The sequence below is a fragment of the Ctenocephalides felis genome, unplaced genomic scaffold (assembly GCF_003426905.1).
Source record: "Ctenocephalides felis isolate EL2017-DRISC unplaced genomic scaffold, ASM342690v1 CF-g0.4_SCAFFOLD_01170, whole genome shotgun sequence".
In the NCBI taxonomy this organism is placed as follows: Eukaryota; Metazoa; Arthropoda; class Insecta; order Siphonaptera; family Pulicidae; genus Ctenocephalides; species Ctenocephalides felis.
The window spans coordinates 21,256,206-21,318,140 of record NW_020537324.1 but is presented as its reverse complement, the minus strand read 5'-3'; the positions used below and the strand labels follow the sequence as shown (position 1 = coordinate 21,318,140).

The 61,935-nt window shown below is 29.7% G+C and overlaps 2 protein-coding genes and 1 long non-coding RNA gene across 5 annotated transcripts; all 3 read right to left on the bottom strand.

The window, feature by feature from the left end:
• Positions 1-3,019: 3,019 nt before the first annotated feature.
• On the bottom strand, positions 3,020-8,337 carry LOC113368142. Of its 2 annotated transcripts, none has more exons than XR_003366349.1 (5): positions 7,865-8,337; positions 6,404-6,606; positions 6,167-6,335; positions 4,540-4,629; positions 3,020-3,075 (listed from the first exon to the last, which is right to left on the bottom strand). It is a non-coding gene; the product is annotated as an uncharacterized LOC113368142 (long non-coding RNA). The 2 variants fall into 2 exon arrangements; XR_003366350.1 differs by having other exon boundaries at positions 6,167-6,294.
• A 1,512-nt stretch (positions 8,338-9,849) lies between these two features.
• On the bottom strand, positions 9,850-16,396 carry LOC113366533 (spermatogenesis-associated protein 5-like protein 1). 2 transcript variants are annotated; one of them, XM_026608156.1, is made up of 7 exons: positions 16,184-16,396; positions 15,908-16,108; positions 15,602-15,827; positions 10,764-10,964; positions 10,580-10,689; positions 10,248-10,508; positions 9,850-10,161 (listed from the first exon to the last, which is right to left on the bottom strand). In XM_026608156.1, the coding sequence occupies exons 1-7, from the start codon at positions 16,217-16,219 to the stop codon at positions 10,024-10,026; spliced, it is 1,173 nt and encodes a 390-aa protein (XP_026463941.1). In that variant the 5' UTR covers positions 16,220-16,396; the 3' UTR covers positions 9,850-10,023. The 2 variants fall into 2 exon arrangements, with proteins under 2 accessions (XP_026463941.1, XP_026463940.1); XM_026608155.1 differs by having other exon boundaries at positions 9,852-10,161; positions 16,167-16,396.
• Positions 16,397-21,780: 5,384 nt separating this feature from the next.
• Positions 21,781-31,918, bottom strand: LOC113366975 (rho guanine nucleotide exchange factor 10-like protein). Its single transcript, XM_026608614.1, has 13 exons — positions 31,888-31,918; positions 30,950-31,151; positions 29,980-30,316; positions 29,573-29,884; positions 29,097-29,486; positions 28,229-28,453; positions 27,913-28,123; positions 27,613-27,821; positions 27,149-27,482; positions 25,638-26,022; positions 24,248-24,374; positions 24,002-24,178; positions 21,781-23,047 (listed from the first exon to the last, which is right to left on the bottom strand). The coding sequence occupies exons 1-13, from the start codon at positions 31,916-31,918 to the stop codon at positions 21,902-21,904; spliced, it is 4,086 nt and encodes a 1,361-aa protein (XP_026464399.1). The 3' UTR covers positions 21,781-21,901.
• Between the last annotated feature and the right edge of the window lie 30,017 nt (positions 31,919-61,935).

Below are 61,935 nucleotides of genomic sequence, written 5' to 3'. Positions count from 1 at the left end.
CATGAACTCTGCTTTTTTTCGGCCTCATGACTTGTTAGTTTGTTATATCCAAGTTTTTCAACAATTTGGCTGGAGGTATGACAAAGTTAGTCGTACTGCTGAATCCCGTTTTTTGGCTGGAGCTATGATTCGAACTCGGTACCCTTTTGGTACGAAGCCATCACTCTACCAATTACGCCAGCACAGCCCACATGGATTTTTCTATTTTTCTGCCTCATGACTTGTTAGTTTGTTATACCTAAATATTAAATTCATTTGATCAACAATAACCAAACACAACGTTCGTCGTATTGCTGAATTACGTTTTTTTGCAGGAGATATGATTCGAACTCGGTACCCTTTTGGTACGAAGCCATCACTCTACCAATTACGCCAACACACACCACATGGATTCTACTTTTTTTCGGGCCCATGACTTGTTAGTTTGTTATATCTAAATATTAACTTTGTGTTATTCAACAATAAATAAATACCACAACGTTAGTCGTACTGCTCAATTCCATTTTTTGGCTGGAGGTATGATTCGAACTCGGTACCCTTTTAGTACGAAGCCATCACTCTACCAATTACGCCAACACACACCACATGGATTCTACTTTTTTTCGGGCCCATGACTAGTTAGTTTGTTATATCTAAATATTAACTTTGTGTTATTCAACAATAAATAAATACCACAACGTTAGTCGTACTGCTCAATTCCATTTTTGGCTGGAGGTATGATTCGAACTCGGTACCCTTTGGTACGAAGCCACCACTCTACCATATACGCCAACCCAGACCACATGGATTCTACTTTTTTTCGGCTCATGACTTGTTAGTTTGTTTATATCTAAATATTAACTTTGTGTTATTCAACAATAAATAAATACCATACAATATAGTCGTACTGCTCAACTCCATTTTTTGGCTGGAGGTATGATTCGAACTCGGTACCCTTTTGGTACGAAGCCATCACTCTACCAATTACTCCAACACATGCCGTACCAACCCAACTTTTTTTTGGCCATATGATCTGTTAGTTTATTTTCGTTTAAAATATACAATATCACCTACTTCGTAACGGTTTACTAATGTGTTCGTTGTGGCGGCGCGTTGGCAGGTGGGAGTCGGTGGGAGAGAACAGGGTAGCACGTTCGAGACGTGGTAAGGTAAGCAAGGTAAGAGTATCAGTTGTTAACGTAGATAAGTGTAAAGTAAGGAAAGAGATAGTAGCGTGAAGATGGTTGGAATATAAAATAGAATATTGTAATTGATTTAATAATTACGTTAATAAACATAAAGATATATCAATAATAATGAGGATGTCATTGTGCAAAAACAACATAGTTGGAAACTTCATTTTTATTGTACAAGTCCAAAGTTAAGAAAAAGAACATAGTTGAACATTTGATTTTTATTGTACAAGTCCAAAGTTAAGTAAAACTGACCAATATTTAAAGTATTTTAATTAAAATGAATTAATTAACACTTTGAATAATAGTATAGATTAAAGTGAGTGAACAATGTTAATATTTTTGACATGTTTGAAATGAATGAAAAACCATAGTCTATTTAAAATGGTCAAAGTCATAACTACATTAACCTCGTCGAAGAACGAATTAATGAGTATATTAATGTTTATATAAACATCAGCAAATATATTTATGTTTATAATACCTGTAAGGTGTGTCTCTAATATATACAACTAAAAATGGTGTGAAAATGGTGAATGAAACCCTCGAAATAAAGTTTAATTACTTTTATTCAAAGCTTCCAATCAATATATCACAGTACTTTAATAATACAATAATGAAAATGAAATTAAGTTATATTTACAGTTAAGAAAAGTGCATCATTCAAAGGATTAATAGAAAACGCAATATTTAATTCAGAGTATATTTAAGTCATCGGTCCGACACATATGTTTAAGGCACTTAAACAACACAAGGGATTGCAAAAATGCTTAGTGTATATAGTACACGCTTTACAGTCAATTTAAACATGTAAAAAAAGAAAACAAACTGTTTTACACAATTGTCTATACTAAAAAGTACACCCAATAAGTATCATTAATAACACGGGAAACCTCTAAAATTCGGATATGTTTAAATATCTTTGTAATTTACGTTACAAATTAAATTAAATACAATATATCCATTCATTATTTCATTAACATCTAAGCACTTAACTATTTATTACACAGTAGGCATCTTCTCTGGTGACAAGACGGACGGACAAACAGCATAATTAGTAGATCAAATGAATGTTTTCACTCATGAGGAACTTGAGAGTTGAAGAACACTTGGTTTAGCCTATAAACAAAAACAAAAACAATAAATTAGTAATAAGTCTCATAAAATATACTATAATAATAAATTATCTGATTAATCATTCAGTGATGACTTCCAAGCAACCTCAGTAAGACCTTCATAGTAAAACTCAACAAGTGGTTGTTAGTGAGGTTAGTCATGTTATTGAGTTAATAAGAGTTAAGTTAATAATGCATAATTATAGGCAGTTAAAAAAAAAAACACTTGCGAGTCATTCACATGAATGAGTATTTTGAACTCATTGATTTAGAGCTTCAGGGCGGTAATAGTTGAATTGAGAGGATCTGCAAAGAAGGAAGAAACATTTAAGGAATGTTTGCATTTATACTGGTATGAATAAACACATACCTGGTAAAATGTTTCTGGAAAGATTCCTGGTGAAGGAGTCAGTGTGCAGAGCATTGGTAGTTGATAGAACCCGGAAAAAATTAAACATGTTATTTATTGTTCACATTTATACTGATTATGGATAAAAGCATACTTCATATAATATTTTCAGAACGATTCCTGGTGAAGGAGTCAGTGTGCAAAGCAGCAGTAGTTGAAAGGACCTAAGAAAAGAAAAGAATTATTTTAGCAACGTTTGCATTTATACTGGTTATGGATAAATAATACCTGATAAAATGTAAACATTGATGTTGTATAAAGATTTCATAAAAGTGCTTATGCGTTACCAAAGAATCCCTCATGACGCTTTCCAAATATTTAATCGTTGTATCATTCTAGCTGATTGTGGTGTAATAATCACAGTGGCCGATAAATATGCCTAAAAAACAAATTTTGGTCCAAAAATTTTTTGGTCAAAAATATTTTGGTTAAAAAAATTTTAGGCCAAAAAAATTTTAGGCCAAAAAAATTTTGGTCCAAAAAATTTTAGTCAAAAAAATTTTTGTCAAAAAAATTTTTGGTCAAAAAGCTTTGGTCAAAAAAATTTTGGTCAAAAAATAATGGGAAAAAAAATTTGGTCTAAAAATTTTTTGATCAAAAAAATTTTTGGTTTCTAAAATATTTTCAAACTAAAGAAAACATTTGTTTCCAAAAGCTTTTTTCCAAAAAAGTAATTTTTTTATTTCTAAAATTTCTCAAAATTATAATTTTTTCAAAAATTTAATTTTTGGTACGGAAAGTTGCAGCAATTTGCCTTAAGGCAAGATGCCATACACCACTAGTTTATATTTAAAATACGCCTGATCACACAGTAAATTGATACATTTTCACAGTTTTCACTACCAATGAACAAGCATAAGATAGCATTGCCATGACAACGCTATGTTATGAGACAGAATTGCCCCAATAATGATTGAAAAGTAAGTTTTATAATATAAAAAAAACTAAAGGAATATATATAGTAGCTGGTCCGGCAAACGCTGTTTTGCCATAAGAAAACTTTTAGTATAAATCTAACTAATTAACTTGTAGAATGTAGAAAAATGTGTAGTGGTATATCAGTGAAATTTTATTAATTATTCAATTTTTCAAAAGTTAAATTTTCAAAGAGATAAATTAAAGAGATAAAGCTGGGCAACTCTTGATAAAAATTGAATATCCATATATATCCATGACTTTTTAACATAAAACATTGATAGGAAAAATGTGTATGTTTTTCACACGTTTGATTTAAGTGAAAAGGCATGGATCCATGATATACAAATTAAAGCATTTTCAAACAATTAACACTTTCAAGCCATATACCATACTTTCGACAATCTATACCATTTTTAGACATTTTTTTTTTCAAAAACTGTTCACAGATTTTAAAATTGATATTAAATTTTACAAATCAATAAACACTATGAAAAATCCATGGATAACTGTCCATGTAATATTGCAATATAAAAATTATGAAATTAATACAATTTAAAATATCTAATAATATCTAAATAATGATATATCTAAATTATAATTTCTAATTTGAAATTATAAAATTAGAAAATTATAATAAAATAAAATAATGTAAATATAAAATAAAAATATAATTTAAAATTATTAAAAATAAATATTTTTGAAGACACTAAGATGAAAACAAATTATAAAAATAAAATTAAAAAAAAAAATGAGAATAGTGATAATAACACTAAAACAAATAGAAAAAATATTTCAAATGACTTCAAATATGAAAACTAAATTTTTGAGCCTGTTATATTTAGATAGAGAATGTATATTTGTATTTATTTCTATTTGTATATATTTATTTTGATAAATAAATCAACTAAAGTATAACTTTGATTACCAGTTGGCTTGTGCTTGTACTTGTTCCAATCCAATCCAATCACCTTGCAATTTGATAATGCGCAATTTTTGTATTTCTGCAGGCGTATTTCTAAAAATAATAATAAAATTATATGAGTTATAAGCAGAATTGCACAATTGCAAATTGATGATAATAATTACTACTGTATAATTAAGACATTAACCAATTGACCAGTACCACAATTTATTGCAATATTGCATGGAATAAAACTGCAATATTTATTTTATTACAATAATGCAAAAAGTTATTTAAATTTATATTATTTTCGGTAATATAATATCTATATATATGTATACAAATTCACAAAAATCAAATTCTTTGGAATCTAAGTTGTTTTATTCAATTTTATTACTTTTTGCAAAAACTGATTAAAAAAAAAAACAAATTATATATTGTTATTTTTTAAATAATCACTCACTGAAAATTGAATTATTATTGGTAATAGTTTCAAGTCTTATACATGTATAGTTGAATGTATATTAAATTTCTAAAAAAGAATACATATGTTTTAGATTTGTTTTGTGAAATGAAATACTTTAAAACAACCATTTTAAAAAATAATACAAGTAAGAAAATTCATAAAATAAAAACATAATTGAATTTCAATTGATCGAAAAACAATTGAATAAAATACACACAGTAAAGGTAGCATTTTTCCTCAATGAATGTACATAAACTTTTGCACTTTGTACAAATATTACAAGCAAATTTGAGCTAAATCATTTCAAATAATGAAGAATTTTAAAAATATTTATCATAATCATAATCATAAAATATTAATTGTAAATTTATCAAATTGTAATGAAAAAAAAAACATCAACTGTTGTAAATAAATTCAGCATAATTGTATAAATTTTCAAATCCATCACAAAACAATTTTTCCGGATTGTTAACAAAAACTAGTAACGTACTATACAATTAACAGAGCCAATCAATTTTCGATGGTATTAAATGAATTATTTGTCATCAAACTCGAGCAAACACTTTTTTAATTTGGATAATCTTGCACATGAAAGAGCGAGTTGTACGTTGTACCTGGTTGTTCAATTCCCAGCTGTCAATAACCTACATGATAAATATATTAGGCTAGGCTAGGCACATGTACTACTATGCTATTTCTATTAGTAGGAAGAAAAGTTCAAAGTTTGTTTCCTGACCAAGTCCTACATTTTACTTCGTTACTTGCAATTAATAAATCAATACATTGTGTCTTTTGCAAAACAATTAAGGGTGCTTGAATTTAATTGTAAGTCCCGATGAATGGTTGCAATAAAAAAATTAAATTAGTTAATGCATAGCTATATAAAAACATTAGTCGAAACTGAACACGGCGTGAATGTGTTGAATATTTTAATGTGCTTTGCAGATGTCTTATAAATATGATGTGATGTAATTGTGTTTTCAAAATGATGTTCTGTTACAAATCAATATTGAAACTAAAAAATTTCAAATGATATATGTATCGGCTAAACTATGTGTATAAATATCTCAAACTGCGTATATAAACACTCTAAATATTATGTATATATTGTGAACTCTAAATCTGATAATACATGTTTTTGCACAATTGGCTTGTTCGATCGTCATGCAAAACTAATCAACATACCTTAAGTCAAATTGCCTGAACTGAATTAGACAACTACCGTTTGATGAATGCGATCACTAGGATCACTGACTCACAAACTTCATGCCATAAATAGTATATTTGTGAAAGGCTTCAACTGATTTCAATTGCTAAAATTCCAAGATGATTAAAGAAAAATTTAATTCTTAATCTGTAAAATACAGAGATTTGTATTGAATTAAGATTAACAAAATTGTAGATATATAATTATATACATACCTATACTCACTAAAGATTTCCTGCACTATTTGGAATCCATAAAAAATATGTCTTAATTGCTCCTTCATATTCATTTAAAATGAATAAGCTATTTAGTCTCCCCGCGAGTAAAAAAGAAGTAGTTCCATGATAAAATACATTTGCTTAAAAATTAAGATTGTGTGGTCAATGTACACTCCACCTCACTACAATGCAAGGTTCTCCTGATATATAAATCAAAGTGAATTAGCACTAGCATTAGAGTTAGTGTAATGACATTTATTAAGCAATATAGAACACTGATTTGTCAGTAAAAGATTAACAAAAATAGGCAAATAAATTCTCGGTGCAGGGTAAAGTTACTTAGGTCAACCCTCTTAACAAAATTATGCTACATTATTTTGTGCAATTTAATTTGAAAAAATTTTTAGCGGCCATTAAATTTATATTTCATGGGCTTTTGTTTATCACGGAAATATAAATTAATTTTCTTAATACTTTATGATACTTATAGAAATTGTGCTTTTCGTATGGTTAAGGCCACCTATAGCCTTAGACTTATTGCTAATACTACATAGAATTCAATCTAATTAAATTCTTTATTAATTACCAAGCCGAACATAATTTCTGAAATAAAACCCAAAATAAAAAAAATAAAAGAATGAATGTAATTCGCACAGAATGAAAAATGTTTATGCGATAACTGCAGTTATTAGCTTGTTGAAGCTTTGGAAAATTGTATCTCATTATTGCTTCGCATTTAACAAAAAAAAAAGCATGTAACACTCTGTATGATCCAGGTACGAGTATGTACAAAAAAATGTAATATATTATTCTAATTAAGTAAACTTTAATAAAAAAAATCTGAATCATGTAACTATCACGACTGGGTATAGTATCAGTGGAAACTATTCACAAAATGCTTACTTTTTAAATTATGTTTTACAAAGTCGTCCAGTTGTAAATGTATGCATAGTCGACTTAATAAGAGCTTGATATTCATCATTATTAAACAAAATACCTCCGGGCCACAAGTTAAGCAATGGAACAATTTGAGCAACCTTATCCAACATAAATCGAGCACACAGATAGTAAAACTATAAAAAGCAGCTTCATGACAATATTTCTTCGTGAAAATTCTTATTATTATTCATTAACTAAGTTAATGACATGACTAACTAATATTTCTTCGTGAAAATTCTTATTATTATTCATTAACTATTATTATTACTAAGTTAATGACATGACTATCTTAATGACATTTATAAAGCATTATGAACACCGTATTTGATACTGATACTCTGATAATGATTATATGGTGAATGATTTTGACAAAATTTAGGAAAGATTCTCACTCAATACATAATAATTCTCACTCAATACATAAATCGTACAAATTATATTTCACGTAGCACTGTTAAACACGAAATAAAGTCGTAGATAGTCCGAACGCGAAATATAATTTGCACAAGTACAACTTACCAAAATAATCATAGCTTCTTCTGGAAAAGGGTTTCCATTGTTATATGTGCCTCAAATGTTTGCTCCCAGCAAGTCCAAAAAGAAAGTGAAATATCTTTCTGGCAGCTCAGACGGATGTAACGGCATGTAACATAGATATATGTAATTGATTTTGATCCAATGTAGTCTCCACGGACTACCTTTATGTTTACTTATCTATGGACTACCTTGTCAATTCTTGTAGTCTCTAAACTGTTGTGAGTAAGCATTAAATAATTACATTTATGAAGCATTATGAACACTATATTTGACACTGATACTCTGAGCTAATGTAGTCTCCACTGACCGCCTTGTCAATTCTTGTAATCTATAAACATATATGAAAATAAGCAATGAAACGGCTGTTCGATCGTTATTTCGTAATCACCCTTGCAGTATTTCGAAGCGTGCCGTATGCATTTATGTTTGGCGCAATTTCGTTATGTTTAATAATAACTGGCAGAATGACTAATATTTGCTTATGCTTATTTATCTATGAGTATTTGACCGTGTATATTAAGGTTGTTTGTGACGATATCCTAATGGAAGTCGCCATGGACGAGCGGGTTGAAAAGATCAGGGTAACACGGTCGAGACATTAATAAAACTTAAAACAAAGGTATTTGTTCATAACTTCAGTAAAATTTACCTATACTTCTCTTTAATCAAAATGTAACAATTATATATCACTTAAATTTATTATTTGAACTATTTCAACTATTTGAAATACATAATTAGGTACTGTGCAATTAATTATTTATTGTTAGTAGCCATAAAGTGTAAATAAATATTAGTGTTATTGATATTGATTTAATTAAATATTATTAAAATAGCTTCGCAACTTGAAGTAGCATCACCTGACAGTGATCAATAAATGATATTAACGATAAAATCAGAAGTTTTGATAGAATCTTTATGAAGCAAGACTGACAAATTTTTTTTTAACCTCCCGTAGGGTAAGTTATTGTAATTGTCCAAAAATCGAAATTGAATTTTTTTTGCATTTCTCGACGTTTTGAAAGTTTCTGAACATTTTGGCATACCTCAGAAAAAATGGATGTGTGTGTGTGTATGTATGTATGTATGGATACAATTTTTCGGGCGCACGGATCAACCGATTTGAATGGTTCAACTAGTTGGTATTGGTATTTTGCCTTGAGGGAAGTTACATGAACTTCTCGATATGTGTAAAAATCGGCTTAATTAATAAAAAATAAATTAATTTATGAGTGATTAAAAGTATTCCGAGTGGATTAATTACACAAAATTGAAAACGAACAAACACGTTAACTCAGAGCATTTTCTAAAATCAAGTTTTCAAAAACCAACAATTTTTATATTTGAACCAATTTCCGTGCGATTTTAAATGGTTTAGTATGTTTATTAAGGCCAAGTACTTGTTATACCAAGTAAATCGTCTAATTTTAATTTTAGCTAACGTCAAAAAATCTACTCATTTTCTCAAACTTTGATGAATTTTTAAAATTAAACTACTTGTCGTAAAGCCGTAATATTGCAGTAAGTTGTATAAGACCATGATATATATCGCTTAAAAAAATTAATAAAAATTAGTTTTTTTTCAACAGTTAATTACAAGAAAACGACTCGGTAAATTTTCACCTAAAACTAATCAGTATCATTCCCAACTAATATCTTTTAAACCGTTTTTGATTTTTTAAAATCCATTCTTCGTTATAAAAATCGTTGACTTTTTTTTCAACAATTAATTATGAAGAAAAGTCCAACTAATCAGCACGATTGTCAGTCAATATCTATCAAACAGCCTTTAAATTTTTAAAATCAATTAAGAAATATGGTCTAAAATGTGGACGGAAAATTTTACACTGCTATTTATGAAGAAACGGCTCAGCCGATCGACGCGCAAAACTAATCGAGTTACATCTAATAGCATTTAAATTTTTGAAATCGGTTAAATTGCTTATTAGAAAACATCGATCAAATATCGAAAAATCGGCTCACATACGCACACACATACTTTTACCAAAGTTGGTCTCATTTGGTTAAAAATGACTTGAAATGTCTGGATAAATAATTTTTATTTGCTGTTTTTTATGTTAGTACAATTTTTTGACCGTTCGTTTAAATTTGAACAGTAAAAAATATTTAAAGGTAATACATTGTTAGACCCTGTTTTTTTTGTACCAAGATAATTGTTGTTTTGTCAACGAAGGTTTATTTTTATTAAGAGCCTTTTCAAAAAAATCTGATTTTATTTCATGAATATTGAGACCTTCAGTTGTCATGGCTTCCAGCACAGCCTGTAGAAGTAAAAGCAAAAATTAATCATAATAGTTGGTATCAGTATATATTAACACATAGATTGCATTGAACTGAAGAAAAATACCTCTTTGCACAATTTAACTAAATCTGCTCCTGAATATTGTGCTGTCATAAGAACCAGTTTATTTATATCCACATTTGGATGTAAAGGAATTTTCTGAGTGATTTTCTTCAAAATTTCCAACCTTGCTTTATCATCTGGCGGAGAAACATATAGGATTTGATCAAATCTACCAGGCCTCAACAGAGCTGAATCTAATGCTTCTGGCCTATTAGTAGCCGCAATTATGAAAATACCTGGACTTTGCACTACTTCACAACCTATCTAATATGTTTAAAACTTCATTATACAAAATATAAAATATCTAAACTAACAAAAGTTATAAACCTCAATACCATTGAATCTAATTTGTTGCTAATTCCATCCATCTCCATCAAAAGTCCTGACAACAATCTATTTTGAACCTCATTATGATTATCTGAACTACGATTACCAAAAATAGCATCTGAAAATTGAAAATTGTATAATTGTATTGTTGGATTTATTATTAAATAATTTATTAAACAACATTTTACTCACCAATTTCATCTATGAAAATTATGCTTGGAGCATTTTGTCGAGCTTGTTGAAAAAGTGATGTTAAAGTGACTTCAGCAACCCCCACATATGGAGAATACAATTCAGCAGCAGATATTGAGAAAAAACTGAAATTAATTTGCTTTGCAATCGCACAAGCCAATGTGGTTTTTGCACATCCAGGGGGACCATAGAGAAGCACTCCTTTAAATTGTATTATTTAAGCGATGAGTTGTATAAAAATAGGTGTTTTTTTGAATGTTTGATTGAATTGATTTTGGAAGGACCAATTTGTTGTAAAACACTTTAATTATAATCTTATGTGTTTATTTCAAATTAATTACAAATTGTACTTGTATTTACATGTATGAAATTAATTACAAATTGTAATTGTTTTTAATGTTTTAAGTATCATATTGATTGACTTTATTTTGTAATTTTTGAATGATTTTATTTTGTTTTTAATCATAAATCAGATGCATTGATTTAACGTGAACATATGTTTTAACAATAGGTATGCTTACAATTACATGAAATGTAGTCAACTATATATATATAGTGTTGCCTCACACAACAGGCAATATATTATTTATATAACACATCACTCAATAAGCCCATAGAATAACTAAGAAAACCCCTTTTTTTGGATCATTCTTTTTTAACTTCCCGTAGGGTAAGTTATAGTAATCGCAAAAAAATCGAAAATGAAAATTTTTATATATCTTTACGGCTCAGAGGTTTCTGAACATTTTGCCATACCTTAGAAAAAATGGATGTATGTGTGTGTGTGTGTGTGTGTGCGTAGTATGTATGTGTGTGCGGATACAAATTTTCGTCGACGATTTCGAGAACACGGATGAAGCAATTTGAATAATTTAAAAAACATTCGATCCGTATTGATAAGGAGACGTGCTGATTAGTTTTTGGAGAAGGCAGGTCTAGCCGTTCCGGAGATACGGGGCAAAAAGTGCCAAAAACGGTAACTCAGTTTTTAAGAGAACGGAGCGTCCGATTTGAATAATTCAAAAAACATTTTATTTGTATTGACTAAATAAAAAACTGTTCAAATTTTTGGAAAGACAGGTCCAACGACTTTGGAGATATAGGGGAAAAAGTAAAAAAATGAGCCATTTGGCGGTCAAAAATAAACATTAGACATATGCACATCAAATTATATTAATTAATAATTAATTAATATATAATTAATAAAATTAATAAGTAATTAATTTTTCAAAACAAAAAAAAATTTTTTTTTTAAACTTTTTTTTTTCAAAAAAAGTAATTTTTTGTCCAATTTATAGTTTCTTAAAAATCTCATTTTTTCAAAGTAATTTTTTTTAAAAAATGTTAATCGTTTTTAAAAAAAATAATTTTTGGTACGGGAAGTTCCAGCAAATTGCCTTAAGGCACGATGCCTTAATTGCCTTAGGACAGAATTCCACTTACAGCTAGTTTATTCAATATAGTTTCGTTCGAGAACGATATACCGATTATAGCAAACTTCAAACTTTTCGATACCATTTTCGTAGTATGATTTTATGGCCCAAAATTCGGCGATCACGTCTTCATTCGGCGCAGATTTCTCTACAGCGAGCATCCTTTGATCTAAGAACAGAAGATGGTAGATGGGGAGCAGATCTAGAAAATATATTGAGTGGGGAAGCGATTCGTATCCCAATTCATGTTTTTTTGCCACTGTTTTCGCGGTATTGTAACTTGGTGCGTGTCCTGTTGAAGTAACACTTTTTTCAAACCGAGCTGTTTTTTGGAATACGACCTTCAAATGCTCCAACAAGGTTAAACAATTGTCACTGTTATGGTCTGGTCTTTTTCAAGATAGTAGATAAATATCGTTCCTTGCGAATCCCAAAAAACTGATGTCATAATCTTGCCAGCTGATCCCCTGTGTTATTCCTCGCCATCATGTCCAGAACACTCGACTGACTATCTAGTGGTGTAGTCAAATCCATCCATGGTAAAATATTGATGCAACAGCTCCAAATTCTCTTTCAAACCATCAACTCACTATGATTTTGGTCAAATGTGAGTTCGCGCAGCAGTCATTGTGCACATGACTTATTCATATCCAAATACTCGTTAACGACATGTCCAACACAATATGATATCTTTTTAGTGTCAACTATCTCATATTGTCATTTTAGCTCATAGGAATCTTTATGTATTTCTGATTGCTAAATAAAACTGAGTTTAAAAAAAAAAAAAACTATCTCAGGCCATTTCACTTTTCGGTGTTCTAAAACAATTCGCTGGACTTATTTTATGTTTTCTGGTGTGACCACCTCGATTGATCTTCCAGAACAATTAGCATCATCAGAGTCTGTACTACAAATAAAATCAGTAATCCACTCTCCACCATTTGCCGTCAGAGTACGGAAAACAATTATCAAGCCATGTTTTGGTTATGATGGTATTTTTATCCATAAAAAAACAATGATAAATCAACACACAAAATTGCTTCGAAATCATTTTTTTCAAAAACTCAAAAGTAGCGTCACTGCAACCCCTGTAACTTCTAAACTAATCATCGGGTTGTCATAAAATTGTGATAGATATCTTCTTAAAGTTGGTGCTTCACACAAATCGCATGGATTATTACATAGCAGCACCATCTTACGGGCGTCATCCTACAGACTTATTGGTTATTATATATAATATACATATATATAATATATATATATATATATATATATATATATATATATATAATATGAAAAATTATTTTCATCTTTTTATGCACTGACAAATAATTTTTTCACATTATTTGCTATGAACAACAAATATAAGATCAGTGTAAATACAATCACATTATTTTCTTGATATCTTTTATATTTCCAACAAAGAGTGAGTTTGGAAAAAAGGGCAACTTTCACACGTTTTCACTGATATCTTGGCCAAATGATGAGATAGGGAGGAATGGCATCAAAATCATTCAAATACCAGGATGGAGCCAATTCTGTATTCAAACACACCAATATTGAATTGCCTTTGATATTGAAGTATATAACGTGAATAGTGCGATACATTAAAGATTTTTTTTTTCTTTTAGAAAATATTTCGAAACACTTGGCACTAATATATATATATATATATATATATATATATATATATATTTATATATATATATATATATATTAGGGTGATCCTTAAAATGGTCATTTTCGAATTTCTTTGCTCCCAGGGGCTCAAATGGTTCCAAATAGATAAAAAACAATTCTCTGAAAGTTTTATCTCTTAATATTAACGTTTAGATAGAGCGCAATTCAATCAAACTTCGTATGGAAAGAGCATGGAAAAAATTTTGAAAATTTAAAAAAAATGTTTTAGGTATAACTTAGCGACAAATGAATAAGTTTTATTCATTCATTAGTTCGCTAAATTACATCTAAAAAAGTTTTTTAAAATTTTTGAAAATTTCCCCATGCTATTTCCATACAAAACTTTGAATTGCGCTCTATCTCAACATTAATATTATAAATATATATATTGTTGTGGTATTCACCCTTTACAATATTTATAAATAATATTATAAATTCGATGTAATAGTCAATATGAATAACGCAATTGGTATGACTAAGCTTGCGATATTGTACGCAACAAAGTATTACAGATAAGCAACATTGTAACGAGCCGTAACGGTTTCTGCGTCTCAAACAAACACCAATGAGTCATTCCTAACGGTAAAATAAGCGAACCTTCTAGAAGGATGATTGCGTCACCATCGGAGATTATAAAAGCCTGAAGACGAGAGAATGCGTGGTCATTCATAGCTTACTTGCCAAACAGTTCACATCACTCTTATTCAAAATATCAATTGTGTAATAAGTGTAACCAAATAATGAATTAAATAAAATTTATAAATGTCTTCAGATGTTTAATTAAATATTCCACAGTGGTAAAGTTTATGATAGCAGCAGAAGAACCTAAATTTTAATTGTTGACATCGTTGGACGCAACATAATTGTTGGTGACGGCCTCAACATAAATTGTTGTTAGCCCAAGGGTGCACAACAATATATTTAACCTGACGAACTCCGTTTCGCCACCAGATGGTTTCGTGAGAAAGATGAAGAATTTGTTTGTTTGTTTTATATTTGAAAAGGAAAAATTTGATTTTATTATACAACAGTAATGAATTTATTTCAATTTCAAAAATGAAGTGTTTTTTAGTTGAGCTTCTCTAAGTAAATCCGCAAATTATCCGTTTCATTGAAGTGCTCTTTAGTAAACCACATTTTTGTTTTTTGGTCTGACAAAGCGGATGGTTTTCCAACTCGTGAACAGGCAACTTGTAACTGCCCATGTGAAAAACAATGATTTTCTAAATAATCTATTTGAAATTTATCCTGCAAACACTAAGCGATTGGCCTTGCGACTTATTGCGAACGCAAGGCGAACTGGAAATTGCAATCGTTTGAAGTCAAACGGAAGACCAGTCAGAATCATTGGTATGTCACCAAATCGCCAGCAATTTTTGATTGAATGGTGAAATTCAGTACGTGTACATTGTTATTCTTTGCGACAAGAATTGCTCGTTGACTTAACCAAGCATAATTCTGATAATTCTCACTAATGTCATTACTCGAATTTTTAATTACGGTGCGTGAAGTTCCAGCAGCTTGCATTAAGGCACGATGCCATGCACAACTAATTTTCTTAGCTATAAACCTTGCGGAGCTCGAGACCTTTCCAACGAATGCAAAATTGTCGAAACCGGTTCGTGCGTTCTGAAGTTATTTCGTCAGGAAGGAAAACCCGACATATATATATATATATATATATTATATATATATATATATATACATATATATATCTTACCCTACCTTTTGGTTGTGCGACGCCCATTTGATTGAATATTTCTGGGTATTTAATAGGCCATTCTATTGCACGATATAGCAAGGATATTATGGCATCTAATCCACCAATGTCTTTTAAACTCAATTCATTTTGGCGTAAAACAGATGAATATATTTGCAGAGAACTAGGATAAGTATTATGTATAATTGATGTGAAAATCTTTTTGAAGTTGGCAAAATTTTGGGTTATTATCTAGAAGAATACAATAAAAAAAAATAATATTTATTAAGATAACACTTTGTATAATTAAATATTTAGGTATTTATAAATACCTCATTTTGTCTGTTTATGTATATTTGAACTTTTTGACATACTAGTTTTATGTCAGCACCAGTGTAACCTGGAGTAATACGAGATATAGATCTGGAGATTTGTATAATGTCAGGTCCATTTAATGCTTGGCCAAATGTATGTTTTATCCAATACTCCAAAATGTTAAATCGATCATTCTCACTTGGAAGTTTCATATGTATCTAGAATAAAGTAAAATATTTAGACACTATGAACAAAAAAGATTAAAAAAAAAATTACCTCAACATCCAATCTACCTGATCTTCGTAGCCCCATATGTAAAAGGCTAACATTATTTGTTGTTGCAATTATTAATAAAGTAGGCTCACAGAGTGCATCATCTAAAAGTTTTAACAGTTGGGAACTAATTCGAGTAATATGCGCAGGCGAATTTATTGTTAACTTTGGGCATAAATTTTCTATATCTTCCAGCAAAAGAATACAAGGAGCTAAAATAATGTGTGATTCATTCAATGTACAATACACATATTTTGAATTTTATAATGTATTAAAGCTAAGTAGCTAATATAAAAAAAAATTACCTCAACATCCAATCTACCTGATCTTCGTAGCCCCATATGTAAAAGGCTAACATTATTTGTTGTTGCAATTATTAATAAAGTAGGCTCACAGAGTGCATCATCTAAAAGTTTTAACAGTTGGGAACTAATTCGAGTAATATGCGCAGGCGAATTTATTGTTAACTTTGGGCATAAATTTTCTATATCTTCCAGCAAAAGAATACAAGGAGCTAAAATAATGTGTGATTCATTCAATGTACAATACACATATTTTGAATTTTATAATGTATTAAAGCTAAGTAGCTAATAGTAATTAGATTCATCATAAAAATATGATCTTGATCATTTTTTGCACTGAAAAGTAAACAAAAGGAAGGCCTTATCAGGATTTTTTTTATGTTAAAACTTATTGACTATATCATATTATAAGGTTGTTCGGAAAGTCACTTTGTTTTTTTATCACAGAGGATTTAACTATATTTTTTGAACCCAACATTACGCTTGAGCTTATAATTATATGATAAAAGCTTATATTTTTAGGTTTGTGCATAAAAAATTATAATGAATTAGATGCAGTAGTTTTTAGAGGGTGCCACTTTGAATACGGAAAGCAGAGCAGCATTTTCAACATATTTTACACTTTTGCTATAGAAAAGGTCAAAATACTGTTTAAATCAAAATGAAATTTATGAATGTGTATGAAAATGAAGTGTTGATAGTACAACAGTGCCGAAAATGGTTTGCTAAATTTCATTCCTGGTATTTTGATGTCGAAGAGCTCAACATCCAAGAAGTTAGGTTGAAGCTGATAAAGACACGAGAAAGGCATTAGTTGATGCAAACCGGTGAATAACAATACATGAGATCTCTTTCAGTTTGAATTTATCAAATTTAACAGTTCTTCACCGTTTAAAAAGTCTGGGATTTTCCTAAAAGCTCAATGGTTCTCATAGAAAGAAACCTGTGTCTTCGCCTAGCGTCCGCTATTCACCTCTGAAAATATTCAAGTTTTGAAGCAATTTGTCACCAAGAATTTCAAATAAGATGTAAAGATTACAATACACGCAATTGCTCATGAAACAAAAAAGAAGATCCCGTTCAAAGCAGGTGCAAAGCTGAAATTTGCCTGAAAAAGGTTTGGTAAGATTTTAAAGGAGTTGTTCATTTTTCAGCTTTTTCAGGATAACATAACAGTTAATTCAGATGCCTTATGTCATCAGCTGGTTAAACTAAATGATATACTTTAATAGAAAAGGTCAGAATTAACCCACAAGCAAAGTATAAATTACGTGTCAAAATGTCTATAAAACACAAATTTACTTTCCGAACAACCCAACATTATAACTTTTTTTAATTCAAACATGATAAAGGATTATTATGAATTCCTCCTAGATATGAGGCTAATATTATTACATTATTATACCTACATACATCCATCAACACTCAACTGCTTAGCATTATGAAATACTTCTCTTAAATGCTTCTCAGATTCTCCAGGATCTTGTTTAAACAACTTTGGGCCACTTAGAGATACTATAGGTAGTTTAATAGTTGAGGCAATTGTATAAATTAATGATTTTTTACCTATGCCGCAAGGTCCTACAATTAAAAACTAAAAATTGGATTATGAATATAAATTCTTAATGTTGTGTTAAATTTATATTTACGAATTACCTGTTTAGATGTTTTAAATTTGATTTGTTTACTAGAAATGAGAAATTTATTTATAGCAATTAGTTGAGATAATTTTTTAATTTCATTTTCAAAACCAAATATTGGATTATAATTTGGTTTCAAAATGTGCTGATATTCTTCAAAACTAAACAGATTTAAGATTTCAATTTTACTTATGTTAATCACCTTTCCAAATTTCAAATTTTCTCTTGCATCATAATTCGAATTCAAAGTAATAGAGTGAATAACAACTTCATTTATACCAAATAATTTAAAATATTTCGAACCACTCAAATTTATTTTGCAGCCAGAGCAAAAGACATAAGACTTCAAAACATATCTTTTCAGCATATCTGCAAGTACTTTTTTTTCTTGTTTCCATTTTAAACATGTTTCTATAGAACAGAAAATCAGATCTATTTGTACAACATTAATTCCATATACATTAGAAATCGGATAGAAACTGGCTATGGGTATCAAAGGCTTCACTATCTTAATTTCCGAGTTAATTATACAAAAATCATCAGGTATATTTTTGCAATATAATTTGCAAACATAATAAGAATTCATATACGGTAAAAGAGCATAATTTCCAACATTTAATCCGAGCTTTTGAATATTTTGTTTCGACAAATACACTTTTTGTGAGGTTAAGCACGTTGATTTGCGTTGTTCTACACTTATTTTTATACTTTTCAACATTGTTATATTATTTGATTCTTTAGACTGTTAATATAAATAATGGATTAGATAATAATTAAACTGATTAAATTTAACTAAAATTTGTTACTTTGACAGGTACATTACCGCCATACTCTTCTTTTATCTTTAATTATTGCTACGGGCACTACATTGCTATGGCGCTTCAATCGCATATCACTTGCCATTCAAATTAAAGCGCCAAAATTTGAAATAAAAATGTTTGTACTTTAAAAATAATATTAAATTACTGTTACTATTAAATAGTAAAAATCGAAAATGAAAATTTGTATATATCTTTACGTTTCAAAGGTTTTTGAACATTTTGGCATACCTTAGAAAAAATAGATATATGTGTGTGTATGTGCGGAAATGGAAATGGGAAAAACTCTCACACTACTTCTTCCCTGAATCGAGTTGGAGTTTAACTCAGCTCACGGACTTGCCCTAAGGCAGAGCACTCATTATTATTATTATTATTATTATTATGTGCGGATACAAATTTTCGTCGACGATTTCGGGAACACCGATCACCCGATTTGAATAATTTAAAAAACATTCGACTCGTATTGATAAGGAGATTGATAAGGGAGTGCTGATTAGTATTTGGCGAAGGCAGGTCTAGCAGTTCCGTAGATACGGGGCAAAAAGTGCCAAAAACGGTAACTCAGTTTTTAAGAGAACGGAGCGTCCGATTTTAAAAATTCAAAAAACTTTTTACTTGCATTGACAAGATGAAAAACTCATTAAATTTTTGGGAAGGCACGTCCAGCGGTTATGGACTCTCAATAAAAATAAGTTACAAAAATGTCATTTGGCGGTCAAAAATGTTTATTGGACATATGCACATCAAATTATCAGATATTTTAATAATGTGTGCACATTTATTGTAATTTTTTTTTAAAGTTCCGTATCAAGATTTTTAATTACGGTACGCTTCCAGCAATTTGCCTTAAGGCACGATGCCATACACCCCACTAGTTTTTTGCCTATTTTGACAAATAGTAAACCATAATCGAAGATTCAGATCTCACTCTCATAATATTTCAGAAATTATAAAGCTTCACTGGGTGCTGTAATTTGCATTTTCTCACAAAATTGCAATAAATGAGGGTATTGTATTGACGTGGTTTAAAACTAAAAGCTACAAATAAATATATTTATTTATATACACAAAGTTTTATATTATATATTATACAGTAAATTTTACATAGTATATAAATGATACATAATAACTAAGTCAATAAATCACTAAATAACTAGACAAATATATAAATTATTCCTCATCTCATTTCTTATAATTACATAAAAACATATATAAATATATATATATATATATATATATATATATAAACATTATATTAATAATAATAATATATGTAAATATATATATATATATATATATATATATATATTTCAAAGTAACTAGCAGCCCATTCGTCAAAATAAAAAGGTAATAAAGTATTTAAGAACATTTATTTATACGTTTCGACACAAGATGCGTGTCATCATTCAGCAACTACAATAAATTTGAAAAATTTTACTAATAATAAAAAAACAGTTATAAAATAATTATAAACATAAAGAAACATTATACATACCACCAGGACAAAAACACTTAAAAAAAATTTGAGTGTTTTTTAAGTGTTTTTGTCCTGGTGGTGAGTATAATGTTTTTCTATGTTTATAATTATTTTATAATTGTTTTTTATTATTAGTAAAATTTTTAAATTTATTGTAGTTGCTGAATGATGACACGCATCTTGTGTCAAAACGTATAAATAAAAGTTCTTAAATACTTTATTACCTTTTTATTTCGACAAATGGGCTGCTAGTTAGTACTTTGAAATATGTTTCAACGTCGAAAAAACTATCAAGATATATATATATATATTTATATATAAATGTGAAATAGTTTTTAAATATGTAAGCATATTATATAAAAAATCAACAGTTTTTAAATTTATTTGATCCCTTATATTGATGCACATAAGTTAATTACATTATATATTTTCTTAATTAGACATTTTAATGTCAGATATAAAATTCATTATTTATGTAATAAATTGAAGTTTTTACATATACCTGACTAGAATAAAAATGGTATATATTTATTGAATGTAGTAAAACTCAAAATCATACGTGTTTTGTTATCAACTTATAAAAACAATTGCAGTTTTGAAAAAGATATAATTTTAAACAAAGAACTGTTCTCGTAATTGCTAAGCTTGAACAATTACAAAATTGATGTATTTATATATTTACATAGAAACTATTATATATATATATATATATATATATATATATATATATATATATATTTATATATATATATGTGTGTGTGTGTGTGTGTGTGTGCGCGTGAATGCATAGTGCATACATAATATTCATTTTATATTTTTTTACTTTATAATACTCATTTGTTGAAATCATCTACATATATAAATTTTAAATGCTACTGTAGTTGTACAATAAATTTAATTTCAATTCAATCACTCTTGTATCGTCCATACAAACAATTTGACTAATTCGTAACAAAATTGATCTTCACTTATCAATGGTTATGCCATATATTATTATATTAAGTAAATTTTCAAGCAGCAAACATATTCTACCTAAATGTAAGCATTCCACAATTTCACACCACATCTGGAGAATATAATTGCATTATATCTTGAAAACGCCCATATATTCATGGCTTATCAACAACTTTTTTTTATTATAAAGTAAATTTTCTTTAATGTTTTACAAAAAGAATATGCATAACAACATACACATACACAAAGACACAATTATGTTATATTATATTGTAATAATATTATATATATATATATATATATATATGTTTGTGTATGTGTGTGTAATGTTCACATACACATAATGTAATCAAAACACACATAGCTGCAAACTTATTTTCAGATATAACAACATTTGGTATATAAAAATATTTACATGCCTTCCTAACATATCTAAAATTATATATTTAGTATAAACAGTGTGTCAATAACAAAATTTGCAATAACAATAATTTATGTTCTGACAAATATAAATATATTTGTAAAATCTAAAATTAATACCACATCACAGTTTTTTTTCCCACATAATAATGTGTGCATCATTTGTATTAGGAACCACCTTGCCTGATTGTTGTCCAGATTGTTTTTGCTTTTCATTTGCTGAAATACAACTCTGAGGACGCCAATTAAAATAACCTCTACCGCCACTTATAGTTATTATTGTACGCTTTGAATCCTGAGCGTTCACTGTTATTCCGCGTTTATTAGAAATTTTAATAGTGGTATTTGCATTAGATGTTGCAGGAGTCAATTGACTGCTTGGTGGTAATACTGAATTTGAAGTAATATCTGGCGTCAATCTTTCAGATGCTGCGCTATTATTACGTGAAACACCACGCCTAGAAGCAGCTACCGACTCCTCACTTCCTGAAGAAGTAGTACAGAGACCAGAGGAACTTCGAGAATCATCAGGAGACCAGTTGGATAAGTCCAGTGAGCGCGGCCGACCACATTTCCAACGTAGGCGCCTGTCCAATGTGCTCACTTTGCCAGGGATTGCTGCTAATTCGGGGTCGCTGCGTCGTAAAGGACTTTCGAAGGAAGTTACTGTTTCTTCATAGTCCTTAATATACATTAAGTCCCCATATAGTCCATATACATCGCAGGTGTCTCCAGAGCCTTGAGAAGATGTTGTACTAGCGGCGCTGAACGAACCGAGACTGCGCGGAAGAGTCTTCGAACCACGAGAAGCAACATCGCCACCACCATCCTTTGATCGCCGGCGACGTAAAACTACAGGACTGTTGGCTAAATTTTGACGTAATTTCACGCTTACCGAAGCAGCATTATCATTCATATTTTTAGTTTCACTTTTGTGTTGTTGTGCTAATGAGTTATTGGTATTGTCATCAAATGCCTCAACTTCTTTCCTTCTAAGCGTACCCATATCATAGTTTTTCGGACAATAAAGCGGTAAAAGAAAAGTAACTGGTCCACTGTGCACATGATAAGATACATCAAATCGTCCGATAATAGGAACACCTTCTAATCTAGGTAAAGGTACGGTAAGGCAAGCTCCAGTGCTTGTACCAACCCAAAGAAGTCCTTTGCATGCCATAAGTGCTGTAACTGTTATTTGGGCATTTCCATGCAACTCTCGGTTTGTAGTATTCTGTGCAACACGGGCCGCATCATTTGCGATATCAATATCCTATGTAACAAAAATAAGTTTTCATAATTTATGTTTTGTCTTCGAGGATATATATATTCCGTAGTAGTAATATAATACGAAACAAAGAATTAAATAAAATGGGAATAGTATATAGATATATATTCAATAGAAAAGTCCTGGATTTTTTCAATATATTGATTCTTTCTTTTCCGAACAGTAAATCCAATAATAAAAAACAATTTGTTTTTTGAAGATGTTTAATAACGACGTTTCGGAACTAGATACGTTCCATCATCAGGTTTATTCTGTCAAAGATAATGTTTCTTAAAAACTATTGATTAACATTAATTAATGATGGTTATTACAGATTATTAAGAAAAATTATAAAGGAATGGATTATGTACCAGTGTAAAGAGTATACATATGTATGTGCATGTATATATATACATAATAATATTTCTCAACATTTGCTAAAGCAATACATTCCCATTTTTCGTAAATTACCGATACAAGAGCCATTAAAAATTATTTTTGCCCAAGTCCTTACATCTGGCCGACAGAACTCCATCGGGAAAAAATCGAGTGTTTTTAACAAAAAATATTAGTGATATGGATATGTAAATTATTACAGGTAAATAGTTTTTGCTTCTCAATTTTATATAAAAACTCTTTTAGTTAATTTTTATAACTCTTTACACTGGTACATAATCCATTCATTTATATTTTTTCTAAATAATCTGTAATAACCATCATTAATTAATTTCAATCAATAGTTTTAAAAAACATTATCTTTGACAGAATAAACCTGATGACGGAACGTATCTAGTTCCGAAACGTCGTTATTAAACATCTACAAAAAACAAATTGTTTTTTTATTATTGGATTTACTGTTCAGAAAAAAAACAATCAATATACACACATATATATATATATATATATATATATATTTGAGTGTGTGTGTAGATAGATATGATACTTTTTTAAATTTATTACCTGCAAATGCCTGAATGTTTCACAATGATACAAACAAAGAATGCTTGAATCTCTGAGAGCTACCCACAATCCAATTCCAGAGAGAGCTAAATGACTTACAGTCTGAGAACTATTATCTTGACGAGTTATATTAAAACTTCGTAAAATCTCGCCAGAATGTGCATTAAGTAACATTACCTAAAATAGATTATATGTAATAATTTAAGTTAAAAATGAAAAGTATAGCAAGTTATTAACCCTGCTCACCTTCCTGCCACAGGACACAAACAATCCTGCATCAGTTGTTGGTAATAGTGATGTGATTGGTTCTGAACCCATATTTACAATTTGCGGCTCTCGTAGAGGCCACCAACTTTTGTCATTGCCAGAACGTCTAAATAGTAATTGAATTAGAAGATCTTGTGTGATCCAAGTCGAACCAAGTGATTCGAATCATTCGAATCAAGCCTTTAACGACTTGATTCGAATCAGATTTTACTTGATTCGAATCAACTCGTATCAAGCCGCGAAATATTTACTGTGTACATGTATGAACACAAATTTTCATGATTATAAAAAATATGTTTTAAATTAATACAATATTATAATAATATAAATAATAATAATAATAAATATAAAAAATAATAATAATAAATATAAAAAATAAATCTTGAATTAAATCATGCGAGTCACCCGGCTTTAATACGCTTAAATGTATCACCCGACTCCAATTTATATGACTTTAACCGCATTCATTGTCGTCAAGTCGATATGAACTCATCCGAGTTCCTATGACTCAAACCGACTCATTTCGACTTCAAGTCGATATGAATTCATCCGAGTTCATATAACTCAAACAGAATCATTCCGACTTGAGTTCGAAACATGTGTCCGTGTTTTAGCGTATCGACTTATCGAGATGCAGTGCGTATGGGTCTTGAGTGTTTGTTTATTTTTGACTAAGAGCTGAGAGCAAATTTGTTCATGAAATATCAAAAACTCATTTAGATAATAAATACGCGATTTAGATTTTAATTAATATCAAAATAAACTACACAACGAGTTTTATACACATACGAAATTAGCATATTTTAATTATGCAAGTAATGGCAAATTCACGCAAATGAAATAATATCAATCTTTACAGTAGTGGATTGAATTTTAAGTCATTCGTAAGACGTTAGATTCAGCCCCCTGTTTAGATTAGATCTAAACAATCAATAATATACACATGCATTCGTTCAACGTAAGATTAAGAATATTGTTTTATATGGTTTAGTGATAGAGAAGTGTTTGGTTATATTTTACTGTAAATTCACTTGAAATATTAGTTATATTTGTAGCTAGTTTATTATTATATATATATATAATATAAATGTATTCATCTCTGCACTTTTTGGAATTATTTGCTTACTAAATTAATTATTTCACTTATGAAATTATTAAAATGATATTATTTCTTCTCTTAAATTATAATTGTTCATATATGAACTTGATTCGAATTGATTCGAATCATGATTCGAATCACTCGAATCAGGAAATTTGCGAGTCGGCACATCACTACTGTAAATATATAACATGGAATAATACAGTGGATAGACAAAGAAAAACGATGATCGATACAATTATTAAACATTTTGTTTATACATAAACCTACCTGTAAACAAGTACATTCCCATCAGCTAAGCCCACGAACGTCGAGTCGCAATGATACTTAAGACGCGTAATTGGTGCTTGAACGTTTGTCTGATATACAGGATCGGCTTTGTCCGGATCGTTAGCCGCATAAATCATAATTTTTCTAGCGTCTGTACCGAGCCACACAGCGTCTGGCGGGCCGCGAGCATGTTCTAAAGCAGTTACGCGGGTTTCGACCAAATGGTGCGAAGCACAATCCCGCAATGTTCCAGCGTTTGGTGTTGCACCGCTACTGGCACCGCCACCACGTTGAGACACAGACAAAACTGATAAATGGCTACTAGCACCATCACTTGTGCACAGCCATACATAGCCGGATACAGCACCGCGAGAGCGCGTCCTTCCTATAAAGCAATTTCACGAAATTAACATTAAACTGATTATTTGGTTTATTTAGTATGTAACTTAATACAAGTATCACTTATATTATAATATTAAAAGATTAATGAGTTATCTATTATAAGCATACCGCAACTATATTTGAATTTCGGCTGGTAAATGGATGATTTTCGACGGTTACCGATAACCCATTAATATAAATTATTCTTTGGTTCGTCATTTTTTAATGCATAAGCAAACTAGCTGTAAGTGGAATTCTGTCTTAAGGCAATTAAAGCATTGTGCCTTGAGGCAAATTGCTGGAACTTCCCGTATCGTAACGAGATGATCGAGGAATATTAAATGTTTTAAAATAGATTATTATAAATATTGTAACATTGTCTAATATTTATAAAAATTAAATAAACTGAATTGGAAAGTTGAAATTATTTGTTTAAGGTATATTAGAACAGAATTAAAATAGAAACCTGAATTATTTTCGATATACAAAAAAAAAAATTTAAAAAAAAAAATTGAAACAATGTTTTTTTTTCAAAATCAATTATTTTGTTAAAACAAGCAGAAAGTTCTTTGAATCATTCAAATCGGACGCTTAGTTCCCTTAAAAACCACAATTTTTTGCACATTTAGCTCTGTGTCTCCGAAACCGCTGGACCTGCCTTTGCCATAAACCAATCACCACTTCTCCCCGTTATTGCAAATTAAATGTTTTTTGGATCATTCAAATTGGATGCTCCGTTCTCTCAAAAACTTAATTTTTATTTTCTGCACTCTTTGCTCTTTATCTCTGTAACTTCTGGACCTGCCTTTGCCAAAAACTAATCAGCACATCTCCCTATCGATAGGAATCGAATGTTTTTTGAACCATTCAAATCGGTTGATCCGTGCGCCCGAAAACGTGGACGAAAAAATGTATCCATACATACATACACACACACACATCTATTTTTTCTAAAGTATGCCAAAATGTTCAGAAACCTTCAAAACGTCGAGAAATGTAAAAATTTTCGATTTCGATTTTTGGACGATCACAATAACTTACCCTACGGGAAATTATGTGATAAAAATGACGAACAATTGCAAGACCATGTACTTTTACCAGTAGAAATCATTAAAGTTAAATACTAAAACTTACGAAAATTATACCTGTATTAGTAGGAGCATTGTAGTAACAACCGCATTTAACTTCAGCTTTATGTTGTGAACGATAGACGCAGTGAGATCTAACAAATAGTGGCAATCTGGTAGCAGGACGTCGGGCAGGCGATGCGTCGCTTGTCAACCAGGCAGGAGAATTGTTTGGGTCGAGAGCGAGTTGGGCCAGTCGTAGTTCAGTCAGCCAATCTCGACGCACAGCCGGACCTGCAGTCTGAAATGTGTATGTCTCTTCTTTTCCGCCACGCGGAGCCCTGGCAATCAACTGTAGGCAGCATGAATCTAGCCATGCCATTTCCTCATCTTTTCGCTGTTTTTAAGTTAATTTGAATACATAATAATAGACTAAGAAATGAACAAAGTAATATATGTCGTTGTATTTATTGAATAAAAAATAAATTAGAGAAAATAATTGAAGATCCGTAATTCTATCAAATTACCTGTATGGAAGACTGAATAGTTTGAAGAATACGTTTCGTAGTGTCAGGTTGTAAATCAGGATAGTTTCCTTTCAGAGTATTTACAATGGTTGCTATGCGAGATATCGCTTCATAATCGTGCATGAGAGCGTTCATTTCTCCACACAAAGAATCCGCCCCGCCGCCATCTGTACCGTTGGTTGACTTTAGCGATCCGCCCCTGTTTAGCCCTGCACAATATATGAAAAGGTATTTAAAATAAATTTAATATGGTAAAAATAATATACAGGTATTAGACTATAAAATAAAGCGTATATTTACCGGCAGTGAGTATCCGGCTTAACGTGGGACTAGCGCCCGAGTCTTGAATTTCTACATCCGCCGCTGGATGCGTCCACTTGAAAGTTAGCTTCTCCACGGCACCAAAATCAGATGAATGGCGAGGAGTTACGCTGACACACACAACTCTATCATTCAATAATAGTAATCGTCGAGGCTTAGATTTTGTTATCATTCCATTTTGATTATACTCCTGATTTGAGAGAACAAATTTATTACAAATTTGATTGAATAAGAGGCAAAGAACAATAGAACTAACTTTTATTGTTATGAATATAAGAAAAAAAAGATTAATTACCAATTGTGTAACATCATCTTCTCGGATAAGATACCGATTTCCATCGCTGAGAGAGCGAGCGTTGAGTACGCCTCCAATACGAGCCAGCGTTTCGCAGAACGCTTGGCTTTGCTCTGCTTCGCGTTTACGTTCGTTAAGCATTTCCGCTAAAGATTCGAGCTGCGTCAAAGCCAATTGCAAACTCATGCGGTCATGATGACCCTGAGGAGTATCTTTCAATAAATCCTGAAATTCAGAGAACATAATATATTATTCAATTGATATATTTCAATTTATTCTCAGTATTGTCCCGTCAATTAGTATTATCTCATCAACCTTAAAAAATAGTTTTTATATGAAAATACATTATATTTTTTCATCGAAAGACAGCAATAAGTTTCTATTAATATGAAATTGTAATGTTTCAAGTATAACATCAATTTTATATAGGCGTTACAGGGTACTTTATTATAGAATATTCAGAAGAAAAATATAAAATTAATTAAAAATTTAGGTTAATTTTTATAGAAATGTAATGAAAATAATTAAAAATAAAATAAAATCTTCGAGCGGGTTTGGAACTCCCGAGCATAGACGCAAAGATTAGAATTAGATACCACTACCTTGCTACTGATATGAGAAAGCTCTCCATGTTATGTGTTCAACACGCTACTAAAATGCAAACTTTAATTAATTTTATAATTAAACCGCTTTTCATAGGCCTTTAATATTTCCCACGGTCAGTTTGGGCATAAAATTTACCAATATGCCACGTTATTATTATTTGCCGGTTCTCATTGTTAAAAAAAATGCCGTAATATTACAAAAATTATATTTATTTAGTGGTTAATAAATTTTAAAATATATTCATGTGCAATGTCTATTTTACCTGCAAAAACATGATGAATTGCGGGAATCTCTGCACTGGTTTCACCATAAGACCGAAGAATGACAGCCTGTCGTGTGCCGTCATTTGCTTTACTTTAAAAAAGTCTGCCAAAGCTGACTTTCTTTTAGATTCCATTTTGGCGAGTTCCATCGCCACAGAGAAATTATTAATAAAGCCACTATAGATTTCCAAAACTGTACTTTTGGAAAATGTACTAAAAAACACATCGCCTAATCGCTCATCACGATCCCAGGCACGAACACGCTCCGCTAACGCTAATCTAAACATCGAATGGCACTGTAGGATTTCAGGCAGACATAGGAATAATGTAGAAATCTTCGCTGAATTCAGTATAGGGGGGTTGCTTTCTTCCAGCGGTTTTTTATAGTCCTATACGAGAAATATAAAATATTTATTTTAAGTCATAATTTTTTCGATTAATTCGAAACAATCGATGGATCACACGGATCACTTACGTTAACAAGGCGCTGAAGAGTAGCAACATATGAATTCTCGCTATGGACTATTGACTGAACTATTAGCCGTCGCTTTCGTTGTAATTCTGTGAGACCCGGCGGCGGCGGTGGCAATGTTGGCGGAGCGGTTCTTCGCAGCGGAATTTGCTGTTGCAAAGCCGTCGACGTCAACTCACTGTTAGGTGGTAAAGATCCACTGCGATTCGCGTTGTTCACACCGCTACTGCCCGACGTGGTGGACGGCGATCTTCCATAGAAAGAACCTTTGCCTCGCAAAGCTGTATTTGTTACAGGTACACTGTCTTCGTCCATCTAAATAAAATTAAATAATTAAGCATAAATATTAGTAATTTACTCTATATGTGTAATAAAAACAAAATTGATATGAATATTGTCGCTAGATATACCTCCGTTAGTTGAGGCATCTTAGATGAGCCATCGACAACATTGTGATTATTATTAGTTGCTGCAACAGCTGCAGCTAATGCAGCGGCTGTAATTTGCGCGTTGTTGGATGTTGTAGTGCCTCCTAAATCATATTGATGCGAAGAACCTCTTCTCATTGAAAACCATCGCGATAAGCGCCCTCCAGGCGAGCCATCGCCAGGATGAGCAGGATCTGCACCGGGTTGAGCCATTCCAGGAGAATTCAAAGATCCGTTCATAGAAGATGAGCCCGATGAACCTCCGGAAGAGCGCCACAGAGTGCGAGCTTTATTCAAAGTCGATCGCAGTTGACCGCGACTAGAGCAAGAAAAGAAAACACATATGTGTTGAAAACTTTGCAACACATGAACTACTTTTTTATATTTTTGTAGTGAATTATTCGCATACACAAACACGCACGCGCCCACACGTTTTCGTTTAAATATAGCGAAAGCATTATTATAATGCGAAAAAAGTGAAATTACTATATTAGGTACTATAATTAATCATATATATTTAAATAAGCATTTTAGTTGTTTATTTTTAAAATCTGCATTGATGTAATCAAAAATCGATCATATGGACGAAGGGCATAGTATTTATTCGAACGTGAGTGTATCATAATAACTGCAACGCCTAACCTATGATCTTCTAAATGATTCTAATATGCTAAATTGATATGACGCGGAGTTCGCAGAACAACTTTTGAACTATTTTTTATTTTCCGAAGTAAGATACTGATTAGAATTTATATGCTATTTACTTTGTATACTTTCATTGTAAAGCTAATAAAAATGTATCCAGTACATGGTGTAAATTCTCAATAAAAAATACGAAGAATTTTTATGCCGTTTACTTGAAACGGTCATCTCGACGAATATCTTTACATGTTGCAATAAATGATGTTTTCCAAATGCAATTCACATTAATTATAAAAAATATGGTGAATACCTTGTTGTTGAAGCAGCACTGCGATCGCTTTCATCGTCAGTAGAAAGTTCATGATCAGAGTTAGATCCCCAGCTGTCCTCTGAGGTGTGGGTTCTGCCACCACCGGTGGGCCCTTTACGCCGCCGCCCGGTGGAGGCTCGAACCGAGGCTGACAGTGTTGTCAGAGGGTCCTCCCAGGCACCCAGATGAGGTCGTGGTTCATCTGGAATAGATATTAATATAACGTTTGCGACAAAATCAATAACACACACACACACACACACTATTGCATATATTGCATGATTTCTGAAAGTCTAGTAATCGGGCATAATTTTTTTTTATTGATGTTATGCCCGATTACTAGACTTTGTTAATATATATATATATATATATATATATATATATATATATATATAAACAATATATACATTATTTTAAAATAAATGTAGTATAGATTTCTTATCACTTGAAAGTGGTTACGTACGCCATAAGCGCCAACCAATATTTATAAAGTTGTATGAGAAAATCGTGCAATGAATGAAACCTAGAAGCGCCGGCAGTATCGCATGTCCCGATGCATAAAATTTAACCGCCTTTCGTACTTCCTTATTATTTATCAGTTCAGGGAGAGACAAGGAAAAAGTGAAAGCACCGTCTTCATATCGGCAATTACTTTATAACCATTTAAGGATATCAAACAGGTACTCCTACTTGACGATTTGCTAGTAATGCTAGATTAGAATAATATAACATAAAAATGAGTTTTTACATTTTATTCCTGCAATTTTACAACTAGTATGCGATGGAGATAAATATTCAGGTCATTCAGTATACTTTTCACTACTAAATTATACAATATTTAATTTATTATGATTTGCATTTTTATAAATATGATTTATTAATTTCATTGTTAATTATTTTATTATTACATATCTGGTTTTATGTGTTTATAAATATACCTTTTTTTGTAAATGACGCGAATAGAACCATGTTATTAAGTGCAATGTGTTAAATAGCACTTAATAAATAATTTACAAAAATTTTGATTTATGTACTATTTATTTTAAGATCGTCATCAAGCTTTATTTCCAATTGAAAATAATAGGTGCTTCAGACATAAGAAATTTCTCTATAGTATAGAATATATACCTAACCAGTATTTGTTTCAAGATTAAATAGTAAAGATAAAAAAGTGAATTTATAAATATTTTTCCTTCTACACCCAGCCTCGAGCAAATCAACTATTATCGATTTTGCAATCAGCAATAAATGTAAATTGATATGGAAACGGTAGGATTTCTAGTATTATTGAATTGATTTTCTCTTACGTTACATTGCTGTTCAGCAACCTATTGAAATCCATGTTATGATAATGAACACATTTATAAGCCCTCTCTAGATCGAGTTTCACCTGAGAAAACACCTGCGCTCGTAGGAAGTTTATATTTTCGAATAAATGCACTTTCATTAGCTATTTGATTATTTAGTATTGCAAAAGATACATGAAAGTTTCTGATGTTATGACAATTTGTATTGATAATAATTATAGCATTTATAACTATGTTGTTCAAGTTAAAATCATAAATATACAATAGTAGCTCATAATGATCGGCTTGAGATTCTCTTTAATAAATTGACAAAATAAATAATTATGAAAGCCTGAAAACCTTATTTTCCTATAAAACCACTGCAGCTGGAAATATTTTGAATTACCACCGATGATAAAAAAAAATGTTGCAAGTATAAATAGTAAAACATCAGAATGCGAACTAACATAATTATTGAAAACATTTGTACTAAACTTTGTAAGGACAAATAATTACCATAACAATATGATTATAATTTCTATATATTAATTTTAGAGAGATAAATCTTCATGTCAGCAATCAAAATGATATGTTATATAATCTTAAGTAAAAATATGACATCGCTACTACTTGATATCACTACTGCTAGCCTAGGTAGGTATCGAACTCGGATCAAGTGGATGCTAAATCACGTTCTTACTACGGAGCCCATATAACTATCAAAGATATAAAATTCAAAACTGCTTTCAAGTTTACCACTATTTAAAATACAAATATTTGTTATCGTAAATATTGTATTTACATTAACAAACAATGTAAAAACAAGAAGATAATTTCGGAACATTAAGTATTTAAGAATGAAAAAAAAATCTCAAACTTGTTTGTAGATAGATAATAAATCCGGAATGCAATTTATTCTAGCGAAAAGATGGTGAATATTCATAAACAAATAGCATTATGTATCAACAAAATATAAACAGAAAAGTATATCATTTGAATAATTTTTTTAATATGGTGTTAGAAAGACTCGATGAAGTATGATTTTGAATACAATACCAAAAATGTATTAAATGAATTATGAATTAAACTTAATATGATTTATTACTGAATTAATTATCGCATTCTCTTATTTTTTGCTTCATTATTTTTTTTTGAATTATTATAATTATCTGTGGTAAAAATAAATAAAACATTAATAGTAGTCGTAACAGTAGATTAATATAAGACATGCTAGTACTAGCATATCAATTTTTCTAATTAAATTATATTAACCTCTTGAATTGAAGTCTATTATGAAACTTTTAATTTTACATAAGTAAGAATTAAGAATGAGACGAATTGATTTACAAAATACTTTAAGGAAAATTCGGTGTACAAATTAATTATCTATAGAAAAAGTACCCATACATAATACCAAAGTGTGAATGAAGAATATTTAATGAGATTTTTGCAAAAATTATTTGCATAAAAATTAAGGTTTGATCATTGGATATAATGTTATTAATTTAGAGCAATTTGGATTCAAGTTTTGATGCTCTCTATTCTTGTAAATATCTTATAGTTTAGGATCAAATATTAGACAATCAAGGATTAAATATCAAACAATTATTGTACTTTTCAGTTTAGCCTTCGCATTAATATAATTATGTACTCCTTTCAATTGTTAAGTCAACAAAAATTATCAATATATCCCAAATTCGCGATTCCGAAAATCTTAAATACTGTTCTGGATGTTTGTGTAGTCAAGCGTCGTCATGAATATTAGATGATGCTAAAACGTTATGGATGTTAAATTTAAATATTCAAGAAGTTTTAATACAAAATAGAATTTCCACGCAATGTGCTACAGTATTTGTGATAAGCAGGAAAAAGACAATGGCATTTAAATTTAAGAAGATAATTCAAAATGATCAGAAAATAATTTTGTAATTGATTTACTACATTAGAGCATCACACACTCAAACCACTCAAAAGAAATTTTTATATACTGATTTATACAAACATTAGTAAATATTCATTTACATTGATAAATAATTATGCATACTAGAAAATGAAATTTAATGCAAATGAATTAGCAACATTTTCTACAAAATTTACTCCAATAATTACAAGCATTGCATATAGGTACGCACCATTACTATCAAAAATTATTAATATTTTTTTATACAATTGGTATCTAATAGAAAAAAAAAGGATTCGAAGCAGTACATAACAGTTCTTATTTGTTTAAAAATTTACTTGGATTTTTCACATATAATTATATACATTCGCGAAATTAGAGCTAGAGAAGGTGAAATATTACCAAATGATTACTATTCCGAATTCTTTTCTCCTGAGCCGTTTTTTTTAATGTGTAACAGTTCTTTTATTATATCACATACGAAAGTAAAAATGCTATTTTATTGGAAATATCTATATAAGAGAAAAAATAAAGCGATGAACAAATTTCTGTTATTAAAATTGCATGCGGAATATAATGACACTAGAAGCTAGAAATAGAATTTCTTGAGATCGCAGGAGAAGCTAATTATTGCAAGAAGCAAACTTGTCATGTATATATTATTCAGTGCAACACAGTTAAATTGCAAATTAAATGTAAAATATGTTAACAATCGGTAGACAAATGTACGGACATTGATCATATTTATTTATTCATATAAGATAGTAATGAAGTATGAGGGTTGATGTACTCCTTATTAAAAATATGATGTACTGTGTGAAATTATTAAATATTTACGTGTAAAATTGATCTTTATATCAACGTTGTTAACAAGATTTAGTTCATTTGATAGCATAAATGAACGAATATAATTTTCACGGTGGAATATGATTTTCGGTGCGAGAGTGTGTACAAGAATTCTTAATTATCTCCCTAAAACGCAGCTCAGTTTTGCCAAAAATAAAGTCTTGAGGAAAATTTTCGGTATTTTATTTGATGCTTCCATTGAGGAACAGAATAATGGTTGAAGTAGCAAATGCCATGAAAGCTATATATATTCAAAACAAAACATTAACATAAATTCTTAAAGGATTTGTTTTATTATTTCGTGATGAAAATATTTTTCAAATATAGAATTTCATAAAAAAAAGTCTATATAAAAAGATGCAGTAGGAGGCAAAATTTGTGATATAATAACAATGTAAATGTAAAATTTCTATGCAAGCAAATATTACACAGTGAGTAATTGATGCCAGCAATTTACATATTTTAGCATCTTTACGCGTTCGCATAATTTTGCACGGCAATGCTAATAGTCTTGGCACAGAATAACGAGCTCAACTTATTCAAATGAGAAATAGACTTATGTTAAAATTCCTTTATAAGAACGTTAGTATTTTGATTTACATTCATTGCAATATATTAAATTTCATTTAATATCAAACCAAAATTTTGATAATAATAAAAATTAACGAATGAGTTAATGAAATTTTAGAAAATAAAAAACTAATTTAAATAAATTTAGAGACGAGGCATTGAATATCATATTTCTACAATAATCATAAGGTGAAAATGATTCTACTATCGCTAAATAATAATACACAAAATATGATGATTGAAGTGTACTAAATGGGCTTCTCCGTGGCCTAGTGGTTAGAGCTCCAGACTTCGAATCAGAAGTTTGAGAACCTTTAATTAAATATAAATTATTTGCGTTACTAGCAAATATTATCTATTTCAAATATTTCAATATTCGCGTTGTCCTATTCAATTTTGTTATGGTATTTCGAAAATTTTGAGTTCTTCGCAATACTTTCCACTAATAATTCAATTAGATGTAAATATAAATCTTGAAGCTAATATGAAAATGATTACAATTTGTTAATGTTAATTAGGGGCTGCCCATTAATATCGTGAGTTTCAAGCATGTTTTACCTTCCCCCATCCAACATACAAAAAGGTGCAAATTTAAAAAAAAAAATTACTGCAACCCCTTGTTATGCTTCTTGTTTTTTTCTGTCAACCGCTATTTTAGCCTCACGTGAATAATGTAAGACTCCTAACATTTTTTTATTTATTCCATATTATATAACAATCAGAATTATTTACAGACCCTAAAAAAAAATGTTATTTCTTAGAAAATGATTTGAGAATAATGAGAAAGAGAAATCACATTCAATTTCTCCACTTCAGATAAAATTAGTAATTTAAATGATATTTGAGATTTCGATATGGTTATTACCAATCATTATTAACACTATTATAGCTAAAAGCTTTCATTAGTTGAACAACGCTTTCGACTAACTACACAAACTAATCGACGTCCTAACATCTCAAATCAAATTACTTCATGTCCATCAATATGTCAATGTATGAGCCTTGGAGTGGATATCTAGATTTCTCTACACTCGAAACTCTAAGCAAAGAAGAAGTTGTTCGTTTCGTTATTGATGGAAATTTTTATTACGACAGACATGACGAAACTCGAAGAATTGTGAGTGATATCGAATTTACTCCTTGGAGAATTCGCAAAAACCCGGCAACGAGAGAAGATCACGCCCTCCCAAACCCCTCGCATCGACCTTGAGACAGATAGTCAGTCCGTGACCTTAGAGAGAATCACACAAAAACATACGAACGCTCGAACGCGATGGAATGGATGCATAGTATTACATGGCAACCCATCCATTACGACATTTCGGTACTAAAAGGCACCCATTCTTAACCTACTCGCACCCTCCAAGAGACACAAGACACGCGCCAAGTAGAGTAAACTATATACGTAGTTCGTACAGAGTGAGGAGTTTTATTTCAAAAGTTCGGAGTCAGAGTCGGGAAAATTAGAAAACTAAGATAATTATTTCTATTACTTCTTCATTGTTACGTTTATAAAGCGATATGCTCACTTTGCAGGTTATAACATTTGGTAAAAATTAGTTAAAATTACACAGGTCCATACAAAAAAAGTTGTCTGTTTTGGATTTGCGGCATATGTTTTCCAATGTAATTTTTACGGCTGGAGTATAATAACTAGACCTAAAATCTTGTCTTTTTTAATGTTTCAATTTTTTGCCATTTGACCCCGAATTTTGACTTTAGATTCGTATCTCAAGTCAAAATTTGAGGAGTTGATGGCAAAAAATTGAAACATTTAAAAAAAGACAAGATCTCAGATCTAGTTATTCTTCTGCGTAATACTTCAAATCTTATAATTTCTGTAATCTAAATTGCAATAAAATTTATTAATGTAGCTTACTGGCCTTTTTTTACTTTAAATGACTATTGAGTATTCGCTTAAATGATCTATTAATTTTTTTTTGATGAAATATAGCAGTAATTTACAACATGTTAGCAGATTACCCAGGGGCAATGCAGACATGTTTAATGTTTGCAAATAATGTTGAATTATACAAAAGAAATTTAACAGATCATTTAAGTGACTACTCAATAGTCATTTAATTTAAAAAGGGCCAGAAGACGACAGAAATTATAAGATTTGAAGTATCATTCAGAAGAATTTTTACATCAAAGATATTGGCTTTTTTTAATTTAAAATTAATTTAAATCCATTTGACCCCCTATTTTGACTTTAGATTCGTGTTTAGCGATAGAAACTACATTACAAATTTCAAATGAAAAAAATTGAAAAAAAAAATAAAAAAAAAAACGACAAATCTTTTATCTAATAATTCGTGACTTACCAATGTAAAATATATGCCCCACACCTAATACAAATACCTTTTTTATTTTGTTCACCTATGTTATTAGTGAAAGTAACAATTTAATTTACTAAAAAATGTATGGCAAGTATATTTGTCAACCACAGAAAACTGATTAAAAAACAATGCATTGAGCACACTTTGACCAAAATAACGACTAATTTTCATTTATATTATAAAAACGATAAATTTGCTAATTTGATAATATTATTTCTTTGTTCTTATGTTTGCATTTAACACTAATGTACCAACTACACCTACCAAAATAACTACTACCTTTTATTCTTATTATAAAAAATAGATAAATTTACAAAAATAATAAATTTGATAATATTAGATTTGATAAAAATTAAATGTAATTTTTTTTATTACAAACATGACTGTTAATCAGGTCTTTTTTTAATAATTTAAATAAATCAGTGAATAAGAGTCAAAATGGGACTCGCAAATAATTTAGTTTCTCTATTCTACTATTAGTAAAAAGAGAAACTAAATTATTTGCGAGTCCCATTTTGACTCTTATTCACTGATTTATTTAAATTATTAAAAAAAGACCTGATTAACAGTGATGTTTGTAATAAAAAATTTTACATATAATTTTTTTGCGGAAATTTTACATTTGATTTTAAACCGTGCATTTTGTTTTTGACTAAATATATCTTTTATATCATTATATACCTTAAATTTGGCAAAGCTTTTACATCCTATGTCGATCTATAACAGTTTAAAAAAAATCCCAACAAAAAATAAAGAAAATAAGTTGACTAATGCATTGTCTATTTAATCCATAAGTATTGGCATAAACTGAGCAAAAATTGTTTATGTTTCTAAATCGTTATGATATAATGCACAGTATTAGTGAGAATTTATGACGCACTGTTACATTAATAAATTTTATTGCAATTTAGATTATTTTAGCTCAAAGCGAATGAGTAGAGGAATTTGTTGAGCATGTGGTTCAAATGCGTCATGACAGAAATAATGAAATTTATATAAACATTTTGATGAACAAGTTAATAGGTAGATAATTTCGGAATAAATTATTTATAATGTATTTAAGTGATTCGAATATCTGCCTTTGTTTATTTTACGTTTGGCAAGATAAATTAAGTTTAGCATGAGAAAGACTAAATAATTGATGTTTGTGTATCAAATAGCAACTGCATGAGTTCTATGTAATAATAGACTAAAACATAGTATAAAACCGTATAAAAACATTAGTCATATGTTTATTATTAATAGACTATTGTATTGTTTGTAGATTGCTGTTAATATAACTATTTATAAATTTCTATTGAGTTTATAAATCTGTGTTTCAATGTCATGGTTAATTGCATTAATCACATTCCAAATTAAGCTATAACTAAACTTTGCAATAAAACATTCTACTAAGATTAAAATAGTATTACATAATAAAATAAATCGTAATTTAAAAAAAATGAATAAAAATCAGTTTCCTAGCAATCCTAATAATGAACTTTGCAGTTCTTGAAGTCGGATTATTGTCACATTTTTAAAAAAAATTATCAAATTTCAGAAATGATAGTTAAAAATCAAAATTAAAAAAAATATTTTTTTAAAAAAATATTATCATTATATATATATATATATATATATATATATATATATATATATAGAGTGGTCTTTGCTCTCAGGGGCTCAATTGCTTCCAAATTATTAAAAAATAATGTTCTGAAAGTTTTAAGTCCTAATATTAACATTAGAAGAGTTCGCACTCCAACCAAAGTTTCTTCATTTTTCTTCCTAAGTAAATACTTATTTTATAAAATTCAATGTTTGTTGTAATTTTTTATTTATGATCAAAATAAGCAAATACAATGTTATTCTCAAAATTTTGATTCACTTGTCGCTAAGTTATGTAATTCTAAAAAACCAATAGAATTTTACCCATGTTATTTCCATAAGAAACTATGGTTGGAGTGCGGACGAAAGTTAATATTAAGATATAAACTGTCAGATTTTTTTTTATCAATTTGGAAGTATTTGAGCGCCTGGTAGCAATAAAATTGGAAAACATCCATATTAAGGACCACCCTAATATTATATATATATATATATATATATATATATATATATAAGGATCGCTTAAGTTAGAACACTTATAATTCACGAACGGCTGAACCGATTTAGATGAAAATTGGCAGGGAGGTAGTTTAGAACCAGGAGAAACATATGTGATGCTTTTTGTCGCATTTTTCATTCCAATTCAAAATTAATTATTATAAACTATCCATTTAATTAATGACATTTACTTTTAATTGTCAACTGTCATTCGTGTTTTTTGTTTTGATACAAATACATTAATATGCATTTTTAATCACCACTTTGGAAAATTATTACGCGAATATATATATAATACATTTTTTAATAACCACGGAAAATTATTACGAAGTGGCAAGTAAATTAATTCTTAATAATAGCAAGCGATGCGATGATTTCTGTAGAAAGTGTATAAAACTTCCAGTTTGATTGTATTGACAAAAATGACAGACAAACTAATGGGGTTTATTGTTTTGATAATACCTCATTATTATAAAGCATTCAAACAACACATCCTTATATACTTAAAGTATTAATATTTTTGATTCTCTAGAAATTGTTTAGAATATACCTTACTTAGCAAAACAACGTTTGCCGGGTCAGCTAGTATATATATTATATATATATTATATATATATGCATTAGTATTAGAGTTTGTGGTATTCAATTGCTTTCCTCTCAATCTCTAATAAATTGCAGATTGATATCGTATTAGTATATTATAGCTGCTCTCATAAAAATAAAGAGAATATGTTCGCTATATTTCTTTATATTGACCATTAGAACCAGTGATGTGCAGAATGCAGTTTAATCAGCTAATGGTATTTTATTATAACAACAACAACGCAATCACAGCGTGAGACAATTCTTGGTTACACCATTTTGCATTTTGCATTGTAGAACTAGAATTTTATTAAAGGCACTGAAACAATTTTATCTGTACCCATAAAATCGATTATTAGCTCATAATTTGGAAGTTACCACCGACCTAGTAGGCCCACAAATCAATAATTACCATTAATTGCCACAAACAAGTGAAAGATTCACGAATTTAAAAATAGTACCTGGTTCATTAAATATTTAAAGAATACATTTGGGGGTATATTGAAATGACGTATTCGGTTCTACGTCATTGAAAAGACGTCACAATGAACCTCCTGTAAATACCAAGGACAACTCAATAGACGAAACGTAATTAGGTCTTATTTATAATTCATGACGATTGACAATGTTTTACGTTGTAAGTCTCCATGTTTCACGAAGGTTTCTGCTTGCTTATAATAGATTGTTTTTTTAGTACATCTTTGATAATGGATTTTACTTCAAACTTTTGCAATGGTATGAAAAATAAATGTTTATTTCTAATCCATTTTGGTTGAGGTTCCGGATTGGCAGAAACTGTTCCGGATCTAAACCTTGCGTTCGGAATTTTATAGAAGCAATATTCGTCCCAAATTCAGGTTTTTATCTCAGATTGTTCCGAATTTAATATTGTCTTATAACAATGTTTAATTTCAGATAATATTTTTACGAAATTAGAACCGAAATAAACTGAACATATCCAAATACATCACTTGAAGCAGACAGACTAGAAGCGATATTTATCACTAAAAATTTGCAGAAGCAAAATTAACTTAAGCAAAAAGGAATATAATTCAGACAAGTGTAAAAAGTTTTATACTAAATGATTTTTATTTAAACTAGTGGGGCGCATGGCATCGTGCCTTAAGGCAAATTGCTGGAACTTCCCGTACCAAAAATTATTTTTTTTAAAATCTCTATAAAATATCTGATAATTTGATGTGCATATGTCTAATGTTCATTTTTGACCGCCAAATGGCTCATTTTTTTAACTGCCCGTAGGGTAAGTTATTGTAATGGGCCGAAAATCGGAATTGGAAATTTTTACATTTCTCGACGTTTTGAAGGTTTCTGAACATTTTGGCATACCTCAGAAAAAATGGATGTGTGTGTGTGTGCATGGCGTGCCTTAAGGCAAATTGCTAGAACTTTTCGTACCGATATTTAATATTTTTAACAGAGAATATTTTACCTTTGTATTGGACCTGCCCAAAAATTTAATCACTTTTTCCTTCAGCAAATAAATGTAAAATGTTTTTTGAATCATTTAAACCAAATTCTCCGCTGACTCTAAAACTAAATTGACATTTCTTGCACTTTTGCCCTGCCTTTGTCAAAAGTAACCAGCAAACTAAATATTTGTATAGAAGAAAGAATATTTATAAATTAAATCTATATAACATTCGCAATTCTTATACGATAACCCCTAATATCATAAACTTCTTTTCGTGTATGTGTATCACCTATACCTAAACAATACCTAAACATTACATTTTACGTGGTTATACGCCTTATAACTACTATATCGTACGTTCCTTTGCCACCATATCGTATACGCTCAAATCCTTACACTTATATCTAAACCGCCTAACATTTATTATCTTACGCCTGCAATTTCACTTACATACTATTTTCACCCTTACCGGGAATCGAACCCCGGTCCGCCGCGTGACAGGCTACGACCTTAACCACCCGACCACCTCAACGCTACAATCAACCGTCTTTTTTCGTGTGTTGTCGCGTCACCTTAGTATTAGTTACTCAATTAATTAGAAAATGAACCAAAGAAACAACAGTGTGTTCCATAATATATTTTCAGTGGGGGGACCCGATAGAGTAGTGGTTAAGATGCGTGACTTTCACGCAGAGGAACCGGGTTCAATCCCCGGTATAGGCAATAGATAGGTAGAGATAATACGTAGGGCGTAAGGTAGAAATATAACACATTAGTATTAAATAAGTATGCAGGGTGTATATAATAAGTTAGTTAGCAAATAATAACCTAGCTGTAATAGATTATTTGTATGGATAGAGAAATTGATGACATATGTTAATAATAGATAATAGTTAAATTATCTATGATATATAAAAGTATAGTATAATATAATAGTATGATAATAGTAAGATTATCATATCCCAAATTTAGTCTTATATTATAATAAGTTTTATATCATAATAAAGAAGCGTAGGTATTAATAAAATGAATATCAAAATCAATTTATGTTATTAGTAGATATAAATTATGTACTCAATGATTTCCTTATACTTATAATTGATTAGGTTTTCACAATATTATTGCCCAAAGTCAAATTGGACCTCTGTGCCCCGCCTCACCATATATTTAACTTCCCGTAGGGCAAGTTATAGTAATTGCAAAAAAATCGAAATTGAAAATTTTTATAAATCTTTACGTTTCAAAGGTTTCTGAACATTTTGACATACCTTAGAAAAAATACACATACATCCATTTTTTTCTAAGGTATGCCAAAATGTACGTAAGGCTTTGAAAAGTAAAGATATATAACAATTTTCATTTTCGATTTTTTCTCGATTTCTATAACTAGCCCTACGGAAAGCTAAAAATTAGATTTATTTTAAGAAATGATTTTAATTAAATCCTTAAATAGTTTTTGTTTGTAACAAAAAATATTCCCTTTCCACTCGCAAATTACGAGATTTATATGTATTTCGCCGCCGGAGTGGAAAGGGTTACAAAATCATATTTGATGCCCCACCCCAGGCAAAATTAATGTCCCGGATTTGAAATAAAAAAAATACGTAATGTTATTTTATACAAGTTTGAATTACGGTAGAAACCCGTTAAGACAATCACGCTTCATACGATTTTTCGTGTAATACGACTCTTTCACAAAGTATCTTTGCCAAGTCCCTATAAAGCGTCTTAACAGGGTTTTACTGTGTATATATTTAAGTATGAAATATAAAATAATTATTATTACCATAACAAAGTAACTTCTCTATACCAAAAATTTACAACGCATATGATGTTATAACTGCTCATCTTTTAACAAAATATTTATGAAAGTATAATTTTTATTACACCCAAATTAATTTTAACATGTGCAGTAAATAAGTTGTAGAGCTATTTTCAAGGTATCATGTGATTTAAACGAGTTGTTAAAATAAACATCCGTTATTATTTGCGAATGCCTGGTAAAATGGCTTATTAGTTTGCGACTAAAATGTTTTGGAAAAGATGAAGAATGCGCAGTTTATTGTCTAAATAATTATATCGAACTCGCATGTCGATTTGAAATTGAAACATTTTCTTTAAATTAAGTGATTTAGTATTTATAATTGAAAGACTAAAGAAACATGCGTGAAATTAGAAAAATTTTTTAAAAAACAAAACATAAGAAAATGTCTATAATTGTATTCAAGTCTTATGATAAGTTATATACAAAGTTAAATATATTATGGTACTTTTAATAAATTAATTTAAAATTATAATTATTATAACAAAATTTATTTAGATTTATTATAAAGCCAAATATTTTTGAATAGCGTTAAGAAAGAAATTAGGTCGACAAAATGTAAATCATATACCTTCATATTTATATTTTGCATCTTATGCATGCAATATGCAAAAGACTCCAAAATCAACATTGGTCTATAATAATTTTATATATAATGATTTTAAAAAATCAGAACAAAAAAATTGATTAATTTATGCCTTGTCTATATATAATATAAACAAAACGTGACATTCACAAGAAACAAACACCTAAAATTTACCTTAATTATAGCATCAAGAATTTTTTAATTATATCGAGAAAAATTGAATAATCTGACAAGAATCAGTGTAATAATCGATAAAATGAAAATTTTATAACTTAATAAATCAAAATTACTTTCAATATAGTTTTAGTTCATCAATAACCTGTACAAATTAGACTGTTGTGAGTTATGGAAAATAGTTACTATTAGTCACCCACTTAGATTTTAGATTTATTATTCGCAAAATCTTCTATTTTTAATCATATCAATTTGTTATAATTCTTATATTTTGTTAATTAACATAAGGTTTACTACAGGTCCTAGCCGATTAAAAACCTTAAAAGAAAGATGTAATTTATATTAGAGAATAAAAAAAAACAGTAGATGGAATATTATTTATAAACTTATTCAATTTATTTCTTTCTAATTATTGAATTTAAATTTAAATTAAATATTTGAAATTAAGGAAAAATAAATCGGTGTTGACTGTCGACACTAAGAGTAAAATAACCTTATACCTCTTTACATCAAAAAGACAAAGGAAACTAAACGAAAAGGATATATGTATCAATTATAATTATTTATAAATTAATAACTTTAACTATATTATAACATATTGCCAAACCTTTAACAAATCCTTTAACAAATTTTTAATAATGCTTTTTAGTAATACTGACACAGCAAATAAATAAAAATACTGGAAATAAATAGTAATATATTAAGAAATTATAATAAATATTTCATTGTACGTCTTTATAGAAAAAAGACAAAAAAGTAAAGAAAAAAGATACGTGTATTTATTATAATTATTAATAAATTAATAACTTTATCAATATTAGAACATATTGCTAAACTCTGTTCCATAACTTTTAGAGAAATATCCTTTAGCAAAATTTTAATAATACCTTTTAGTAATACTGACACAGCAAATCAAAAATACTGGAAATAAATGGTATAACTTTACTAAAAAATTATAAGAAGTAATTCTTTATACTTCTTTATACCAAAAAGTACAAGAAAGTAAAGGAAAAAGATACATGTATTAATTATAATTAATAATAAATTAATAACTTTAACGAGAACATATTGGCAATTTTTTTTGAAGAAATATCCTTTAGCAAATTTTTAATAATGCCTTTTTAACAATACATACAGGATGTCTAAAATACTGGATATAAATGGTATAACTTTGTTAAAACATGTAAAAATAAACTATTGTACCTCTTTATATAAAAAAGACCAAGAAAGTAAAGAAAAAAGATACTTGTTATATTACGATAAAACCATTTTTTATTAAAAATATGTTTAATACTTGACTCAATGTAGAAGTTGTGTTTTTAAATTAATCAATATAAATTAATATTTTAGGTCAGATATATATGCAATGCAGAAAAAATAATAATATAAAAGCAAAAATCAAACATTTTCAGATAAACAGTATTTTCGAATATGCTTTTATGCTAAAGTACTTTTGGCATTTGTCTATATTATAAAGCGATTTCAAATATTCTTAACCAAACCATATGAATCATAGCATGACAGCCTCTGTAAATATTGCATATCTTTTGGCGTCACATTTCAATGAGCATATCGGGAAAATATATCCCAGAAACTGTTTTTGGCTGGAATTGAGAAAACAAGATACAAAGTGAAGAAGGTACACATTACACATGAGAGTTATGAAGAGCAATCTTTCAGATATTACCATAGTCTTTGGTAACATATAGATACATCAGAGTTCAGTTCACTGAACTCGGCGTCTAGAACACAAACATCAAAAGGGAGATAGTTAAAAGGAAAATAAGCTAAAACACGTCACATTCTTTATTGAATCGGTATCATCTAAATGTTGTCTAGCGTTCAGTTATTTTTTACGTTCAGCTGGATGCTTTCCAATTTCTATTCGACTTCGTGTCTCCGTTTGTCGTCGAGACAATACCAACAATAAATCTATAGCTTTTATACTGAAACACGAACAATTTCTCTAAATTTTATGATATAAAAATATTTTGCATTTGAAATAACATGCAATTGCCATTAAATTAAACAACATAATTATATTCTTCATAAAGTTTCAGTTATTTCGAATAAGGTCAATATTGATAAAATACAGAAAAGAGGGCATGGAAGTAAACCTTATCGTATCTTAATATGCTCCAAAGTACTTATTAAAGACAAGACAAGACAAGACGCATCAATGTATTAGTAAGTTCAACATTTTGTCATCAATTGATAAAATTCATTTAGGAACTTGTTGTGGCTTAGTGGTAAGAGCTTTGGCTCTGCAAACACAGGATTTCAGGTTCCATAACCACCTAAGCATTAGTTATATCAAGCATTAATATATTATAGCGAAATATATTTTGTTTATTTCATTCACTGCTATATTTACAACTGTCCAATTAAGAACATTTAGTGAATTTGTGGAATTTACAACTGTCAGCCTTAATAAAGACATTGCATACTATAGTGACATGTTGGAAAAACAACTCAATAGTTGTTAAATATAAAATAGCAATGATGCATAAATTTTAAATATATAATCAGTATTAATATTAAAAATATCAAATATGGATAGGCCAACCATATGGAGAAAATTCTCCATAAGAGCATCTAAGACTGTTAAGGCGGCGTCCATTAATCACGTATTTGAGGGTTCGGGGGTTTGACAAAAAATCACGAAATATCACGTGGGGGAGAGGGGTGTATAGTAAAATATTTATTTCTTACCCGATTTAAAAAAAATCCAAATATTAAAAAAAAATACAATTATTTCTCGTAACTAAAAATACACGTGATGTTTGGTGGGGGAAGGAGGGTAATTTTGATCAATATGTAATACCAAGAGGAATGGGTCCAAAAATCCTTACAGAATCGATGTTCGAACATAAGAAAAAAAAAAGATTATTCGTCTTCATTTAATATACTAATTGTAACTAATTGGTTGAAAAGTGAAAATAAGATACTTTTTCTAATAAATTATATGATTATCACTGTTTTACGCAGGTGAAAGTTACAATTGATAAATTATGATATCCTTATATAGAAAGAGAAAACTATCGTACACATTAAAAAATTAAGTAATATCACAATTAAAAATTCATCCATCAAAATGTGACGTAAAAATTTTGATAAAAACTAATATGTATTAGTTGTTTTGATACAAACATGATAAATTCAAGTGGGAATCAAATGAAATAAATTTTAAAGAATCATTAATTTCACTATGAATTAAAAATAATTACAAAAAAATTGAATTAATTTATTAACAGAGCTTAGTTTATGTTGCTATAGTATATAAATGATGTATCTATGTAGTTCAAGTAATCATAATGAGTAAAATATAGTAAAAAATGAGTAAATTATAGGTCGATAATTTAATACCAAATCATGAATTTCGTAGTTTCCATTAAAGACTTGGATTACAAATGAATTAAAACATAAAAATGTAATATTTATGTATTTGAGTTTTAATTAATTAAAACTCGAATACACGCTTAGTAGGTCAATGTTATCGTTTTTTTTCATTCTCTATTTTATGTACAATTGTCCAGTTAAGCCTTAAGGACATTTGATAAATTATAGTAATTTGAACAGAAAAAAAAACAATAAGACGATTTTTGATCATTCTTTTTTTCAATTTGCTGTTTGGATCGATATCATCAACTAATATTTAGCATATAAAGGTCTCATGCAGCATGTGTTATTTTATTGCAAGAGATATAAAAATCGGTGTGACATTTAATATGTCTAAATATTTTCCCACAGATTATCACATAACAAAATAAATTTGTTTATGTAACTAAATATCATTTCCATATCTGTGAAAATATTACGCCGCCAAGGAGTCGCCGTTCTAATGTATCAGACAATTTCGTTATCAACTTCTCAACAATCGTTGATGTTAGCCGAGTTGACAAATAGACAAAAACAAAGCAACCGATTGATTTAGCATTGCCTTCCAATTAATGATGCCTGCGATTGAAATTATTTCAAGGCCGAAATAAAATTGTCACATGTATATTATCACTTGGTACGAATGTCATGCCTTGATGTCAAACGAAGCATGCGGAAATCAAATAACAGTAAGATTGTATTCCCTTTGAATAAATTAACATTTAAATTGGTTGTTTTGATGCGCTGAGATCACTTTAATGTAGTGTGAGCTTTCATGCCACCGATTAATCAGCATACAAGTTAGGTAACGAAAACTACGCATTTCACGTTGTGCAAGCATCTCCTAGTTTTTTCTCCAGTTCTTTATTATTTTCTGTTGCTAATGATCAAGAAGTTCTCAGATATCGACGAAACAAATACTTGTTCGAAGAATAGATTGATTATCCTGAATAGACTACACATCCATCTTGTATTCGCTCAAACAAAAACAAGCTTTTGTAAACAAAATAATATTAATGTACACAGTACACATATGTATGATATAAAAATCGATCGAGGCAGAATATAATTATCGATTATATACAATATTTGAGAACATTATTCCGTACCATATTATCCTTACCATAATATTCACCATTATGAGTATTGTCTAAATATTTTGTTTGTGACAAAATATGTAGAAAGCCTGTTGATGAACGAAATTGATTCCGAAACGTTTCAAATAAATAAAAACACTATGCAAATTTGTTTTTCTATTCTTCATGTGTATCTATATAAAAAAATATATAGTTCTGATTTAACTTCGTCACTAATAATGGGACATATTTGGAAAAAGTTTTGCATATAAGAACAACACACAAAATGATCAAAAACGATTAAAATTAATTATTAAAGTATATAAATATATTCTCAAATTTTAAAAGTGTATTATATAAATGTAAAATAAGTCGTTGCAGGAATCTGCTATCAATAATTTACCATAAACCAGGCAGATGTATTTTCTTATTTTATTTTTGGCTTTCGATTTACATCATTTGGCCATTAAGCCTATTTTATAATTTATCTATATAGTTGTTGAAGTTCTATATAATGAGTTGATGTATAAAATACAGAGTTTTGAATCAATATATTAGAATTAGTTTTGGAACATATGAGAAGTCCAGAGTACACATAAGCTAACAAGCTCAATTATTTTCCACGCATTGCTCGTAATAACAATAAACGTTAATAGGAATACCACAAATTACTAATTAATGTAAGCTGTGGTTAGATCTATGGCGTTATTTGTTTCTTTGACGCAATTAAGCCGCAATTACTATGGAACTAACAATCGCCTAACAGAACAAAAGCTCTTAATGCATAATCACCCAAAAGGATAGATTGTTAAAGGTTTCTCTAAGGGACATGTACACTCTACAATTATATAATTACTATCATCACGCGTAAAATCACAAACCAAAAAGTGAATATCTTTAATTGTGCTTTGAAAAGTTGTGATATACTTTTTATAACTTATATTTAAAATTGCCGGAAACGTGTAGTCGACGTCTGCCAATGAACTGACAACTCTTGAGATCCAACACGTGACCTACCAAGGTTTTGTCCTTGGCATCGACTTTTGATTTTTAAATGAGTTCTGTAGTCTCAAACGATTCTTTTTGTTTTATGTATTCAGTCGACCGTTTTGCAGTGCTGAACCGCGTGCCGTCTAGTAGACTCCAGATTACTGAAGAATGCAGATTTTATTGCAATTTACTGCCACAACTCCGGATATTATGATGATTCAATAAATGATAAAGTTCTGCACGAATGAATATAAACGTCATTAAGCCATACTGAAATCTCTGTTGAACATAAGTTTCATTAAGTTATTCCATGTATTGATAAATGAAATTTAAAAGGCATTGGACGTAACTGGATAAGGGGACACATTGGCTAGTTTTGCGAGATGACCGGCAGAGCTGTTTCTTTATAATTAGCAAAAATGTGCTAAAGTTTCCGTCCAAGGTTTCCACTTGATGATCTAAGTCATTAATTTTCCTGATAATGATTGAAAAAACTTAGTTATTATTTATAAGTAAATAGTTACAATTATATCAATATCATTAAAATATTGAGTTGTTTTTCCAACATATAGTATACAATGTCCCTTTACGGCTGATAATTGTAAATTTCCCAAATTTACTAAATGTCCCTAACTGGACAGTTGTAAATAAAATAGAAGATATAAAAAAATTCTGAACCGATTTGGCAAATTTAAAATCTGTTCAAAAGATATCATTTGGAAATCTTTGGTTAGTTTTTTTGCAGAGATCGACCGGACAATTGTATCATAATTAAATATTAAAATAATTTATTTTTGCATTTTTATTGAGACTCAACGATACAGTTTATAGTCAAATAGTACATCTTAAATTATTATAGTTCTACGAAATGTGGTTGAATCATAAAAATTTATCAAAATTTAGATAGGACATACAAACATGGCCAGTTTTGAGAAACGATCCGCCGAGCCTTTTTTTTTAATTAACAAAAATGTGCAAAAGTTTCCGCCCAGGTTTTCGCAAAAAGTTCTGAACCGATTTGGTAAATTTAAAATCTGTTCGAAAGATATAATTTGGAAATCGAGCTAGTTAAGTTTTTGGCAGGGATCGGTCAGACTATTGTATCGAAATTAAATGTTAAAATAATTTATTTTGTATTTTAATTAGACAACGATAAGGGTTATAGTCATATAGTGGTTGAATTATAAAAATTTATTAAAATTTGGACCGAGCTTTTAGGGCAATTTGAATATAAAGAAGAGTTTGTGCACTACAATTAATATAATTACAAATATTGTAGGTTTATATAAACGATATAAACTGGAAATCGCATTTATTAGTTTTTAGTGAAAGGGAAAACTTTATATTCGAAACAAACAGTTGGAAATTTTATCTAAATAGATAAATCTCAATTAAGTCTATTATTTACATGTAATCAAGACGTTGAAGCAACTTGTCTTTAGGAAAAATGACACACCAAGTTACTCTTTTTTGTTAAAATCACTTATTATTATTATAAATATCTGAATAAAAAAAAAAAGCAAAATTTTTATGTAATATCTATAGAAATTATTCTTTTCCTCAATGTATTGTACGAGCATCTATAAAAGAACAATTAAAGAAAAAATGCCACACCCAGTTACTCATATTTTTCTTGTTAAAATTATTTATTACTATTAATAATTCCAGAATACAAAATAAAAGCAAAATTTCTATTTAATATCAATAGAAAATTGTTCTATGCTTCAATGCGATGTGTCTATAAAAGAACAAATAGAAAGAATTGACACGTATGATTGTGTCATCAGAAATGAGTTATATTCTAGAAATTTCCTGTGAAACATCGCATAAATATTTTTATTATTTGACAAATATGACAGAATACGCAAAGGTATTTCAGATATTAATAACATCAGAGGTGTTAAGGAACGCTCGATAGATGTAGGATTATTGAGATCTTGATATTTTATCGACACATTGGAAATACGTCGACATTCCGAAGAAAAACCAAGTACTAATATTATATAGAAGGTAAAACTACTATAACTACATGTGTACCTGTAAACAAAACCATTAATAATAATCTAATTATATTTCCTCAACGATTCATGTGCTTTAATTAACTCAAAAATATTATAAAATCACCTTCAGTTAATAAGATTTCTTCACAGTAATAAGCAAAGTTTAGAAGTCTCGAGGAAGAAATTACCTGGTGCTTTGGAGTTGTTTCGAGTTTAAGTTTTGAGGAAATTCTTACTGGAGGTAATACTGTGCTTATATATGCAGCAAAGTAAATTTGTACTCAAATAAAATATTATAATCCTAACATTGGCTTTGTTGCCCTTGTAAATGTAAACTAAGTCTAAGCGACTCTTAAGACAAGTTGCAGAAACTTTGATGTGTACCTATATATAATTGAGTTAATAAGAATTGAGATTTAACTATTTCCGAAATTGTTACGATAAATTGATGTCTTCACAATCTTATTAGTAAATTTTTACACGCCCCATTGTTCTAAATATAATATGATTTTTTATACTTGAACTATTTTTGTATACCTTTAATAATTTAGGATGTTCGTTAGAATCATTAACTCATATATAATTATATACAAATCATCACATAAAATTGTATCAAAATTGTCGAAAATTGTTGCTATTAATTATTGATCCAACACGATTCCCATCTGCTAACTTTTGAACAGTTATTGAATTTTTAAAATAATTCAAAAAGTTTAGCAAAAACGTAGACACTTTTCTACTAATTCTGTCGAACAAAACTAATTCATTCTGGTCCTTAATGAGTTCTATAAATTTTTTGGCTTTTTTCAATTTTTGTAACAAACGATTAAGAATGACCTGAAACATCGAAAAAATATAAAAGTATTTACCTGAGATATTCACCTGAACAATACCTATTTTCTAATTATAATTAAGAAACATTAGAACATTGCCTAAGGTAATAAGGAGATTTATTTAAAAAACAAACCAAGAGCAAACAAAGTTAAAAGGCCTCAAGGAAAAAATCTTCCAGAACTCAAGAGTTATTTTATCCATTAATTTCTTTCGGGAAATGATTTCTTAGCACCTTGCACACTTTATGATGTTGAGAATTAAATTGTGTCAAGATTCGTTTTAGAATTTATAAATACAATTATAAATTAGTATACAATATCATTTATTCTCATTCACATGAAGTCACGATTCTACAAAGTGACGTGTAACTGACTGAACTCATTCAAGATATTTACCCAAACAATACGTAATTTCTAATTATGATTCAGAAAGATTACAACGTTAGCCTTAGGTAATAAGAAGATTTATTCACAGAAACCACCTATCACAAATAAAGTTAAAAGGCCTCGAGGAAGGAATCTCCTTTACTTACTTTGGAGTTATTTATACTTTCTTATGGAAAATAATTTCTCAGCACCTTTGCTTGGAATTAAATTGTGTCAAGATTCGTATTAAAATTTATGAATATGATTATGAATTAATATGTATCCTTTGGGGAAGATAAAGTGGACATACAAGATAACCAATAAAGGCGAAGAAGGAACTTTACTGAAAACGATCCTGGAAAGGAAAGGAAACTGGATCGGATCCATTCTGCAAAAGGAGTGCCTTATACATGATGTCCTGGAAAGTGAAATAGAAAGACTAAAAGGACAGGAAAGAAGAAGAATGCAGATGATTGAAGCTGAAGCACGGGATCAGGAAATATGCAAATATAAATTTGCAAGTGAAAATGCATAAAAATGTATTGAAAAGTGTTTGGAAATGCTAAACAAGGAAGAAAAAGAAAATCGTCGATTTATGGTGGCTCTGTATTATCATTCGTACTAGATGACCCGACAGACGTCCTGTACCCATGTCTACAATTTTTTAATAAAATCTACTAATATTTACCGTTTACCTAAAAGTAATAATTATTGTTTTTTAAATTACTCTTCACGCCAAAATGCATATACATTTATAATATGAGCGATGTTAAATGTAGAACTGCTTTAAATAAAATGATGAGTCTCATCTCTCTCACTATACTGGAAATTGAAGTCTTTTAAACGGTATAACATAACCATAACTATAACATAACACTGGTACTTCATGTTGGATTAAATTGATTTAATTTTTTATTAAATAAGATATCCAAAATTGCATCTTAAACTTCTCCTAATCGATATCATAAGGGCCGAATTGTATGTATTCATCTTTTCCTTCCCATTTATTGTTACAAAGTGAAATTTTTACGAATTTTAAAAATATTGTGGAAAGATTAGTAAAAGGTGCAAATTATATATATTGAAAAAAAAACTATATTGAAAATTTAATATCCGAATCTTGTGTTGGCGCCCCCTAATAAGTGCGCTCGTACTTTTCGCATGCATCGCATTAAAGGTGGGACTGGCCTTGATTAATACTTAATTTCATATTTCCAGTGAATTATTTTATCATATCCTGTTCATACGTGTATCATTCAATCTGCCATATATATACTGTATTGTATAATAATGTAGAGATTTCATTTTTCTTATTCATAATCATAAATTTATTATACATATTCTAATATTGTCTAGGTTCATAAGTAAATAGATATTTTTGGCAAATGATAGTTTTCATTTGTTTTCAATGCAAACAATGATATGTCGTTTTTTACAATTTTTTCATTTATTACCAACACATTTTGCGATATAAGATTAGAATTTATAAATACAATTATGAATTACCATGTTTCCTTTATAAGTCACGATTCTGCAAATGGCTAAGTGACGTGAGACGAACGACGTTGCAGAATCGTAAATCAACTGCGACTGTGTGATTTTACATAGAGGCGCAAAACCAACAGTTCGACCTGAGAATTGAGAATTGCGAATTGCATTAGCCCCCGGCAATGGTCACAAATCTGCGTGGGTTGTCAGGCATACGCCAGTCATTCATCGAAAGTGGACAGCCTGTTATAGTTTGCCAATCTGATGAAGTAATGACACAAAACGTAACCAATCTGTCTTGAATGGAAATGCTGTTTTTAGCACGCACTGGCGGACTAGATGATAATAAATGTCGTTCGCAAACAGCGTGTGCGTATGATAAGATATAAACTGCGAATAATATCCTTCCTTTTCAGTGTTGTAATTAAGAATCACTTTTGTAAATAGAAGATTACTAATCTATTTCGATTAGGAACTCGATCAGTTTAAGATTTTAGGAACTATGAGTTAAATATTTGCTCGCTCTTATTTCAAAACTTCGATTGGTACAAACATCTCTCAAAAGGGTTAAATGTTAGGGTTAATAGCTGCTAAATAATCTACAATTACTGGCAAATTTATTAACTTCCCGAAGGAGTAATTTATGTTTTCATAAAAAAATCCCATTCGCTAATTTTATGTTTTCTCGACGTTTTAAGCCATTCTGAATCGAATGAATAAAAAAGTATGTGTGTGTAGGTGAACAGATTTTTTGCCATAAATCGACGTTTTCTCAAAAACGGCTGAACCGATTTCAAAAATTTAAGAGCCATTTGATGCAATCGATGAAGACTATCGTCTGTCAGTTTCTTTGTAATTTGGAAAAAATGTTAAACTTTTCGTCAACATTTAAGCTCATACTACCGAATCGATTTTAAAAAATCAAAAACTATTCGAAAGATACTAGTTGGGAATGATACTGATTAGTTTTAGGTGAAAATCTACCGAGCCGTTTTCTTGTAATAAACTGCTCTTATACGCTAACACCTACATCATAGGTTCCTATTCGTGTATTTTTATAGCCTTACGTATGCCTATACGTTGCATTCTATACTACACGCCTTACATCTATACCATACGCTATATTTCACCATATCCCTACATTGTATACCGAATACACCTAACCTATATCTACTATATATTTTATTACCTATAATTTCCCTTACACGCTACATTAACCCTACCGAGAATCGAACCCGGGTCCGCCGCGTGGCACGCGGCGACCTTATCCACTACACCACCATAACGCTACAATCAACCGTCTTTTTCCGCGTGTCGTCGCGCCACCTTAGTATTAATTATCTAATTAATTAGAAAATGACCCGCGGAAACAACAGTGCGTCCCATATTATATTATTATTGGGGGTACCCGATAGGGTAGTGGCTAAGGTGCGCGACTTCCACGCGGAGGTCCCGGGTTCAATTCCCGGTATAGACAATAGATAGGTAGAGATAATACATAGGGCGTAAGGTAAACCTATATGTGAATTGTATAAATTAGACAGTAGTATTTATAAGAAGTAAAAAGTATGTAGGTATATAATAAGTTAATGACGGTATAGGTATCTCACGGTATGATAGATAATAGATATATTATATCTATGATATACAATAATATAGTATAGTATGATAGCTAATAGGTTATCTATCATATTATTAGGTTAAGTCTTATAAAGTATTGTAATAAATCTTGAGTACTTTTATATCAAAATAAATACCTGTATGTATTAATGAATACAAATAATACCAGAATAAATATAATTAATGTCATTGAAGAATATAAAATTATGTACTCAATGATTCCCTCATACTTGTACAATTTAATGTATAGACTAGCTGTATATAATAAAGTTAATTATATAAGAAGTCAATATATTAGATTTGTGAGTTCTTATCGAAATATATCAAATTTTTTGAACCGGTTTATGAACCGGATTTTAAATTTTAGCGTTCCGGCAAAAAAAAAAATTAGCACAACGCCACTGTATATAAATTCAACTGAGCTTTCAAACTTTGAAGAAACTAATTAAAGTAAGCTGGTTGTGACGCTATGTAATGTATGTTAATGCAAAAGTTTCTACCTTGTGAATAAGACAAGATGAAAAAGATTTGAATATAATTATCCCTAAATATAAACTTCTACCTATCAATAATATTCTAAAATGGACTTATTGTACAAAAATGTATTAAAAGCAAAATGCGATTCAATAATACATCGTAAATGCATTTAAATTTTATATAGTTTATTCCCAAACCCTTATTCTAAACTGAATTTATTTTAATCAATAGATATTCATATTTTCATTATACAATACAATTAATTCTTTGCTAATTAGTATAAAATGTTGAGCCACAACTAAACTTTCCATTGACTAAAATTCCAGAAGTGTATCAGCATATCAATTACTACAATATCTCGATAAACTATATGTGGAGCAAGAAGTTATTAATAAAGGCGAGATTAATTAATCTGCTGAATAATTCGCTATAAAATGCGAACGTTGCATATTAGCTAATGTTCTATGTGTCAATTACCCATGTTGATGTAGGGCATCACACAATCTTGCATATGTCGAGATAACAAGCTATTTGTTGTCAGTGTCCTAAATTCGTATTTCTAGTCATATCTATAAAAATCGATATATCCAATGAAAATTCTTTTTTTCAAAGAGAAATTATCAGAATTTTGCATTTGATCTATTCAATTACTGCCAAAATAAATAGCTAGTCTTAAATCATCATATATGAAAATAACGCAATCTCAAGAAAACTACATAGGCATCTAAATCGAATTATGTATCGTTTTATTCGTAATATTATTCTACACCTTTCCTTTGAAGAAACTGTTAATGCAACTCTTACCATTCACCTTGTAATATAAAAATGTAAAAATTTAGATGTTAAAATGCAAAGTACACTAAAAGTTTGATAACACGCTTTAAAAACTGAAAAAAAAATGAAATGTAACCGCAAACCTCATACTTGGTTTATAGATTGTCTGTCTTATATTTTTGCAAAATTTGCTTTAATTTATAAATGAAGTACAATTTATTCGTAACATTATTGATACCAAATACCAATATCTATCAATATCTTTTTTTACCAAATATAGACAAGGATCTCAAATGAGAACTAACATATGATTAAAAGTTAATTTGATAATTATAGTGTATAATTTTTAATGCTTGTTTATAGTCGAAAGAAAGCAACGCGTTATAAATTAAAAACTTGAAGAAACCAACTCTAATGATTCTAATATTTTATCATACATAATTATTAGTGCGTGAAATGTTTACTATAGAATGCATAATTAAACTTATGCCCAGAAATACACAGCAATATTATGATAAATAATTAGTCAATAGTTATAAAAAATAGAAAGAAATAGGAACATAAATATGATTCATATTAAAAACAAAATAATACTAGTTGTAAGTAGCATTTTGCCTTAAGTCAAGTTGCATGAGCTTCCACACATGTGTACATAATCTACTGGATCAATAGAAAATCAATATATTAATTTATAAGGGATTTATAAGTATACCGAATTGGTGTAGAGCAGTGATTCCCAAAGTGCTCCATATGGACTACCATGACAACATTTAAGGGCAAAAAAAAATTCAGGATCCACAAAATAGAAATGAATCGGTGGTGCATCACAACATATGATGTTAATATACATATATTTACTTATTCTGCACTATCTACAATAAACTCATATACAATATTTATAGATGGACAAAGATAGTAAAAAATATTGTATATTTATAGAGATTCATAAAAATATCAATATCAGGGAAATAAGGGGTCCATGACAAAACCCACAACCACAAAATAGTTTGGAAATTTATGATGTAGAGATGTTGGCAACCATTTAGCTGTGATGTGCCAACCCACTCAATCAATATGATTCAGGATGCCACTTTCATTCTAAATTATATAATGGGGTTCTTAGTAAAAAAAATTATTGAATTTAATTTTTTAAACGTATTTTGTTGAAAAAATACTATAAAATTCTAACAAATATTAAAATTTTTCAATGCAAACCTTGTCCCTGCACATTTTTGCTTAATATTTCAATATCAGGACTATAAATTGCGCTCATGCTGGCACTGGTACCCTAAAGGTTGCCGACGCCTGGTGTAGAGCATCATAGTGTGAGAAATTATTGCATATTATTCAATTTTGTACTTTTTTACCAGTGAAATAATTACGAAGAAACTGCGAGACCGATCTTTGTCAAAAACTAATCAACGCGGTTCCAAGACAACTTCCAACGTGGATGATAAATTTTACGTTTTACTACTAATTTTAAAGAAACGGATCAACTGATCGAATAAAGAAATTAACCAAGGCAAAAGTTCAATATTAAAATTAGAATAAAATATTGAAGGTAAATAAGCCAAGAATGTTGAAATTTGATTGCCTGGGTCTAACATATGATTGAACTATTCCCACAATACAATAAATGTAAGAAAAGAACTGTCATCCCTCGTCAATCGAAGGGCTAAAGATAAAATAATACCTGTTCAAAATCGATTAAAACCACAACCTAAATCAAACGATTTCTTCTTATATTGACTTGGTTTAGTTTCAACGTGGACATTGCATTTTTTCTGCTTTCGACACATTTTTATCAACTTAATAAATGATGTTGAAACAAAAATAACGAAATTCATTAAAAAAAAAATTATACATATTTCAAGAAATAATGTTGTAAAACTGGTTTACTTATTAAATATTTAAACTAATTTCACATATGGGCATTAAATCAATAAATTACAAGTAAATGTCACGCATTCGACAAAGACCACAGTTGCACAATTGATTTTAGATATTTGCATAAACGAATCATAAGACTACGTATATGTTTGTTTAAGTTATGTTATCAAGAACAATTTTCGAGTTGTGTAATAAGAACATAGGCAATTAAGAAATTTGTATTTTAACAATGTATGCACGTTGTGCATATTTTCTCAGGGGCCCATTTCTGGGAAAAGATAAGATAAGATTTAAAAACATGTAGAAATGCGTTTAAGTATCCTTATCGGCTGAACCTTTTTTGCACAAGTTTAACAGATGGAGAATACGAACACCTGGTATAATAAGAACACGGTGTGTTCTGGGATTGAAACGTAAAGTAGGGGAGACTGGGTACGGTTGTGCCAGAGCAAGATAGTAACAATCGTCATAGTAGTTAGACTATAATGATTTTGAGATGAAGTCCGAAGGAAGGGAGAAAGATGAAGTATGTAATGGGGTTCGAACAAGTTTCCATCATTGCAATGATTGTGAGTCAGCGAACTATAAACATGACCTGTAGACCGCATTGCTTTTAAAGAGTCAAAAGTGAGTTTTTTTCGATTTCTTTTAATAAAACTATTATTTGTATAGAGATAGATCACTTTGTTTGTTATTTTGCAGTAAGTTGAGCACTAGTAGTTAAATACCAGCTATTAGTTTTTGCGTAGATAGTTTATCTTAATCATAACGATGATTTGGTTTCAAAAGTGTGCGTTGGGTACGGTTGTGACAAATTTTGTGGGTACGGTTGTGACATGTATTAATGTCCTTTTCGGATAAAGATTAAACAGATAAAGAAAAGTTTGACTTAACGAAGACAAAATACGAAAGAGAAAGAGAAAGAGAAAGAAAAATTCAATAGAAGGAAAAATATGATTTCACAAAAAATTCTTGTTAACTTTGCTTAAAAAAATATGTTTTGTTATATATTGTTACATTCATAATTTCAATTTATAAGTTTTTGTTGATTTGTGGTACATATTATTGTTATTAACGACAATAAAAGTCATTATAAACTATTTTGGTGTTTATAGGTATTGTTTTTTTCTAACGTATTTTTATGCCTGTGGCGACCATCCCTGGGGGTGAGGAGTGTGGACGGTTGTGACACTAGCCTTTTGTTTTCTTGTTTGATTTGATTTTATGATTAATCCATCGTATTTAAGAACAGTATTTCCGCATTTCCACGTACAAGTTGCCACAAAATATACAAGTTGCCAATTTATTTATATACCAGCCAACTGGTAAATTAACACAATTATTGCTGATAAAAAAAAACTGGTACAACATTTAGAGTCTCCAGTGCCCAGTAATAGATACCCGGTTTCCTCTACTTCTGTAACATGATATAATAAATAAGTATGCAAGTACCTAGCATTAGAAAATCTTTTTAGTGCTGCAGTACGCCGCTTTCAGCCATATCACGAAACGATTGCTAAGATACCTCGTTCGTTGAAATACACGCGATAACACAAACAATCACATGCATTTATTACTGTGCACATAGCATATCCATTGTCATACGATAATCACTGCATTTTATAGAAAACGACACACTTTTAGAGAAAATATTCAACCAACACAATAATACACTAATAGTTTTATTTAACACAGCACGACTGTTATATTTTTATATGTGTATAAATTTAGCTTTAGTAAAAGAATGTTTGGAACAAAAGAAACTGAAAAACACAAGAACATGTGCATAGACTTCTCCGAATGAAAGAAATGAAACTCTACATGACGATCGTTCGCCGGCGACTGACTGGGGCAACAAACACTACACTTTTGTAATGCGTTTGTGTGCGCGCAGAGAGAGATGAACGCGGGCCAAGGCAGCATGTGCGAGTATGTCGGCCCGATGATCATGCACGCGCCCCGCTGCCAGCCTGCGCGCCTTCGTACGCGCCGCGGCGGCTCGGTTGAACCACGGAACAAGAGATACAGACAAGAATGCAGAGCCGAACATATTATGACGGAAACCTTTGTACTACATAATACCCAAGACCTTTCAGAACCGTTTCATTCATTTTGATCGACTTCATCAAGCTTAATCACTTTTGTAATTATTCACGATACGGCTTCATTGCGAGTGCTGTGATCAACCATTTTACAAAAATTACACTGTATATAAGATTGATCTGGTATTTCGTCAGAAATATTCATCAGCAGAGTTGGACTAACTTAATTTAATTTATCTCTTGTAAAATTGCTTTCTTTAACTTAATTTACTATTTTATTAACTATTTTTTATTATTTACATCTTTGTCATAGTAAAGGTTCAGTTGATCCTTTTTACCCCACCCCCATATATGTAAGCTTAAGAGACTATAGAAAAATCTGTTGAATCTAACTTAAAAATAACAATACAATTACATAACGTATACATTA

Coding starts and splice junctions, on each gene's coding strand:
- LOC113366975 (XM_026608614.1), bottom strand. CDS start 31,918: ATGGTTCTATTCGCGTCATTTACAAAAAAAG. Junction 29,487..29,572: donor CTCTTCAGCGCCTTGTTAAC/GTAAGTGATCCG, acceptor TTTCTCGTATAG/GACTATAAAAAACCGCTGGA. Junction 23,048..24,001: donor AAACATTCAGGCATTTGCAG/GTAATAAATTTA, acceptor TTTGTTACATAG/GATATTGATATCGCAAATGA.
- LOC113366533 (XM_026608156.1), bottom strand. CDS start 16,219: ATGTTAGCCTTTTACATATGGGGCTACGAAGATCAG. Junction 10,509..10,579: donor GCAACAAATTAGATTCAATG/GTATTGAGGTTT, acceptor TAAACATATTAG/ATAGGTTGTGAAGTAGTGCA. Junction 10,162..10,247: donor TAGTTAAATTGTGCAAAGAG/GTATTTTTCTTC, acceptor TTACTTCTACAG/GCTGTGCTGGAAGCCATGAC.